Source organism: Microtus oregoni, unplaced genomic scaffold, assembly GCF_018167655.1.
Source record: "Microtus oregoni isolate MIOR12 unplaced genomic scaffold, Mior012 000199F_ref0000230, whole genome shotgun sequence".
NCBI lineage: Eukaryota > Metazoa > Chordata > Mammalia > Rodentia > Cricetidae > Microtus > Microtus oregoni.
In genome coordinates, this window is record NW_024544858.1 from 210,840 (window position 1) to 282,928 (window position 72,089).

At 40.4% G+C, this 72,089-nt stretch overlaps 2 protein-coding genes and 2 pseudogenes across 2 annotated transcripts; 1 reads left to right on the forward strand and 3 right to left on the reverse strand.

The window, feature by feature from the left end:
* Positions 1–8,157: 8,157 nt before the first annotated feature.
* On the reverse strand, positions 8,158–9,063 carry LOC121445488 (60S ribosomal protein L6-like). Its single transcript, XM_041647627.1, has one exon. The coding sequence runs from the start codon at positions 9,061–9,063 to the stop codon at positions 8,182–8,184; it is 882 nt and encodes a 293-aa protein (XP_041503561.1). The 3' UTR covers positions 8,158–8,181.
* A 6,869-nt stretch (positions 9,064–15,932) lies between these two features.
* Positions 15,933–16,433, reverse strand: LOC121445501 (annotated as a pseudogene).
* Positions 16,434–23,266: 6,833 nt separating this feature from the next.
* On the forward strand, positions 23,267–25,167 carry LOC121445499 (annotated as a pseudogene).
* Positions 25,168–47,604: 22,437 nt separating this feature from the next.
* On the reverse strand, positions 47,605–48,213 carry LOC121445496 (activated RNA polymerase II transcriptional coactivator p15). The gene has a single exon (XM_041647635.1). The coding sequence runs from the start codon at positions 48,161–48,163 to the stop codon at positions 47,780–47,782; it is 384 nt and encodes a 127-aa protein (XP_041503569.1). The 5' UTR covers positions 48,164–48,213; the 3' UTR covers positions 47,605–47,779.
* Positions 48,214–72,089: the final 23,876 nt, after the last annotated feature.

The following is a 72,089-nucleotide window of genomic DNA, read 5'->3' on the forward strand; positions in this document are numbered from 1 at the left end:
GGAAATGAATGCTGTAACAGTAACAGCGAAAGGAGTCCAGCAGGGAAAGCATTGTGAAAAGGTTTCAAAGGAAAAAGTCTGGTATTAGGGAGCAATATTTCCCATGAACTCCTGCTAACTTATGTTCATTTGAAGTAACCTGAGGATGTCGCCTTACTTACTGACCTAATATTGATGGTGGGCTTGCTAGTAACAGAGAAACCAATCCTGCCTGAGTCCAGATGTGACAGATGACAAGGGCAGCCCAAGACATGAGGGGCTTCATCCTGGAAGACTAAGAGGAGGAGCATGAGGGAGTAAGCATGGAATGAACACAGACCAAAGGTAAGTATGGGGGACAGGGTGTTCTGTTTTCCAGCCTGTGTCCATCTGTCTTTTGGGGGGGGGGGAATGATATATTTCTCAAACAAACCAGTGTGTGTGATGATAATGGATGAGTACAAAGAAGATCCTATGGGCACACAATTGAGACAGAAGAGGGTGACAGCTAGGGTATCCAATGCTGTGTAACAAACATTCCCCAATGGTAGCAAACAACAAAATCCCTATACCTCTTTTTTCATTTAAGAAAAATACATATTTTTATTTTATGTATATGGGGTTTTCCCTTCTGTGTACCACATGTGTACATTGCTCTTGGAGGTCAGAGAGGGTGTTAAATCCCCTGGAACTGGAGTTACAGATGTTTATGAGCAGCCATGTGGGTTCTGGAGATTGAATCCAGGTCCTCTGAAGGAGCAGACAGTGCTCTTGACACAGAGCGAGCCCCCACCATTAACTCTTAGGAGTTCTAAGGAAATGCAGGAAGAGCACAGTGGGAACAGTCTGGTTCTGCTATGCCTGGGACTTAACAGGGATCTAAAGGCAAAGGTCCTAGTGCTGTCTAAAAGCCCATTTACTCCCCTGGGGCTGGGCTGAGCTGTTGGGAGCTAGAGTGGACCAGGTACCAAGTAAGATCTTTCTGGGCAGCGAGAACACCAGGAATGGGAAAGAAGTGGCCTATTTGTACACCCATGGAAAATCGGTATTTTAGAATGAGGTTGCACAGGACCTGCATGTCATAGGTGAATTTCACCTTGAGTCTGAGGGGTCTGTGAATCCAGGAAGAGACTTGATCAGGTAGGTGTTTCTTTCTCTCTCTCTCTCTTTTTTTTTTTTTTTGATTTTTCGAGACAGGGTTTCTCCTTAGCTTTTGGTTGCTGTCCTGGAACTAGCTCTTGTAGACGAGGCTGGCCTCGAACTCACAGAGATCCGCCTGCCTCTGCCTCCTGAGTGCTGGGATTAAAGGCGTGTGCCACCACTGCCTGGCTAAGATTGCCATTTTTACTATGTTAATTCTACTGACCTAATAGCAAGAGAGATTGTTCTATCTTCTGGTGTCTTCAATTTCTTTCTTCAAAGATGTAAAGTTCTTGCTGTACAAGCCTTCCACTTGTTTGGTTAGAGTTACTCTAAGATATTTTATGCTATTTGTGGCTATTGTGAAGGGTAATGTTTCTCTGTTTTCTTTCTAACCCCATTTATCATCTCTGTACAGGAGGGCTACTGATGTTTTTGAGTTTATCTTGTATCCTACTACATTACTGAAAATGTTTATTAGTTGTAGAAGTTCCTTGATAGAATTTTTTGGGTTACTTATGTAAACTATCATGTCATCAGCAAACAGTGAGAGTTTGACTTCTTTTTCAATTTGTATCCGCTTGATCTTCGTGTATTGTCTTATTGCTCTAGTTAGAACCTCAAGAACTATGTTAAATAGATATGGAGAGAGTGGACAACTTTGTGTTATTCATGATTTCAGTGGTATCACTGTGAGTTTCTCTCCATTTAGTTTGATGTCAGTTGTTGGCTTGCTGTATATTGCCTTTATTATGTTTAGGTATGTTCCTTGTATCCCTGCTTTCTCCAAGACCTTTATCATGAAGGGATGCTGTATTTTGTTGAAGGCTTTTTAAACATCTAATGAGGTGATCATGTGGTTTTTATTTTTCAGTTTGTTTATATGATGGATCACATTGACAGATTTTCATATGTTGAACCACCCCTCCATCTCTGTGATGAAGCTGACTTGATCATAGTGGATGATGGTTCTGATGTGTTCCTGGATTCAGTTTGCAAGTATTTTATTTAGTACTTTTGCATCAGTGTTCATGAGTGAGATTGGTCTGTATTAGTAATGCTTTTATGTGATTTGGGTATCAGAGTAATTGTAGCCTCATAAAAAGAATTTGGCAATGTTACTTCTGTTTCAATTGTGTGAAACAATTGAGTAGTATTGGTTTTAGTTCTTTGAAAATCTTGTACAATTCTAAGCTGAAACCATCTGGTCCTGGGCAATTTTTTTTGGTTGGGAGACTTTTTATGACTGTTTCTATTTCTTTAACAGTAATAGGTATATTTACTTTGGTTATCTCATCCTGATTTAATTTTGGTAAGTGATATTTATCCAGAAAGTTGTCCATTTCTTTTAAGTTTTCCACTTTTGTGGAGTACAGATTTTCAAAATATGACCTGATGAGTCTTTGGATTTCTTCCCTGTTTATTGTTATGTCCCCCTTTTCATTTATGATTTTGTTAATTTGGATAATCTCTCTCTACTTTTTGGTTAGTTTGGATAAATTTTTGTCTACTTTGTTGATTTTTTTCAAAGAACTAACTCTTATTCTCACTGATTCCTTGTATTTTTGTTTGTTTCTGTTTTGCTGTTTCAGCTCTCAATTTGATTATTTCCTGCTGTCTTTTTCTTCTAGGTGACTTTGCTTCTTTTTGTTTCAGAGTTTATAAATGTTCTGTTAATTTACTAATGTGTGATTTTTCCACTTTCTTTATGAAGGCATTTAGTACTATGAACTTTCCTCTTAACACTGCTTTCATTGTGTCCCATCAATTTGGGTACATTGTATAGTTATTTTCATTGAATTTTAGAAAGTCTTTAATTTCTCCCTTTATTTCTTCCTTGACCCGTTAATGCTTCATGTGGGATATTGGAGAACATGGTAAGACCAGTGGATTCTATGATCATGGGCTCACTGTCATGAACTACACTTTCTACCTCCCATTACCAGCCTATTATGCCTTAAGTCTGGTTATAGGTCTAGAGGCAGCTATTGGTGGGCCCTGAGGGAAATCAGTATTGTGTTGCCTGACATTTCCTTCAAAGAAAGTCAGAGCTGGTTTAGAAGACAATGAAGAAGAAATTTTCTCAATCACAGATGACAATGATAACATTTCAAGAGGGAATGAGGGTGGAGTGATTACCAACCCCAGGTGAGATTAACCCTTGAGTACCTGAGAGTTCACAGTTCTGAGCCCTAATATAGTCCTCCCACACAACCCCATCTCAAGTCACAGGATCCCATTCTTTACCAATTAATGTCCTTGCATTAACTGCAGACACTCTCTGAGGCTGGGACTTGTATTTGCTGTAGTTCAGCCAAACTTATAATGTGGGCTTCTCTTTGATTTTCTGTAACTTGAGGTATATGGCTGCTGGAAAGATTATCTTCCAGGGCACACTTGGAAACTTTTATACTGTTTCCTTTTATACTGGAGTCTGTCAATCTTATCACTAAATTTCTTTTTAAAATTATTTTATTACTTAAAAAATACCAATCCAAATTCCCAATCCCTTCCCTTCTGCCACTCCCCTCCCACTCTTTCTACAGACCCTCCCACACCACCCCCTCCAATCCTAAGAGAGGGCTGTGCACCCTGATCTGTGGAAAGTCTAAGGCCCTCTCTACTACATCTAGGTTGAACAAGGTTTACATCCAAAGAGAATAGGGTCCCAAGAAGCCAGTACATGCCGAGGAGACAAATCCCAGTGTCACTATCAGTGGCCGCTCTGTCTGTCCCAATTGTCAACTTCCGTCAGAGTTGACTCCCAGTCCAACTGGAGTTGGTGAGCTACCATTAGCTCAAGCACACTGTCTCAGTGGATGAACCCGTCATTGTCTTGGATTCCTTGCTCATACTCTGACTCCTTCCACTCTTCAACTGGATTTTGGGATGTCAGTCCAGTGCACTGATATGGGTCATTGCTTCTGTTTCCATCTATTGTTGGACAACGGTTCTATGGTGATATTTAAGATAATCATTAGTCTGATTACAGGGTAAGGCCAGTTCAGATGCCCTCTCCTCTATTGCTTAGGGTCTTAGCTGGGGTCATCACTGTGGGTTCTTTGGCATTATTCTAGAGCCAAGTTTCTTGCTAACACCATAATGGCTTCCTTAATCAAGATATCTCTTTCCTTGCTCTCTTATCTGTCCTTCCTCCATCTCAACTATCTTAGTCCCTCAAGTTCTCCTCAACCCCCCATTTCCTCCCCTTTTTTCTATCCCCTGCCCCCAATGCTCCCAAATTTTTGTCTGTTTCCAATTTCCAGAAGGGTCTATATATGTTTTTCTTTGTGTTCACCTTATTTCTTAGTTTCTCTAGGATCATGAACTATAGGCTCAGTGCCCCTTTTATTTATGCATAATATCCACTTATGACTAAGTACATACCATATACACTTTTTGGGGGTTTGGGTTACCTCACTCAGGATAGTGTTTTCTAATTCCATCCACTTGCATGCAAAATTGAAGATGTCATTATTTTTACCACTGAGTAGTACTCTAATGTGTAGATGTGCCACAATTTCTTTATCCATTCTTCTGTTGAGGGACATCTAGGTTGTTTCCAAGTTTTATCTATTACAAATAATGCTGCTGTGAACATACTTTAACAAATGCTTTTGTAGTATGATTGAGCATCTTTTGGGTATATTCCCAAGAGTGGTATTGCTGGATCCTGAGGTAGGTTGACTCCTAATTTTCTGAGAAACCACCACTCTGATTTCCAAAGTGGTAGCATGAGTTTGCATTCCCACGAACAATGGATGAGTGTTCCCCTTGCGGCTCCACATCCTCTTTAGCATAAGCTACCATTAGTGTTTTTTATCTTAGCCATTCTGACAGGAGTGAGATGGTATCTCAGAGTTGTTTTGATTTGCATTTTCCTGACAGCTAAGGAAGTTGAACATGCCCTTAAGTATCTTTTGGCCATTTGAAATTCTTCTGTTGAGAATTCTCTGTTTACTTCAGGACACCACTTTTTAATTGGGTTATTTAGAATTTTAATGTCTACTTTCTTGAGTATTTTATAAATTTTGGAGATCAGTCTTTTGTCTGATGTGGGGTTGGTAAAATTTTTTCCCATTCAGCAGACTTCCTTTTTGTCTTGTTGACTGTTTCCTTTGCTTTACAGAAGCTCCTCAGTTTCAGGAGGTCCCATTTATTTACTGATGCTCTTATTGTCTGTGCTACTGAGGTTATATTTAGGAAGTGGTCTCCTGTGTCCATGCATTGAACGACTCTATCAGGTTCAGTGTGTTTGGAGTTATATTGAGGCCTCTAATCCATTTGGACTTGAGTTTTGTACATGGTGATAGATATGGATCTATTTTCATTCTTCTACAGGTTGACAACCAGTTATGCCAGCACCATTTGTTAATGATGCTTTTTTCCATTGTATAATTTTTGATTCTTTGTCAAAAATCAGGTGTTCATAGGTGTGTGAATTAATATCCACTTCTTCAATTCTATTCCATTGGTCAGCATCTCCGTTTTTATGCCAAATCCTAGCTGTTTTGATTACTGTAGCTCTGTAATAGAGCTTGATGTCAGGGATGGTAATGCCTATGGCAGTTCATTTATTGTACAGATTTTTGGCTATCCTGGTTTATTTGTTTTTCCATATGAAGTTGATTATTGTTCTCTCAAGGTCTGTGAAGAATTGTGTTGGGATTTTGATAGGAATTGCATTGAATATATAGGTTGCTTTTGGTAAAATTCCCATTTTTACTATGTTAATCTTTCCTATCCAAGAGCATGAGAGATCTTTCCATTTTCTGGTATCTTATTCTTCAATATCTTTCCTCAAAGACTTAAAGTTTTTTTTTCAATAGGTCTGTCACATCCTTTGTTAGTGTTAACCCAAGATATTTTATGTGATTTGTGGCTATTGTGAAAGGTGATGTTTCTCTGATTTTCCTCTCTGCTTCTCTATCCTTTGTATATAGAAGGACTACTGATTTTTTTGAGTTGATCTTGTATCCTGCCACTTCACTGAAGTTATTTATCAGCTGTAGGAGTTCTCTGGTAGAGTTTTTGGGGTAACTTATATACACTGTCATATCATCTGCAAATAACAAAAGTTTGACCTCTTTATTTCCAATTTGAATCCTTGATCTCTTTATGTTATCTTATTGCTATTGCTAAAGCTTGAAGAACTATGTTAAAGAGATGTGGACAGAGTGGACAGCCTTGCCTTGTTCCTGATTTTAGTGGGATGGCTTTGAATTTCTTTCCATTTAATTTAATGTTGGCTGTCGGCTTGCTGTATATTGCTTTTATTATATTTAGATATGATTTTTGTATCCCTAATCTCTCCAAGACCTTTATCATGAAGGGGTGTTGAATTTTGTCAAATGCTTTTTCAGCATCTAATGAAGTGATCATATCATTTTTTTCTTTCAGTTTATTTATATGATGGATTACATTGATAGATTTTCATATGTTGAACCAGCCCTGCATCTCTGAGATGAAGTCTATTTGATCATGATGGATGATTTTTTTTATGTGTTCGTGGATTTGGTTTGCCAGTATTTTATTGAGAATTTTTGCATCAATGTTCATGAGTGAGATTGGTTTGTAATTCTCTTTCTTGGTTGAGTCTTTGTGCAGTTTTGTTATCAGGGTAACTGTAGCTTCATAAAACGAGTTTGGCAATGACACTTCTGATTCTATTATGTGGAACACTTTGAGGAGTATAGATATTAGCTCTGCACTAAAACCATCTGGCCCTGGGCTTTTTTGGTTGAGAGGTTTTTGATGACAGCTTCTATTTCCTCGTGACTTATAGGTCTATTTAAATTTCTCACCTGGTCTTGATTTAATTTGGGTATATGGTATCTATCTAAAAAATTGTCCATTTCTTTTACATTTTCTAATTTTGTGGAGTACAGGTTTTTCAGTAGAACCTAATGATTCTCTGAATTTTTCAGTGTCTATTGTTATGTCCCCCTTTTCATTTCTGATTTTATTAATTTGGGTGTTCTCTCTTTGCCGTTTGATTAGTTTGGATATGAATTTGTCAATCTTGTTGATTTTCTCAAAGAACCAGCTCTTTGTTTCATTGATTTTTGTATGGTTTTCTGTGTTTTTATGATGTTGATTTCAGCCCTCAGTTTGATTATTTTCAATCCTTTACTCCCCCTGGGTAAGTCTGCTTCTTTTTTTTTCTAGATTTAGTCATGCTGTTAGGTCACTGATGTGAGCTTTCTCCATTTCCTTTATGTGGGCACTTAGTGCTATGAACTTTCCTCTTAGCACTGCTTTTATAGTGTCCCATAAGTTTGCATATGGAGTTCCTTCATTTTCATTGAATTCAAGGAAGGTTTTAATTTCTTTCTTTATTTCTTCCTCAACCCAGGAGCAGTTCAGTAGTTGACTGTTTAGTTTCCATAAGTTTGTAGGCTTTCTGGGAGTAGTGTTGTTGAATTCTAACTTTATTCCATGGTGATGTGATAAGAAACAGTGGATTACTCCATTTTTTTTGTATCTGTGGATGTTTGCTTTGTTATCGAGAATGTGATCAATTTTAGAGAAGGTTCCATGAGGTGCTGAGAAGAAAGATGTCAGTTAAGTCCATTTTATTCATTACATCTGTTAGTTCTCTTATTTCTCTGTTAAGTTTCTGTTTGTTTGACCTGTCCATTGTCAGAAAAGGAGTGTTGAAATCTCCTGCAATTAATGTGGGGGTTTGATATGTGATTTAAGTTTTAGTAATGTTTCTTTTACATATGTGGGTGCTCTTGTATTTGGGGCATAGATATTCAGGATTGAGACTTCATCTTGATGAATTATTCCTGTTAGGAATCTAAAGTGTCATTCTCCATCTCTTCTGGTTAATTGTAGTTTAAAATCTATTTTTTTTAGATATTAGGATAGCCACACCTACGTGTTTCTTAGATCCATTTGATTGGAAAACCTTTTCCCAAGCCTGTACTCTGAGGTACTGTCTGTCTTTAAGGTTGAGGTGTGTTTCTTGTAAACAGCAGAATGTTGGATCCTGTTTTCTTTTTCTTTCTTTCTTTTTTTTTTTGACACATGAAGTTGTTTAATTAGGTTGTCAGCAATTTAGAAAACCAGTTTGTGAGGATACATCCCGTTGGTCAGACAGAACTGAGAGCGCAGGTAGCCCTGCAGCTGAGGAACAGCTTTGATCTTTGGCAGAATCTGCGAGTCCACCACTTTCTGATCAGCCTTGCGCTGCTCTGTAATCTCATATTTCTCCTTCTCTGTGTCAAAGATCTCACCCTCCTGATGCCTGGGCTTACGCAGCTGCTTTTTCTTGAAGTAAGCATCAATCAGGTGTTTGGGGATTTTAACTGTTCTGATATCAACTTTTGTAGAGGTGGCGATGACAAACTTCTGATGTGTTCTTCTCAAAGGAACTCTGTTGCGGGCAAGAGGTCCTGTCACAAGCAGTAAACCACTGCCCAGTTGCTTCAGGAAAACCACTCTCTTGCCCCTGTGGCGCCCGGTAAGGATGATGCGGACAGTCCCAGGAGTGATGCTGGCGCGCAGGCGTCTCACATGCTGACTGAAGGGCTTTTTGCCATGGTTCAGCAGCTTCCGAGGCACATCTTCAGTAGGATAATACCTGGGCATTTTTTGAAGCTTAACCACCCGGGTACCACCGTTCTTGTCACCACCAACTGGTTTTGTGACAGTGGCAAGGACCTTTTCCTTTTTCTTCTTCTTTTCAACCTTGGTTTTTGCAGCTGTGTATTTCCTTTTGTACATGGCCTTTCTGGAATACATAGCAGATCGGGAGTACCTGCCAATTCCTCTAACAAGGACTGGATTTCGGCTGCAATGGGGCTTCACCGTCTTGAGCTTTTTAGCCTTAGGGTTACCCTTTTTGGCTGCACCAGTGGCAGGGGCATCACCACCAGCCTTCTTGGCTGCAGGTTTCTTCTCTTTTGTATCAGGTTTCTTGCCTTTTTCACCTGCCATCTTGCAAGAACTGGATCCTGTATTCTTATCCATGCTCTTAGCCTGTGTTTTTTCATAGGTGAGTTGAGACCATTGATATTAAGCGCTATTAATGACCAGTGGTTGTTAACTCCGGTTATCTTTCGGTGGTGGTGTTTGTGTGTTTCCCTTCTTTGGGTTATGCTGGTGGGGGGGTTATCAGATATCTGTGTTATTGTAGGTGTAGTTAGCTTCCTTGGGTTGAGGTTTTCCTTCTAGTGCTTTCTGTAAGGCTGGGTTTTGTGGACACGTATTGTTTAAATCTGTTTTTGTCATTGAATATTTTGTTTTCTTCAAAACAATGAATGAAAACTTTGCTGGTATAGTAGTCTGGGCTTGCATCCATGGTCTCTTAGAGTCTGCTGCACATCTATCCAGGACCTTCTGGCTTTCATGGTTTCCATCGAGAAGTCAGGTGTAATTCTGATAGGTTTACCTTTATATGTTACTTGAACTTTTTCCTTTGTAGCTCTTAATATTCTTTGTTCTGTGTTTTGTGTTTTGATTATTATATGGTGAGGGGATTTTTTTTTTTGATCCAGTCTATTTGGCGTTCTGTAAGCTTTTGTATTCATAGGGATATCCTTCTGTAGGTTGGGAAAGTTCTCTTCTATAATTTTGTTGAATATATTTTCTGTGCCTTTGAGCTGGAGTTCTTCTTCTTCTTCTTCTTCTTCTTCTTCTTCTTCTATACCTATTATTTTTAGGTTTGGTCTTTTCATAGTGTCCCAGATTTCCTGACTGTTTTGTGTTAAGAATTTGTTGGATTTAGTGTTTTCTTTGTCCAATGAATCTATTTCCTCAATAGTATCTTCAGTGCCTGAGATTCTTTCTTCTATCTCTTGCTGGTTATACTTGTCTCTGTGGTTCCTGTTTGTTTATCCAGATTTTCCATTTCCCAAGTTTTATTGGTTTGTGTTTTCTCTATTACATCTATTTCAATCTTCAAGTTTTGAACTGTTTCCTTCACCTGGTTGATTGCTTTTTCTTGATTTTCTTTGAGGGATTTATCCATTTCTTCCAGCTTTCTGTCTGTCTTCTTCTTTATTTCTTTAAGGGAGTTTTTCACTTCTTCTTTAAAGGTCTCTATCATTTTCATAAAGTTATGTTTAAAGTCATTTTCTTCTACATCTTCTGGGTTAGGATGATCCAGCCTTCCTGTTTTGTTTCCACAGGGTTCTGGTGTTACTATGTTGTGTTTTAGGATGTTGGAGAAATTCTTACATTGGCGCCTACCCATCCCTTCTTTCAAATGAGGGCAGTAGTGTCTTGGCTTCTTGGTCCAATCTTTGCTGTGGCTCTCTCTTAGGTCCAGTCAGTATTGAAGCTGACTCTTAGGTCCACTCTGGATTGGTGCCAGTTGTGCCACAGGGTTCTACGGAGCTTGCAGGGTTGGGAGTGGGTTGGGGGCCAGGTGGATTGAGGGCTAGCAGGAAAGCTCCCTGCTAGCAGCTCTTATGTCCACCAAGTATTGGCTCAGGATGTATTGCTCACAGGGAATGATGAGTTGGGGTTGGGGTGGATTGAGGGCTAACAGGCAAGCACCCTTGCTGGGGACTAGGAATATCAAAGTACCTGGAGAGGGGCTCCTAGCTTTTCTCCCACCTGGAGTTCTTAGGGAGTGTGGGGTCCGGGGTCACAGGGCTGCTGCTTACTTACCTTTTGTGTCCCCAAGTATTGGCACAGGATGTGTGACCAGGTTCCATGGAGCTCGCAGGGCTCAAATATAATTTCTAAACCCCAATAGTAATAGTATTTGGAGCAACTCCCCTGTTCTCTAGTATGTCCTGCTCCCTTGTGTTTGACTGGCCAGCTTGAAGGTTTTGATGAGAACCCCTTTCCTGGCATTGCAGGTCAGCTCTGGCTTCACTGGGTCCACTAGCAAAAGCAGCATCACAATTGCCTCCTTGAGATATAAAGTACCATGTGACAAGGTAGAAGTACTTTGGCTTTGGTGAGATCTGTGAATCCAAAGCTACTTCCTCCTGTCCAAAGAATGGAAGCTGAGTTCTAATTTATGCTGGAATTAGGAAATGTGATCTGCCTTAAATATTAGATCCTTACATATTATTTTGTCTCCTCCCTTACACATTAATGTAATTGAGCCCATCAATGCCCTCCCCAGAATGCCTCTACTCAGAAAAGTGGATTCATTTGAAAACACAATAACTCATGGGAAAAATAATTGCCCCATTAATGAGACACTGGACTTACACTTCTTAGGGAGTCCTCTCTATATGTGGCAGTTTCTACATCATAGTCAAGCCTGCTTGCTTCCTGATTTCCAACTCAAACAAGAAAAATAAGGCATAGCTTTTCCTTTTGCCATTCCAATTCTCTTATTCTTTTTTTCTTTTTGGTTGTTCATGACAGGGTTTCTCTGTGTAACAATACTCATTGCCCTAAAACTCACTTTGCACACCAAGCTGGTCTCAAATGCACTGAGATCAGCCTGCCTCTGCCTCCACAGTGCTGGGATTAAAGACGTGCCACCACAGTGGGCTCTCACTCTTTTTTCATCTTCAAATGTTGGAGCAATTCTTTGCATGCTTGGATGACCTGCTAAACTGCCTGACTGTTTCTCTGAAGCACACACATATACACTCACACAAGCACTGCAAAATCACTAATACCGGTCTTAGCATCAGCATTTCCTCATGAGGGAGTAGGAGTGTCCTGAGCCTTCCTCTGAAGATGCTGATGGAAACTGGAGTTGGTCCTTAGTCTGTGGTGAAGGTTTAGAGAGACACAGAGGACAAGGGTGAAGAACAGCACAAAGCCTGTGCAGATGACATCATGACCCTCTGACATGCTGTGATTTCTACATGAGGAGCTTGCTGTAAGGATCCACAGCTCAGATGCTTCCTTTGCAGGACTGAGCCAGCCAACTTCAGGACTCCGGGGACATCCTCAGGGAGCCTGGCATGTATGTTTAGTATAAATCATGTTATGTGATTATGGCCCCTGTATGCACAGATATGTTCATACAGGGCCATAGTTTAATAAGGCTCTGTTTCATCTGGAAACAATCTGTTCAGAGTATGTAGGTTGTGCTTTAAACGCATGGGTCATACAACTCTTGCTCTCTCCTCTCAGTGCTCTCAAGGTTGTGGGAACACAGGACTAAGGATGAGTGGTGTTCCCTTCCTGAATCTGGCTCACATAAAATAAGCACAGGACTTTGTATATTCCACATGCAAAATTGCTTTTTCCAAGTTGAGGCTAGGGGAGTTACTGGATAAACATGACTACACGAGGATACCTTGTCATTGTTAGGTGATGACAGCAGAATTCTTCATGACAGCCAGTAATGCATGTGCCTCACCTGCCCAAGGCTTGGCAGGACACCCCCATTGGGACAGGATAGGCCTTCTAGAAAGGGGGCCACAGTCACTCAGTTGCCACTGAGATGATTCCTGTTGCTTTATATTTGCTGAAGATTTCCTGGTTAATATAGGGCAAGAGACCCTCAATGAGCAAATGCATTGATTATTTCTGGTTACTTTTGGAACTGGTTGACTGTGTACAGATCTGTGTTTATGATTATTAGTTAGCTGTTTCATAGTGCAAGAATCCTAAACTCTAGTCAGATGAAAAGAAGATTCTGACTTAAGTAGATTTTATGTGTGACAAGTATGAACATGGATTCTGTGCTCAACTGGCCATTGGGACATAGTGTTTTGTACCTACAGTTACATCCTGACCAGTTCCTGAAACCTTTCCAATTATAATTTGGGTTTTGTGTGTATGTACATGCACATGTGTGTGTGTGTGCGAGCACGTGTGTTGCCTAGTTGCCTATGTCTTCATTTCTGGGTGTACTTCATGAGACCAGAATTCTACTTCATGATTCTCTTCTCATTGGCCTTCCAGTGTGATTTTTGGGAACCAATCTCTCCCCGATTCTGGAGCTCATCAGCTCTTTTAGACTCCTTCCTGAGAATCTCAAGAGTAGGGATTACCACTGTGTGCTAGCGCTGCTGACATTATATGCTGGTACTGGGACACAAATCTATGTCCCACTATTGTCTGACAAGTACTCTGCCAACTGAGGAATCCCCCTAACACAATCCCTAGTTCCGGTTTCTTAGTCACAGTGTTCGCCATGAATGTCATTCTTTGTGTATCTCATGAACTGGATGTTCTTCAGAATGTGGAAGTCCACATCTCATTCACCAGACTAGAGGTTAAGTGGTGTCTGTCCATCTGTGTTGATGTGACTTTGTCTGTTCCCTGAAAAAGATGATGACCCAAGATGAAGAACAAAGAAGTTCTCTGCCTGTTGGCCAGAACTCTCACCATAATGCTGGAAGTAACTCTTGTAGACCAGACTGGCCTCGAACTTATGGATATCCACCTTCCTCTGCCTCCTGAGTGCTGGGATTAAAGGCATGGGTCACCACCTCCCAGCCTAGGGATTATTTTAAAGCTGATGCTGGATGGTACAGTTCAGAGAAACCTCCATTTCCAACCCCTCTCTATGAAATTTGTAAAATGGTTTCAGGAAATACCTTAGTCAGAGAGTGTTGCTCCAGTATGCTACAGTATCTGATATAGATTTGTAGCACGGGACAGATGGAAGAGGGAAGCCAATATCTGTAATGTCAGCAGTTGGTAGTAGAGGCAGAATGAGCAGATGTTTGAGGTCACTCTGAGACACATAGGGCCTTCATTGAACTTCAGAATGGCCACTAGCCCTGCCTCAAAGAATCAAAATTCAAAATACTTTTAGACACACCAATCACTCCACAAAAGTCCAATTGATTCTTTATAATTCTTTCTCCATTTTATCTCTCTCCTGTCTTTCTCCCCCCGTGTGTGTGTGTGTGTATCTGTGATTCTTCGTATATGTATATGGGTACACGTGTCTGTGTACACATACATTCCTTTAGTGTATATGCATGTGGAAGCCACAGCGAAACCTCATATTCACCTTGTTTATGTGACACAGGTCACTCATTCACATCAGGTCTCAGTGATTCTGCTAGGCTGGTGGCATTGACAGTGAGTAATCAGCAGATGGCTGCCTCGCCAGTGGTGGGATTCCAAGCATATGTCACCATTCCTGTTTGTCAATGGAGAGGGGGAAGACAGGAAGTCAGAACTCATGCTTGCCTACCAAGCAGTGAATGGACATCACTTTTTCAAGCTTCCTTTGCTTTTTTAGGAGAGGGTTTCTCTGTATAACAGCTCTTGCTATCATGGAACTCCCTTTGTGAACAAGGCCAATCTTAATCTCACAAAGATACTCCTGTCTCTGCCTCCTGAGTGTGCTTCCTTTGCTTTGGTTTTCATGTTTCCCCTAGTTGCTCTGATGTCTTTTTGTGTCTCTGAATTTCCTGAGGCAGATCTGTGCTGATGGCTGGACAGATGAAGCAGGGACATCTGAACTGAAGGCACCTTCTTAAGCCTCTTTTTTCTTGATCTATAAATGTTTTCAAATATGGTTGTAGCTTTACATCTCTTAATGTTTCCTTTTCATTTGGCCATCCCAGACACAGTCTGGTTTCTTCCCACCAATGAGAGCCCTGGGATCATGCAACCCTGAGCGCAGAGGACCTTACTAGCTACTTTCTAGACTACTTATGCCAATGCAGTCAAGAAGCATCAGGTGTCCCTGTAGCCAAGCTGCAGACATGACATGTCTGTGTGCTTCAGACACAGCTACCAATAAGACATAGGTGCCCTGAATCACAGGCTGCTACAAGAGTCAATGCCAAAGCTTTTGTGTGGAATAGTTCTGAAAAATACCTGCCATGGTGAAATCAAACAGGATTAAAAAATCCTGACTGAGAAGTTATTCTGAAATATTTCAATTTACTTGGGACTGGATATCATAGGTTTATATCAACGTTAAGAGATGGATCAGGATAAAAATCAAATGAACCTTTAATAACATACATAATAATAAAATAACAATCAGAGAAATTTCTGTGTCAGGCTTGGAAAACTTTGTTTCAACTCTGGAGAGTGGAACATAATGTCAACATCCAGCGAAAAGTAGCCATAGGATCCATAGTACTGAGACAATGTGGAAAAGGGTTTCACACAAAGCTATGAGCTAACATTCTGTTGTGGTCCCAAAGAAGCAGCTTACAACAGGTTATCCTGCTGCTCTTCACAGATTCAAGTGACACGAGATTTTCAGCAGACTTATCTGAAGAAACAAAAAGGAAGTTGAAAACACAGGAGCTTTTAGCTAGAATGCTGTGAACAAAATCACAGTTATTGCAAGTTGAGAAATAGTTCCTGAACATAAGAACAATCATTTATGAAAGATGAAACCTTCACCCATGTTTTTTCTCTTCCCTTTTCTTTCTTTTTTTTTTTTTGTTAATTAGCCTTTTTATTGTTTTTTTTAATTTTTTTTTAAATTGAAGGTCCCTTACTGGTCCTGTTTTCATGAGTGGCTGAGAACAAGGGGAAGGGGAGGGCAACCAGCTGGCAAGGGAGGATCATTTCCACATTTCATTTACACACAGAATTAAACAGACAAGCACAGAGTCACTATTGTGGTTAGAAGCTGGCAGCATGGGATGGGGGGGATGAGGAATAAGGGTGTCATTAAAAATATAGCTCAGGCTCCACCAAAACTGGGTAGCTGGGTGACTTGGTCTGCTTCAACCCAAGAGGAATCAGAAGCTCAAAAGCAGTTTGGAAAGGCCAAAACCATCAGGGTGGAGGGAGAAGGATGGTCCAGGGGATGGGGGGACATTTGGCAACTGGGGGGAAGGGATTACCCTCACCCTGCTGGGATCCCCCAGCCCCGTCTGACAGGAAAGGGGCAGCCTGAAACACCCATGAGCAGGTCTGGAGCTGCTAGATGCTCCAGGCAGGGGGCTGGAGGTGGCTCACAAAGGCTTGCCCTCCAGGGAGATGACAGCACTGGCACCTAGTTTCTCTGCCAGGGTGTAGTGGTCCTTGACCTCCTCGTAACAGTTTGCTTGGAATTCATGCATGATTCCTGTCAGCTTCTTCTTGATGGCATCCTTGTAGCTGGCGTAGATCATTTTGCTCTTAAGGGATGCACTCTCAGTGGCCCAGAAGAGGAACACCAGGTCCTCCTTCTTGCTCTCCTTGGTCTCATAGGTGGCATCATAGAGAGCTTAGCGGCAGTCCTTGTCTGTCAGCATCTTGACAAAAGTGGTGTAGGGATCGTCCACAGTCTGCCCCACATCTCCTACCAGGATCTCCTTGCCCTCCTCCAGGATGAGGTTCTTCTTGTCCTCACTCAGGCAGAAGAGCACCGCCTTCTTGCGTTTCTTCACTTCTTCTGGTGTTGAAGACTTGTGCACTTTCATGTCATTGAACACCTTGATGACACCATTAGAGACAGCCACACCAGAGGCCATGTTTCCGGAAGTGAAAGGGAGACAGGGAGAGCTAGAGAAGAACTGAGCCATTGCAGCTGCTACCGGGATCTGACTCTCTTCCCTTTTCTTCATGACTCCCAGCTGTTGTGTGTGTCTGGGCTCATATGTGTCTTCTGGAGCACTGCCAGTGTTCACTCCTGTGTGAGTAGGAGGGGTTCTCAAGTGTCACACTTACTTTGCTTCCTGAGACATTCTCCTTGAACTGGTAAATTGTCAAGAACTCTAGACGATCTGTACAAGGATGAAAAGGGGACTTCTCCCTTCCATTTCTATAGAGGTAGGATGATATCCTCACACTGGCATGCAAGGCTTTTATGTGGCAGCTGGTTCTGAGTTCATGCTTTCATGTTTGAAGACCAACCACTTGGTGGAGTAAATCATTCCTGTCACTAGGAGGGCAATTTGATGGTTACATTCTCATCTTATGATATCTCTCAGGAGCTATCGTCAACAGAACAAATGAACAATTGACCCTGTGTGGTGGTTGATCCCCTGTTGTAGCTCTCTATGGGAAGCAAGAAAAGTTCATGGTTGAATGTGTTCATGAGTGCCTGCAAAGGTTATTATCCATTTCCTGCCATGGTGAGCAGCCTGGGGAGTCAGGAAGTTTGGCCAAAAACAAAAAAATCATTGTTTCTTGACTTGTGTGAAGATGAGCAGTGTGGATTTGCTGTCTGAAAGGGGCAGAGAAGTAACCACATGCTTTTCTGAGGTAAGACAGTAGGGCAGATGAGGCTGGTGCCTTCAAGTCTTTGAAAGGAAGTGGCCTGGCTTTATTGGAGGGTGTCCCTCAAGGATTCTATGACCTTGTCTATTAGAAACAGGTTTCTTTCACATTGTCCCTGGCTAGACAACCTTTGCTTGAGGAGAGCTAACCAGACATGTGTGTCACAGTCTAACCTTCCATGGTGCTCAGCCTGAATTCTCTGGCCACCTGCCCACTTGCCTCCCATTCAGCTTCACCATGACAGGAAACAGATCATGATGTTAGAGTCACACAGTTTGCTATTCCCCCTGCTTTCCAAGGCCTCATGAGAAAGCTTTGAAAATCACCCTTTGCTTGTTTAGATGGCTTTCTCAACAAGAGGAGCTGATTGACGGGGCACTTCCTAAATTACATCGTGTCCTGCGCTGGTCCAGGACTTATGGTCACATTGACTGCTGTGTCTATTATAGTCAGGGGTTGGAAGACACTAAAGTTGAATGTCCCACGTCTTTCAGCAAGTTGGCACAGAGGCTGTGGCATGGCTTGGTTGACAGGTTGCCACTGTGGTCAGACTTCCATTGTCACATAAGGCAGACCACTGATGGTTTTGTGTGTTCTGTCTCCCAATGAGAATTGAGAGGTGTGCCTGTTACTTGTTCTTTTTCTGAGACTATCTAGCTTATTCTGATCTTGTGAGGTGATATCAAATATCCAACTGGGTGCAGAGAGCCAAACAGTGCTCTTCTAGGTGAGGGGCTCCACAAAAGAAACTTCTTTGTAGATAAAATTGGAGTACAAGGGTCTCTTCTGTCTTCCAGACATCTTTATGGAAGTTCAGGTTTGCAATTTTCAAGAGAAACAGTGGTGCCATCTGCTCTCTGAAAATGCAAGGAGAGCAGAAGGGTAGGGACATCAACAGTCAGAGCTCAGGAGATACTACCCAAGAGTTTCCTCTACTTATCCTAGTTAATATGTGGCTTAGTTTGAATGAGAATGGACCCCATGCATGAACATATTTGCATATGAAACAGAAGGTGCCAGTAGGGGGCTGTAGTGAGGAGCTGTGGGCTGTATCCCTCCACCGGGATAGCTTTACACCCGAAATAATTACATGGAAACTGTATTCTTTTAAACACTGCCTGGCCCATTAGTTCCAGCCTCTTATTGGCTAACTCTCACATCTCAATTAACTCATTTTTAATAATCTGTGTAGCCTCACGAGGTGTGGCTTACCAGGAAAGATCTTAACCTGTGTCTGTGTCAGGTGGGAGAATCATGGCGACTGCCTGATTCCGCTTTCTTTCTCCCAAAATTCTGTTCAGTCTACTCCACCTACCTAATTTTCTGTCCTATTAAAGGACCAAGGCAGTCTCTTTATTTAACCAATGAAATTAACACAAAACAGAAGACTCTCCCCCATCAGGGGGCCACAGAGCTTTAAGGTTTCTAAAGCCAAACCCATTCCAAGTAATCTCCCTCCCCCCTCCTCTTGCTTGAGAATCAGTGTCAGCTATCACCTCCAGCTTCAATGCCATGACTTGTTGCTAGATTCCTATCAGGATGGTCATGTGCTGTCCCCCATCTGTAACTGGGACCCCTAAATAACATGCTTTCACCCATGATGGCCTTGGCCACAGTGATTTGTCAAGGCAATAGAGTAGAAACAGCAGGAATGGACAAATTCAGTAAATGAATGCTAGAAGAGATATCTGTCTGCATCAAGTTTCTATCTCAAAGGCCCTAGGGTATCTGGCAAATGATTCATGACACAGGTAGACAACTGTTAAGCCCTCCACTGCACCATCAACACCAGTAGAGTTTGGCATTGTAGGCTGCCATAGAGACTTGTGTGTGCAAGCTGTCCTCAGTGGTGGCCAAGGAAGTATATTGCAATTTGCTAAGCAGACACAACACCCACATTCAGAAAGACCAATGCCAGCATTCTCAGCAGACATAAGAAAGCCCAATTCATTGATGGATTCCATCAACACCAGGCTTCAGAAACTCATCTTCCACACAGAGACACTCAGAAAATCAAACTAATTCATCTAAATCAGTGCTTCTCAACCTGTGGGTCTCAGACTCTTTGGGGGTCACATGAGCCTTTCACAGGCTCACCTAAGATCATCAGAAAACACAGACATGTTCATTATGACTCATAACAGACACAAACATACTTATGAAGCAGGAGCAAAGGGGATCTTCACAACATAAGGAACTGTATTAAAAGGTTGCAGCATTAGGAATATTGAGAACCACTGATCCAAATAACCACTTCAGACAAGAACCATGGATTCCCTGTCAGCTGGGAAGCCCTCACTGACATAGAGAGCTGTTCACAACCTGCATGGAGACTATGAGGATTCTGCAGACACCTCACTCAGCAAGAATGTACACAATAACACTGGCTGACACCTCATAGCTCCACAACAGTGAATGTTTCCCCAATCTAGACCTCGGATGTCATCACTGAACACAAAGCAGTCCAAAGATGCTAACCTTATCTAGCAGTGATGCTCCACAGCCCTCTGAAGTCCTAGTTACCTTTTCACAGTAGCCAGAAAAGTTCTGTAATTTTAGCCAATCAAAGAGAAGGATTCATTCACTGGGATAAAAATACTACCAGTTTCTAAATTTCTGGAACATGGCAAGGGCAGCATGGGCCCTGGTGGCAGGAGGCTGTGAAGAAAAGGACACAGATGCTTCCAGATCAGCCTGAGGTTGGTTAGAGCAGAAGGAGAAGGAGGCTTCTGGGAAGGGGTTGGCTTGAACCCCCCCAGGAAGGAGTGCTCCTCTGCTCCTGGAACCCCTGTCCTGTACCTCATATATCTCTTCTTCAGAGAGTTTCTCCCGATCAGCCCACCCAAGATCCCTGTCTCTGCCCTACATGCTCATCTCTTTCTTCTCATCTCCAGCTGCCTGGCTGGAACTGGAATTTCTTATGGGCAGACTCTCCTCCCCTTCCCCAGGGTCATGCCCTGTCCTCCTCAATCTCTTATTGATTTTCTTCTCTCTTGCCTTGTCCCACATACCCCTCTCCTCTCTACACTGTGCCCCTTTAACTCCTGGGCCTGCACAGTACATGAACTTCTTTATAGCTGGTCATTGATAAGGATCTTTAAAACTAGGGAATGACTTGGTGAAGACTCCATGTTGTGTGGAACATGAAGTTGTATAATGTGGATTGCAGAAGTTGGATGCCTGGCTCTTTAAGATGGGGTGGCCATGTGTCTGACTTCTCTGTCCAGCCATAGTGCTGGGCCAAGAATGAGCTTACCTTGAAGGAGCTAACAGCTTCCATTGCAGGGAGAAGAGGGCTAGAGCACTTGTGCCCATGTTGCTGGAGGTGTCTCACAGGGAACATTATATTTAAAGTTCTGGCCTGGCTTCCTCTTGTGGCTGGTGGGTCACACCAGGGCATAATGAGACCCATGGTTTAAGAACATGCCCCTAGGCCTATTGTTCAGACCTTGAAAGGAGACACAAGCAAAGGACTCTGTTAGTGACTCTGACATCATCAGGACTCACCACTGGGCTAGTCTGCTCTCCCATAGCATTCTATATGATTTCTCTTGACTATCCTGATCACCTTTCCCCAAGCCCAAACCCCTCTTCTTTCCTCCATGGCCTTTTGTTGCATCCTTTGTTTGTCTGTTTCAGGCTCAACTTTCTCAGAATCCACTTAAAGGGGTAGTGTCACGCCCCACCTCGTCCAGCAAGGATGGCGCACGACACACCAAAGCTCTTTTCACTGCAGTTTATTCCAGGACCTTATTCATTTTCTCTCTCTCCCCTCTTTCCTTCCTCTCTCCTCGGGCAAACCTCTCCCAGCCCTTAAGTAGGCATGGGCTGCCAACCCCGAACTGCCAGGTGGGCACTGCCCATAGGTCCACGCATTTGCAGGCAGCTGATAATCATTGCGTGGTCATAGCATAGGTCAGGCCTTAGCCGTCTCAGGAATTGATTATACATCTTCATCAGGTGTGACTCCACGCAGTTCGCTACAGGGTAGAGTGGAAAAGCTCCTTCTAGGGTCACAGACTAGGGTTGGTGTCCTATAAATGGTGCAGCATATCGGTGGCAAAAACAAAGATCAAGTACACAAGGACAAGTCTCTGGGTGTGCCTACCCAGCCTCACTGGGACTCCATTTCCCATGTTTCCCCATCTCTCACCTGGGGTTGAGTCTCCTTCCTTTGGGGTTAGGATGCAGCAGGAGAAACAGCAGCACAGATGATGGATTTGCCTCCTTACCTCTTTAAGATGTCTTCTCTGCTTCTTCTTGGAAGATACGGCTGCCTCCTGGGGCTTTCCCTCACTAGTGGTGGATGGCTACTCTTCAAAGGTGGTTATCTTGATGTTTTGATAGTCAGTGTTCTGTCACTTAGGGACATGCACATTGTCTTCATGGTCCACACTCCAGGAGTAGTTATCCATGGTGTCTTTGCAGTTTGTGCTCTGGCATGGGAGAGCACCCATGGTGTCTACATGGTCCATGCTCAGGCTAGGGTGAGTGCCCAGTATCTTTACATTCTGCCCTCTGGCTCTGGCAAGCGCCAATGGTGTCTTCAAGGTCTGCGCTCTGGCTGGGGTGAGGGCCCACAGTGTCTTTATGGTCCGTGCTCTAGCTACTTGGGGAGCATCCATGGTGTTGATAGTGTCATATGAGAGCTTCTTGGACTCCAGAGAAAATTCATTCAGGTCTCTAGACGTGCTGATCGTCTTGGTAACCGCAACATCATCTTGTGGTCCTAGGATGGGGTGACACTTGTTTTCCAGGACAAACAGCACATTGAGGGGTGATGGATGAGCATGATGATGCTGCCCATCTCCTGGATTTCATCCTCCCCACTGTCATCCAGTAATTCTGAATCAGAATCCCCCATGCAGGAGAGGTGATTCTCTGATGTTTCACTCTTGGTCTTCTGGATCTCAGCATCCCCACCATCATTCTATATGTCTGAGTCAGAATCCTCCAGGCAGGAGAGGCAGTCCTCATCTGTCTCACTGTCATGATCACTATCAGATGAGCTTTTATTCTCTGTCTCCTCAGAATAAAACCATGGATCAGAAAAACATGGACAGCTTATATCTAGCCCTTGTTTAAATCTGGACAGCTGGATGGTGTACAGGAGCTCTTGTTACTTATTTATTCTTTCCCTCTGTATGGTGTTGATACTTTTCCATCACAGAGATTTTTACACTGAAATTCTTCCTGCATGTCCTCACTGTGACAGGTGGGGGATGGGACCACCACAAGATGCTAGAAGGAAAAAGACAAAAGCAGGTCTAGAAGAGAAGTTTATGACTCTCAATGTCTACATCATGCAAATAATAGCTACTTCAAACCTCCTAATGATACATCTTAGAGTCAGAGGTTGAAAAGAAAATAATGCCAACCCAAACCCCAAAGCAATTATGAGAAAGCATAAGAAAGGTCAGAGATGAAATAAGTGGTCCCTTAGAGTTTGAAACAAGGACCAAAAAAAAAAAAAAACAAAACAAAACAAAAAAACAAAAACAAAAAAAAAAAACAAAGATCAAAACAAAGATCTGGTGATTTGAAAGGATGAAGTCTGACAAACCCTTGATACGTGTCACCCAGAGAGAAGATTCAAATTCTTGAAATGTGAGACAAGACATGAAGTATGAAAGAAGGACAAGTAGGATCTAGGGAACCCTGAGTGTGTGTGTGTGTGTGATGTGCACTGACTCTAGAGAGTTGACAATCCTGTAAGCAAGAGAGTGCTTGGATCATAAAAGAGACACTAGCATTGCTAAGATGTTATTAAGCCTATATACCACTTGCTGCCTTCCAGCTATTTTACCCTGGATGTGAGGATCAATTCCAGATGTTACAAAACATGCAAGTGATCAATTTAGATATAAGATGAAAAGAGAAACACAACTTCAGTTAGCAAGGACATCTCAGGACCAACATAGTGCATGACAGGTCTTTCAATATAATGGAGACCACTGCTCCTCGAGAAGAATCAAAAAGACACAAGGAAAGATCATTACAAACAGAGTCTTGAGCTTGCCAGGCATCCTTGTTAGAGTGACATCGTCTTTAAACCCTGCATGGCAATCCCTGATACACTACCATGATGCCCAGGGAAGACAGGACCACCTGGAAGTTGAACTACTTCCTTAAGATCATCCAGCTTTTTTTTTTAATTAATTAATTAATTTATTTATTAAAGATTTCTGCCTCCTCCCCGCCACCGCCTCCCATGTCCCTCCCCCTCCCCCGATCAAGTCCCCCTTCCTCATCAGCTCGAAGAGCAATCAGGGTTCCCTGACGTGTGGGATTCCAAGGACCACCCACCTCCATCCAGGTCTAGTAAGGTGAGCATCCAAACTGCCTAGGCTCCCCCAAAGCCAGTACATGCAGTAGGATCAAAAACCCATTGCCGTTGTTCTTGAGTTCTCAGTAGTCCTCATTGTCCGCTATGTTCAGCAAGTCCGGTTTTATCCCATGCCTTTTCAGACCCAGGCCAGCAGGCCTTAGTGGGTTCCTGATAGAACATCCCCATTGTCTCAGTGTGTGGGTGCACCCCCTTGTGGTCCTGAGTTCCTTGTTCGTGCTCTCTTTCCTTCTGCTCCTGATTTGGACCTTGAGATTTTAGTCCGGTGCTCCAATGTGGGTCTCTGTCTTCTTTCACCACCTGAGGAAGGTTAATATTCAGGAGGATGCGTATATGTTTGTCTTTGAATTCACCTTCTTCTTTAGCTTCTCTAGGATCGCGAATTATAGGCTCAATGTCCTTTATTTATGGCTAGAAACCAAATATGAGTGAGTACATCCTATGTTTCTTTTTTTGGGTCTGGATTACCTCATTCAGGATAGTGTTTTCTATTTCCATCCATTTGTATGCAAAATTCAAGAAGTCCTTGTTTTTTACTGCTGAGTAGTACTCTAATATGTATATATTCCATACTTTCTTCATCCATTCTTCCATTGAAGGGCATCTAGGTCGTTTCCAGGTTCTGGCTATTACAAACAATGCTGCTATGAACATAGTTGAGCATATACTTTTGTTGTATGATAGGGCCTCTCTTGGGTATTTTCCCAAGAGTGGTATTGCTGGGTCCAGGGGTAGGTTAAGATCATCCAGCTTTCGAATGATTATCCAAAATGCTTTACTGTAGGAGCAGACAATGTGGGCTCCAAGCAGATGCAGCAGACCATATGTCCCCATGAAGGAAGACTGTGGTGCTGATGGGCAAGAACACCATGATGCAGAAGGCCATCCGGGGGCATCTGGAGAACCACCCAGCTCTAGAGAAACTGCTGCCTCATATCTGGGGGAATGTGGGTTTTGTAGGAGAATCTCACTGAGATTAGGGACATGCTGCTGGCCAACAAAGTGGCAGCTGTTGCCTGTGCTGGTGCCATCGCCCTATGTGAGGCCACTGTGCCAGCCCAGAACACTGGTCTGGGGCCCAAGAAGACCTCTTTTTTTCCAGGCTTTAGGCATCACTACTAAAATCTCCAGGGGCACCATTAAAATTCTGAGTGATGTGCATCTGATAAAAACTAGAGACAAAGTAGGAGCCAGTGAAGCCACCCTGCTGAACATGCTGAAATCTCCCCCTTCTCCTTTGTGCTGATCATCCAGCAGGTGTTTGACAATGTTTGACAATGTATTTACAACCCAGAAGTTCCTGACATCACAGAGCAGACTCTGCACTCTTGCTTTCTAGAGGGTGTCCGAAATGTTGCCAGTGTTTGTCTGCAGACCCAGCTATTGCTTCAGTGTCACACTCTAGCATCCATGGGTACAAGCGGGATCTGGCTCTGTCTGTGGAGACCAAGTACACCTTCCCACTTGCTGAAAAGGTCAAGGACTTCTTGGCTGATCCATCTGAATTTGTGGCTGCTGCCCCTGCAGCTGCTGCCACCACTGTTGCTCCTGCTGCTGCTGCTGCAGACCCAGCCAAGGCTGAAGCCAAGGAAGAGTTGAAGGAATCAGATGAGGATATGGGATTTGTTCTCTTTGACTAATCCTCTCAAAGCAACCAACTCAGAAAACTTAATCTGAAAAACATGGAAATAAAAAGATTACTTCTGTTAAAAAAGACAAAACAAAACATAGTCTTGAAAGCCAGCACAATCCTGTGGCTGAACCATACAAACAACAACAACCACCACAGCAAACACACACACACACACACACACACACACACACACACACACGCTTGAGTGTACTCCAATGTCCTTGATGAATATCCACTTATACATCTGTTATCAGATTTCTTGCTTCTTCACACTAAGTCAACCAAGACATGACAGTGAAATGTTTCCTGTTTACAGAGAGTTCAACAGGGAATCCTAGGACAATTCTATAGGAAAACTATTTAGCCAGCATGTTAGGAGATCAACTGAAGAAGTCCACAGTCAGCCACAAAACATCAACTTTTGTCATTCTCTAAAGAAGAAATAGACATGAGTTTCATACTGTAAGCCCCTGGTTCCAGAGAAATGGTGACTAGAGCTGTGGATCAGTAGCTGGAACCTTAACTGAAATGGGGGACTTTGGGGCAGACACAAAGGGAAGCTGTAATGTCACAGAGCAGATGAAAATAATCCCAGGTCACTGTATACATCTATAGAAGTATTATAGAAAATTCCTTATTTCACACAGATAAGGTTTAAAATAAGAAAAATTAAACCAAAGTAAAACATGGCAAAAAATTTTAAACAGAACAATTAAGCAAAATGAACACATAAGCAGAAATCCATGCCTCAACAAAAAGTATTGAGTGTGTGTATTAAGAAGAATTAAACTGAACACAGAATTCAACCAACAAAGAGGAAATCTCCCAATGTTAAAGTCCAAGAGATTAGGAGATTACAGTTTATCAGATCAAGTGTAGAAGTCCAGGTGCTCTCTATTCAACAAGTTTCTCTGTAGCATCAAGACAAACTGCAGTCTTTCAATAACTTCTCACAAAGGCTTTTTGTGATGTCACAGTAAGGAATGGGCAGTAACAGCAAATAACCCAAAAGATAATTCTCTACCGAGCACCAGAACAAATTCCCAACAAGAAACGACTTAAATGACAAAGGATAACCTTCCTCTCAGGCTCTCACAGGACAGGGAAGGATGGAAGACAAGGAGCAGAGGACTTGGGAAGATAGGTCTAAAGCATTTGGGTACAGGACTTTGGCAGGTCCCTGGTGCATCCAGTCACACAATTACTCCTGATACCCTGGGCTTTTATGACCTCCCCAAACTATACCTCCCTTCTAGAGCCCAGACATTCAGATACATGATAAGGTGTGAGACCATTCCTGTCAAACCTGAGCAGGACACTTTGACTTTAAGAACATAGTAAGCAGGTAACATAGTAACAAGGTAACAAGTGCCATAGTAACAAGGTGGACAGACTCAGCAACTCTGTGCTGACCTTTGTTAGAGACACAGGTATGGACTAGTTAGAGAATGAACCTATGGTCTGCCCCAATGCCCTTTGCACTAGGATGCTGTGTTCTTTAAGTATTCTGACTACACTTCACATATTCAATTCCTTTATCTAAAACTCGGATGCTAGCCTTCCCTGACACTCACTGGGATGCTGTAATGAAATGGACTTACCTCATGATACACATGACATGTCTTTGGCCTTTTGGCAGTGCTCTAGGGTGCAACGTAGCAAGTATGGAAGATAGTTACCAGGATAGATGAGCATTTAAGTGCTTCAAAGGGTTTATGAGATAATAGATAGCACAGGTAGATGTGATAAACATTCACATATTCATGAAATAACTGGCTTTTTACAGCTTGTACATACTAATAAACCTTTGAAAACCAAAAAAATTAATAAATAAATTAAAAAATGACAAGGAATCATGCTTAAGAATTGAAATATGGGACTAGTAAAAAGAAACTGAATGAATAGCACAATTTAAATCAAGAACCAATTCAGAGACATAAATCAAAAGCAACAAAACAGGAAGCAAACTCACTGTTTGGATGTCAAAACAAATGAGCAGCATCTGTTTTCGTAGATCAGTAATATCAAGGTTTACATGAATCAATGTCTGAGCTCAACAACTCTGCAGCCAACCCAGCAACAGCCTCTGCAATGTGAGAAACCCCAGCCAGGGCCTCATGTGGGCAGAGCCTGCAACTTCTCACAATGGCTCCAGTGAGGCCATAGGAGGGAATGAACCATTCACAGCTATTCACAACTAAAGCAACAAAGCTAATCTTCACCTTCTGTCTCCAAGGACTGCATTGGTTTTCTCACTGCCATGACCAATTCTGTGAGAAAGAGCAACATTTGTTCCATAGGTTGTGCTATGGCTCAGACAATCAGGGGACAGGGAAACCATGTTGGGACTTGGGAAGATGGGTCTGAAGCAGCTGCTCACATGGCTTTTTCATGTCCTGTTGCCTCTAATGACTTCATTTCCCCTGCTGGGTTCCACCACCATAGGGCTTTACAACCTCCTGAACAGCAACCCTGTTAGAGACTGGAAATCCAGAGATGTGAGATGATGTGAAACCTCCCCCACACAAACCTTGAGGACATCTGGACTTTAATAACAGCTGCAGTACCAAGAGTGGACTCAGTTGGCTTTGGACTACCCTGGGTTAGAGACAGGGCTATGGACTAGATAGTGAACACACAAGCTTTCTCATGGCCCTTTTCACTCAGACCCTCAAATTCTCTGATGACTCCAACTACTGCAGCCCTCTTCATCTCTACCCTCATGGCACTTAGTTCCTTTCCCTTACACTCATATTTGTGGGCATCGAAAGGATGACGACCTGTCTGTGACACTGCAAGGCCATGAGGAAATTGTCATCCCTCAAGACTTTCCAGAGCATGTTTTGTTTAATGAGTGGCAAGGTGGGCAGAAGACTCTTAACATGATAAGGGAATTTACAACCACAGGGAAATGCTGAGGGAAGTAACAAGGCAGGTGTATATGCTCCAAGAACATGACCAAACCAAATCCTTTATCTTTTACAGCTAAGTTAAGAAAACTTAACATAAAGAAATAAACCAATGTACAAAATGTTAAAGATGAATTGTAGAGAATAATAGAAAATGATTGATAATAAAATAAACTGCAGCACAGGCACTAACTAAATCTAAACCACATCAGTCAAAATTCAGGCACAAACCAGACCCCACTGGGAAGCACACTCACAATGTCCAGGTCGGTGGTGGTCACAGATATTTAGTTCCAAAAACAGACAATAAATATTAAAGTCTCTCAAGACCTAACTCTTGAGTCAAGTCCTCTGCAGCCAACCAACAGCTTCACTGCATTCTAAGGACAAGATCTAGGCCTAGCTGGTGACTAATATGGGTGGACCTCTCTCATTTATCACAATGGTTCCTTGTGAGGTCACAGAGCCATGGACCAATCACAGTTGACCAGAAGCCATCTCTTTGGAGTTCTTCTCCCATGGCTCCTCCCACATTGATGGCAAGACTCAGTGTAAGAGAGGTAGAGGTTAATTTTGGCTCAGGCTTTCAGAGGATCAGAACAGCATGATGGTGACTCAGCTGGTGGCACTAGCAGCAGGGCCTCAGGCAACTGCTCTCACTGATAGGTATCTCCTCACCCTCAAGCCTATTTAAAAATCCTTGCTATCATGGCCACTCCTGAAATTCTTTTCAGTTTCAAAACAAAAAAGGCCCAATTTGTCCTGAGTCAAGATTCCTAAAAGCTTACGGTACTCCTTAGACTGCTGAGGGTGACAGTGTAAAACTAGGTCTTGTCCAACAGAGGAATCTAAAATGGCTGAAAGACACTTAAGGAAATGTTCAACACCACTAGTCATCAGAGAAATGAAAACCAAAACAGCTCTGAGATTCCATCTTACACCTTTAAGAATGGCCAAGACCAAAAACACGGATGACAACTTATGCTGGAGAGGTTATGGGGAAAAGGAAACACTCCTGCACTGCTAGTGGGAATGCAAACTGGTACAGCCCCTTTGGATGTCAGTGTGGCAATTTCTCAGAAAATTAGGAAACAACCTTCCTCAAGACCCAGTAATACCACTTTTGGGTATATATCCAAAGGATGTTCAATCATGCCACAAGGACATGTGCTCAACTATGTTCATAGCAGCATTGTTTGTCATAGCCAGAACCTGGAAACAACATAAATGCCCCTCAACTGAAGAATGAATGAGGAAAATGTGGTACATTTACACAATGGAGTACTACATAGCAGAAAAAAATAAGGACAGCTTGAATTTTGCAGGAAAATGCATGGAGCTAGGAAACATTATTTTGAGCGAGGTAACCCAGACACAGAAAGACAATTACCACATGCACTCACTCATAAGTGGTTTATAAATATAAAGCAAAGAAAGACAGCTTACAAACCACAATCCCAGAGACCTTAGATAACAATGAGGACACTAAGAAAGACTTACATAGATCTAATATACATGGGAAGTAAAAAGTAGAAAAAGACAAGATCTCCTCATCCATATCCTTCTTCCTTTACTTCCTTCTGCTGCGTTGAACTCATGTCCCTCCCCTGCTCTCCATGCTTTGCACTCACAATGCCTCTATTGTCCCCCTGGAAACGGGCTCTCTGACTTTCCCTGTGAGTACAAGCTGTTGTACCCTGCAGATTCAATCTAAGGTTTAGAATCCCAGTCAGACCTCTGCTGCCTCCCAGTCTGTTGCTCTCCAGCCCTCAGCTGTTCTTACCTATTGAAGGGCTGAGCCCTTCTGAAAACCAGGGCCTGCAGGATCAAGTCTGTATTTCTGTGCTTTCCACAGCACTCCATTATCTGCTCATCTCTGTTCCTATGCTGTACTCTTCTGCTTACCATGGATTTAAGTCTGTTCCTAATCCAGTCCACACTTCGCTTTTGTTTTATGTGTGCCCAAGGTCTTGTGGAAGCCAGGGTGACCTTCAATTTTCCCTGTAACTTCAGTTGACATTGTACTCTTAGTTCCCCCTGAGCACTTCCCAATGTTGGTATTAGGGTGTCACCTACTGTGTCCCAATATTTGTTTCTTATAATCCTTTTGATTTTAGAAGTCAAACCATTTATCTTTACAAAAAAGCATTTGGGATTTGTATAGGATTGCATTGAACTTTGAGACTGTTTTGCATTGTAAGGAGTCATTGTATAACATTTACCATTATACAAATATCCTTACATATTTCAGTATTTTTCTACTTTTCAAAAATTTATTTTCATGCAGCATGTATATGTATGTGACTCTAGAGAACCCTGACTAATACATTTCCCATCTCCATGTCCCACAACTGTGAAAACTCAGAGGGATAGCTCAGGTGAGGCCCTCTCCTGGGCCATTTACCTTTGTTTCCACCAGAGGAAGATTATCAGCACATAGACTGGTGTTATGAACACAGCTGCGGCCACTGTGGTTCTTGGTTTCACATGTGAAGGATTTCTCTGGTCCTCTAGTCCAGCTGTGGTGACTGCGGAGGTGACAATGGAGGGGCTATGCATGGTGGCTGACTGCTGGGAAGAGATGAGGAGTGAGCATATCCTCTCTGGAGGAGGAGGAATAGGGAACGAAGTTCACACAGAGAAGGTGATGGAGGAAGGTCATTGGCCAATAAAGAAACTGCTTGGCCCTGTGGGTGGAGTAAACAGAACAAAATGCCGGGAGGAAGAGGAAGTGAGCTCAGACTCCACAGCTCTGCTCTCCTGAGCAGACGCCTCAGAGAGACGCCATGCCCTGCTCCCTGGCAGACGCACGCCATGAAGCTCCGACCCAGGATGGACATAGGCTAGAATCTCCCCTGTAAGCGCACCTTGGGGTGCTACACACAGATGATTAGAAATGGGCTAAATTAATATGTGAGAATTAGCCTAGAAGAGAATGGGCCAAGCAGTGATTAAATGAATACAGTTTCTGTGTAATTATTTCGGGCATAAGCTAGCCGGGCAGGCAGCTGGGGTGTTGGGGACGCAGCCCCGCCGCCGCCCTTATTACAACAGATTGGCGCCCAGACGCGTGGACAGCTAAACCCACTTAAAAAACCTGAGAAGGCTTAAAAATAAGGGAGCGAGAGTTTAACACAGATTTTTCTGTTTGTTGGTGGTGTGCTGTAGAGAGATTTCCTGATTCGGCAACAGTAGCAGAAAAAACGCTGTGTCATTTTAAAGCGCAACTTCCTGGGGCTGTGCCGCCATTGCGATCTCTGTCTGGCTCCTGCGGGAGACAGAGCTTTTGAATAGAGCATTTGGAATAAAGTGCTACGATTTGTTTGATGGCAACTAGACTCGCTGTGTTCTCGGGTCTGCTCTGCTTGTTTGAGGCAAGCATGCGCTTTCTTCTAAGAGAAGCTTCCTGACTCAGCTTTAGCTGCAAAGCCTGCAGCTCATTAAGAGGTCCTGCCACGAAACACTTAAATGGTGTTGACGAAAAGCTGAACACATGCTTTTTGGTTTTCAGCCATACCAGGAAAAAAGCTGCACCGTTTAAAAATGCTGGCTTTCTGGGCTGTCCTGCCAGGACAAACTCTGACTCTTTTACGCAGGCGGTTTGTGCGGTTTGCAAGCAAACGCTGCTGAAGCTCGCTTGCTGGCAGGGACCTTGAAATGCCATACAGTTGTGGCATTAAACATGCCTACAGCCGGTACCTCAGCCATGAGGCTGGAAAGCTAAGGAATGGACTGGATCTAGCTGGCAAAGCCACGCCTTTAATCCTACCCATATTGCTCAGTAATTTAAAGGCTTGTGTGGTCAGAAAAAGAGAGATATACAGTAAAGAGAGATTCAAAGACAAAGAAAATTTCTAAATGGTTTACAGTGTGTTAAAAACAAATGCAGACTAAAAGTTGAAGTTCTTAAAGTAAAAAACATAAAAAAAGGAAGAGAGTTGTTGTGTGTGGTAGTACACACCTTTAATCCCAACACTTGGAAGGCAGAGGGAAATTGACCTCTGTGACTTCAAGGTGTAGTAGTGTACACCTTTAATCCCAATGCCTGGGAGGCAGAGACAGGCGGATCTCCGAGAGTTCAAAGACAGCCTGGTCTACAGAGTTACTTCAGGTCAAAGATACAGAGAACCTGTCTCAAAAAGCAAAGAGTTAAAAGTAAAAATAAACAAAATAGAGGTTAAAATAAAACGAACAAAGATGGAAAATACACAGAGAATCTTGATACTGTATGCTATTATGCTCTCTTTGAATTGTTTGAATGCTGAGGAAGGAGCAACAGCTGCTAAAAGATATTTATTTATAAATGCTGCTGAACTAATCCGACATAGATATTTTGTAAATGCCTTGACTTTGAAATTTGGATCTAAGGACATGATGCTTTGGAAAGGAGTTTCTTATTTTGTTTTCACAGAGGATGAGACGCTGTTCATTTCTTCTATTCCGATTTGGTATGGTGGACCACGCCCTCCTGAAGGGTTGGTGTGAAAGCCTTCAAAAATTTGCTTCGCTCAACTGCCAACTGAGATGAAGCTAACACACAGGTTATACCATGAAAGACCTAATTAACGACGCCCCCATTCAGCAGGAAGCAGTTTGGAGAGAAAAAACTGTGCCCATGTTCCCAAATATGGTTTCTAAACGTTCTTTTACATTTAAAGGGGGATATGATATAGATATGAATAATTTACATTAGTATAGATTTTGCTTTATTGATAGAGATTTAAGGTCAATTTTGTTATATGTATAAGTGTTTCTGATTTTGATTAAGGTATTGCGATTGTGTAGTTCATTTAAATATGTACTGTATAATTAAGAAATATAGGTTGTTAATGGATAATCTTCGATAATAGTAAAGCTTGTAGTCATGTTAGTTAGATTTTCTAGATATATAGAGATATATTTTAGATAGACATTCTTCATGTCTTTCAAAGATTACAGAATAGGACATTTAATGTTTTAATAACTTAGGACTTTTCATGACAATGAGACACTCTGCTCCTGGCAGCACCAATGTACTTCAAGAGGAAGATGGGCATCGAAGAGGCTCGTTATGGAGTTTGATAGCCATTTGGGCAAGAAACTGCTCTTGCCTGGACTATTGCATAAACTGGACACAGAGAACCCGCAGAGAGAGGACTACTGAACTTGCCTAAAGGTGAGATGATCTTTCGGGGTTCCTGATTCATGAAAGAATCTGCGAGACATTCTGCAGGACACAACAGATAGTGACTGAATTGACTTCGAATTTTCCTGCTTTATGGAAATGTCTGCTGGATACCATGGGCCTGAAGGCTGAAGATGGATGCCCCAATGGTACAGAGGAACTTTGGGTGACTGTCCAGGCAGCAAGATGTCTCTGTCATTTCTAGAGTTTTAAAAGTTGCTTTTTTCTTGTTTGCTTAGGTAGTATTGTATCTTTCTGGAGTCTTTGATGGAGTTAAGAATAGTTAGTTATAGTTATAGTTTTCCTTAATTATGATAAAGATTATTGTAACTTTTACTTGATAACTGTTTTGTTATAGGTAATTTTGCTATGTTAAAGTTAAAGCTTTTTTTTTTTTTGTTTAAACCAAAAAAGGGGAAATGATGGAGGAAGGTCATTGGTCAATAAAGAAACTGCTTGGCCCTGTGGGTGGAGTAAACAGAACAAAATGCCGGGAGGAAGAGGAAGTGAGCTCAGACTCCACAGCTCTGCTCTCCTGAGCAGACGCCTCAGAGAGACGCCATGCCCTGCTCCCTGGCAGACGCACGCCATGAAGCTCCGACCCAGGATGGACATAGGCTAGAATCTCCCCTGTAAGCGCACCTTGGGGTGCTACACACAGATGATTAGAAATGGGCTAAATTAATATGTGAGAATTAGCCTAGAAGAGAATGGGCCAAGCAGTGATTAAATGAATACAGTTTCCGTGTAATTATTTCGGGCATAAGCTAGCCGGGCAGGCAGCTGGGGTGTTGGGGACGCAGCCCCACTGCCGCCCTTATTACAACAAGAAGGGAACAAATGCTGAAGGCTGAGACCCTAGGAGAGCAAGTTCAATGCATGCTTTCCACCTGTCCTGGCTGAGTGTCGTTAGATTTACATTGTTCACAGATAATTAAACCATTGAAACAGAGTTGTTTTAGTCATAAGTGTATGGAACAAGCATGTCTCAGTCCATATTGTGTTTGCTATTGGGTACTTGTATTCTGAGCTTGATCCCTAGTATCCATATGGAGAGCCTGGTGAACTGGGCATGGCCTTTAATATTAGCCTTAGAGGCAGATGCAGCCAGATCAAACAGAGCTGAGTGAATTGTGTCCCAGTAAAAGGAGGCTGAGACAGTTATGTCCCTGCGGCTCAGGGTGGTTAGCCAGCCCAGTTTACTTAGCAAACCTGTCTCAAAAAATAAAGGAATGGCTCCTCAATTTGTACTCTAGCCTCTGCATGCATATGAAGAAATGTCAGCATTTGCACACATACATATACACAGAGAGACACATATACACACACCTGAATTAACAGACCCTCGTGACCACACACACACAAAATACATAACAGAAAATATATAACTTTGATCATAAGTGTCCAGCCCAGTACAGGGAAACACACATTCATTTGGTCTTCAAACATCACCAAGGTCACTTTCCACATTTACCTATTTGGAGACACTAGACCAACAGGTTTCAACCTGGGGTTTGCTACCCCCACGGGGGGTAGATTATAAGATAACATGCAATCAGATATTTACAGTACAATTCATAACAGTAGCAAAATTACAGTTATGAAACAGCAATGAAAATAATTTTATGGTGGGAGGAATCACCACTACATGAGAAACTGTATTGAAGAGTCTCTGCATTAGGAAGGTTGAGAATCACTGCTCTAGATCCAAGAAACAGCTCCTTTCTCTCCTTTCCCTGAGCACTGGCAGCTGCAGTTAGACATTACATCAGGTCAATATGGCAGCTGTAGAGAACTGTGCTGTGGGCGTCCTCCCACAGGTTGGCTTTAATCCAGTCAAAAGTCACTGTTGGATGTGGTGGCACAGGCCTTTAATCTCAGCACTTGGGAGACAGAGCTAGGCAGATTTCTGTGAGTTCTAGAAGAACCAGCACTAAAAGGTGAGATCCTGTCTTATAAAAGCCAATATAGCACATGCCACAGAGCAAGGTTTTCATCACCAATGAAGCCTACAGAGATCACAGCTTCTGCTGGATCATTTATGTTTTCCTTTTTTAATTTTTATTGAGTCCTACATTTTTCTCTGCTCCCCACCCTGTCTCTCTGCTCCCCTTCAACCATCCCACATTGTCCCTATGCTCCCAATTTACTCAGGAGGTCTTGTCTTTTTCTACTTCCCATGTAAATTAGATCTATGCATGTCTCTCTTAGGGTCCTCATTATTGTCTGGCTTCTATGGCACTGTGATTTGTGTGCTGGCTTTCTTTGCTTTATGTCTAAAAACTACTTATGAGTGAGTACATATGATAATTGTCTTTCTGTATCTGAGTTACCTCACTCAAAATAATGTTTTCTAGCTCCAACCAAATGGAGCCTGCAAAATCAAGATGTCATTATCTTTTTCTTCTGTGTAGTACTCCATTGTGTAAATGTACCACATCTTCCTTATCCATTCTTCCGTCGAGGGGCATTTAGGTTGTTTCCAGGTTCTGGCTATGACAAACAATGCTACTCTGAACATAGTTGAGCACATGTCTTTGTGGCATGATTGAGCATCCTTTGGATATATACCCAAAAGTGGTATTACTGGGTCTTGAGGAATGGTGTTTCCTAGTTTTCTGAGAAATCACCACACTGACATCCAAAGGGGCTGTACCAGCTTGCATTTTCACAGGCAATGCAGGAGTGCTCTCTTTACCCCAAAACCTCTCCAGCATTAGTTGTCATCCGTGTTTTTGACCTTGGCCATTCTTACAGGTGTAAGATGGAATCTCAGAGTTGTTTTAATTTGCTTTTCTCTGATGACTAAGGGTGTTGAACATTTCCTTAAGTGTCTTTCAGCCATTTTAGATTCCTCTGTTGAGAGTTCTCTATTTAGGTATGTACCCATTTTTTATTGGATTATTTGATGAGCAATTTCTTGAGTGCTTTGTATATTTTGGAGATAAGACCTCTGTCTGATGTGGGGTTAGTGAAGATCTTTTCCTATTCTGTAAGCTGTTGTTTTGTCTTGTTGACCGTGTCCTTTGCTTTAAAGAAGCTTTTCAGTTTTAGGAGGTCCCATTTATTAATTGTTTCTCTCAGTGTCTGTGCTGCAGGGGTTCTATTTAGAAAGTGGTCTCTTGTGCCAGTGCGTTCAAGTTCACTTCCCATTTTCTTTTCTATAAGGTTCAGTGTGGCTGGCTTTATGTTGACATCTTTCATCCATTTGGACCAGAGTGTTGTGCACGGTGATAGATAAAGGTCTATTTTCATTCTTCTACATGTTGATATCCAGTTATGCCAGCATCCTTTGTTAAATATGCTTTCTATTTCCCCATTTGATATCTTTTGCTTCTTTGTCAAAAATCAGGTGTTCAAAGGTGTGTGGATTAATATCCGTGTCTTTGATTTGGTTCCATTGGTCCTCCTGTCTATTTTTGTATCAGTACCAGACTGTTTTCAGTACTGTAGCTCTGTAGTAGAGTTTGAAGTCAGGGATTATGATGCCTCCAGAAGCTCTTTTATCATACAAGATTGTTTTGGCTATCCTGGGTTTTTTGCTTTTCCTTGTGAAGATAAGTACTATTCTTTCAAGGTCTGTGAAGAATTTGCTGAGATTTTGATAGGCATTGCATTGAATCTGTAGATTGCTTTTGGTAAGATTGCCATTTTACTATGTTAATTCTACTAACCAAAGAGCAAGGGAGATTGTTGTATCTTCTGATGTCTTATTCAATTTCTTTCTTCAAAGATTTAAAGTTCTTGCCATACAAGTCTTCCACTTGTTTGGTTAGAGTTATTCTGAGCTATTTTATGCTATTTGTGACTATTGTGAAGGGTAATTTTTCTCTCCTTTTTTTCTAACCCCATTTATCATCTCTGTACAGGAAGGCTGTAGTAAGAGCTGCGGGCCTCTTTTCATAGCCTGACTCCTGGCTGACTGGCTAGCTTATGCCCCGAAACAACAATACACAAATCATATTCTTTTAAACACTGCCTGGCCCATTATCTCTAGCCCCCACTGGCCAATTCTCACACCTGGACTAGTCCATTTCTAATAATGTGTGTAGCACCCCAAGATGCGCTTACCGGGAAGATTCTAGCCTATGTCCATCCTGGGTTGGAGTTTCATCACATCTGCCCGGGAGAGGGCAGCATGGTGTCTGAGGTCACTTCCTCTTCCTCCCAGCATTCTGTTCTGTTTACTCTGCCTATCTAAATTTTAACCTATCAGGGCCATGGCAGTTTCTTTATTTAACCAATGACCTTTCTCCATCAAAGGGCTACTAATGTTTTTGAGTTTATCTTGTATCCTGCTACATTACTGAAAATGTTTATGATTTGTAGAAGTTCCATGGTAGAATTTTTCAGGTTGCTTATGTAAACTGTCATATCATCAGCCAATAATGAGAGTTTGACTTCTTTTCTGATTTGTATGGCCTTGATCTCCTTTTGGTGTCTTATTGCTCTAGCTAAGACCTCAAGAACTATATATCATAGATATGGAGAAGGTTATGGACAACCTTGTCTTGTTCTTAGTTTCAGTGGGATAGCTGTGAGTTTCACTTCATTTAGTTTGATTTTGCCTGTTGGCTTGCTGTATATTGCTTTTATTATGGTTAGGTATGCTCCTTGTATCTCTGTCCTCTCCAAGACATTTATCATGAAGGGATGTTGTTTTTTGTTGAAAGCTTTTTTGGCATCTAATGAGATGATAATATGGTTTTGATTTGTCAGCTTGTTTATATGGTGGATTATATCGACAGATCTCTGGGATGAAGCTGTCTTGATCGTGATGGATGATGGTTCTGATGTGTTCTTGGTTTCGATTTGCCAGTATTTTATTGAGTATTTTTGCATCAATGTTCATGAGTGAGATTTGTCTGTAATTCTCTTTCTTAGTAATTTCTTTCTGTGGTTTGGATATCAAGGTAATTGTAGCCTCATAAAAAGTATTTGGCAATGTTCGTTCTGTTTCTATTTTGTGGAATAATTTGAGGAGTATTGGTATTAGTTCTTCTTGGAAAATCTTGTAGAATTCTGAGCTAAAACCATCTGGTCCTGGGCTTTTTTTTTGGTTGAGAGATTTTTGATGACTATTTCTATTTCTTCAGCAGTTATATGTCAGTTTAATTTGCTTATCTGGTCTTGATTTAATTTTGTTAAGTAATATTTATCCAGAAAGTTGTCCATTTCCTTTAATTTTTCCAATTTATTGGAGTACAGGTTTTCAAAATATGACTTGATGATTCTCTGTATTTTCTCCATGTCTGTTGTTATGTCCCCCCTTTCATTTCTGATTTTGTTAATTTGGATATTCACTCTCTGCCTTTTGGTTATTTTGGATAAAAGTTTGTCTATTTTGTTGATTTTCTCAAAGAACCAACTCTTTGTCTCATTGAGTCTTCATATTGTTTTCTTTGTTTCTATTTGGTTGATTTCAGCTCTCAATTAGATTATTTCCTGCCATATAGTTCTCTTGGGTGAATTTGCTTCTTTTTGTTGAAAAGTTTTCAAATGTTCTGTTAATTCACTAGTGTGGGATATTTCCAGCTTCTTTATGTAGGCATTTAGTTTTAGTTAAAACAAGAGAAAGACTTAAAAGGGGTAATTATGAGAAAGGAAAAAAATCAAATTATCCCATTTGTAGATATGATTATGATTTGGTTTTGTTCTTTTGTCTTAATTTTGTTGTTTTGAGACAGGGTCTTACTGTGTAACTCTAACAGGCATTCATTTATACCAACATTCTATTCTCAGAGGAATCATGAAAAATATTCCATTCAAAATAACCTCCCAAAATTAAGTGTCTGAGAATCGATTTAGGCAAAGAAGTGAAAGACCTCTACAAGGAAAACTTTAAGGTAATAAAAAAGGAAAATCCAGAAGATACTAGACAATAGAAACATATGCCATGCTACTAGATTTACAGAATGTGGTGGAAATGGCTATACTACTAAAATTAACTTATAGAATTAATGTAATACCTAACAAATTTTCCATTTTATGTTTCACAGCTTCAGAAAAACACACACACAAGAATTCATATGAAACCAAAAAGAAAAAAAGACCACAAGTAACCAAAGCAATCCTAAGGAGCAAGAACCTTCCTGGCAGTATTACAGCATCGGACCTCAAATTACACTATCTATTTGTAGTAATGAAAATAGCCAGGTACACAACCATATGATACCTCTATTGTGCTCCTGCACATATACCCAAAGAACTCCATACCCTATCATAGAGATTTTTGTAGTCCCAAGTCTATCATTGTTTTATTCATTATAGCAAAAAACTTGAATAAACCTAGTTGTCCATTAGTAGATGACGTTTCTACTTCCGCTCCTTCCCTTGATTCCCTCAGTGATAGACTTTGACCTGGAAGTGAGAGTCAAATAAACCTCTTCCTCCTCTAAGCTGTTTTTGGCGTGGTTTATCACAGACATACTTTCTTGAAGATCATCTTACATCAGAAGCTCCACAAGTTTCCACATACTCCTGCATCGTTGACTGCTTGACTTTTATCATTGGGTCTGTCTGACAGGTATGAGAGGGCCCAGCAGGCATCGGCCAGCACGTTAGTGTCACTGACAAACAGCAGCCACGGAAGGACATTCAGACAGGGAGGAAACCTAGAAAAGAAAAGATGATTAGAAACTAAACAGAAACAAACTGAAATAAGATTAAGACTCTAAAGAAGCCTATCAGGCAGACACTCGGTAAGTTACAGAATGGTTTACACTTCAAGCGTTTGAAGGACATTTTGATCTCTGGCAATGTGGCCAGTACTTAATCAGTTTTCTGAGCTGAGATAGTCAGAACCCAGTGAAAATGATTTCAGGAAGAAAAATGCTATGTATTAATCCTTAAATTAGAATTCTTTGTTACAGTACACACTTACAGAAAGTAAAGGAAGTAAAGGAACTTTCAAAGATACTACAGCAAGAAATTCTGTTACAGAACTCTGTTATCAACAAAAACTGCTATGGTTCTAAGAGTGATATAGAGCTTCATACCGGCAGTTAGAAACTACCCTATATTAAAACAAAAACTACCAAAAGCATTGTCTCTACAGAAAAATACAATTTCTTTTTTTAAAAAGATTTTATTTATTTATTTGTTATATATACAGTGTTCTGTCTGCATGTATGCCTGCAGACCAGAAGATGGTGCCACATCTCATTATAGATGGTTATAAACTACCATGTGGTTGCCGGTAATTGAACTCAGGACCTCTGGAAGAGCAGGCAGTGGTCTTAAACATTAAGCCATCTCTTCAGCCCCCAAACACATTTTCTAACACTCTAAAAATTTTAAACAAAAATCATCTTTCTATAAACATTAATATTGGTTACTATATTACTTTAAGAGCATTTTGTTTCCTAATGATTTCCAATAAGCAAACAATTGTTTACCTTAGCAAATTTTGGAGGAAGACTCTTCCATTTACAGAGATTAGATAAAGGTCATACTGCATTCTGAGTCATGTTCAAGCAGTTTGCCTTTAAAATAACCTATCAGGGCTGGAGAGATGGCTCAGTGGTTAAGAGCATTGCCTGCTCTTCCAAAGGTCCTGAGTTCAATTCCCAGCAACCACATGGTGGCTCACAACCATCTGTAATGAGGTCTGGCGCCCTCTTCTGGCCTGTAGGCATACAGACAGAACATTGTATACATAATAAATAAATAAATATTTTAAAAAAATAAAATAAAATAACCTACCAGTATAATGAACCCACAGTAAATTATAAAAGATCCTAATACTCTATAAAGAATATAATACTCTTGATAAGAGGTGTCTTTCTTCTCCAAAATAAATATTCATTCTTTTCTTAAAATATTCATTCTTGAAGAGAAACATTAATTCTAATGCAATATTTCATAATTTCAATAAGAGACATCACCCTAACAAAGTAACAAGAAAATATATGGAATCAAAAGAACACAAGGAAAACACAACATGGCTTCCCAAGGTGTAATACTTCTTATGTATACATTACTCAGAAAGAGATAAGAAACTTACTGCAGAAGATGGGAGAAGATATTGCAGTCTAAGACATAGTCTCTGCACATGGTATTATCTCCAGCAATGCTGCCAAGGGCCCAGACTGCCTGTGAAAGAGCTTTTCATTAATAAAGTTGAATATTTTCATTCCCTCATAATTCTTTCAAAAGAGATACCAGCAGATCACAGTAACACTTTATAAAATCAACATTTTACATAAGGACTATTATTTTCTTAAAATCACTCATAAGGGAATAAAACCAGTTATAGTATCAGTGTTAGAAAATGCAATAACTACACAATAAACAAAGAAAATATTATTTCATTAAAGTAAAAGCTTTACTAGTAAAAGAGAACTTTTTTCCCACTGCTGGGAACTGAACTCAGTACCTCAAAAAGGGTAGACAATTGCTCCACAAATTTCCCTTCAACAGTATGAAGTATGAATCCTTATTAGTCTTAATCAATGAAATCCAGAGTCGTATATTCAGGGTGAAAGCTGAAAGAGCAGAGAAGCAGAGCAGCCAGTTATCAGAGACTTCTTACCTCTATGAAATCTCAGACTGAATAGAGCAGGTCCTGTCATCAGATTGAATGGGCAGCCGAGATCCTGTTTCCACCTGCATTATATTACTGTCTCCATCTTCCTAGTCCTGGAATTAAAGGTTTGGGCTACCACCACCTGGCTCTGTTTTTCTTTTATACTGATTCAATCTCAGGTAGCCCAGTGTAGCCTTGAACTCCTGTTCTTTCTGTTCCTCCTCCCAAGTGAAGGGATTAAATGTGTGTGCCACCACTGCCTGGCCTCTATGTTTAACTGTTGTAGGAAGGCCACTTGTTTGTTTCCCGGCTGCCCAGACTCCCATTATAATCACAGAGAAACATGCTGTGCATGTCCTACTTTATGACTTGGTGGGCCCAGTAACACACAACTCATGATCGGCAGTTCAGGTGGCCCACTGTCAATTCTTCCAGCACCTGGGATAAATATCATGTGCTCATATGATTGACCATATTTGTGCTTGAGTGCGTGTGTGTGTGTGTGTGTGTGTGTGTGTGTGTGTGTAGACTATGTAGCACGGGCTTTAAAACTCACAGTGATCTTCCTGCCTCTGGTGTCCAGATTGCTGGCAGTAAAAGAATACACTACCACAGATAGCTTGAAAATAATTTTTATGGTCTACATATCCTGTTCTTATCATGGCCAAGGAGGCCAGAAGATGGTGTCAGAGCCCCTGGTACTAGAGTTACAGATAGTAGTGAAATTCTATATGTACCAGGAATAGATTCTGGATGCTCTGACAGAATCTTCAGTGCTCTTAACAGGTAAGGTATTTTCTATACGAAGTTTTCTATTTTTGATTTTACTGTCTAAGGCAGCCTAGTCAGGCTCAGATACCTGATGCTGATTAAAAAGTAAGAATTCTCCTTTACTTGGGAAAATAAGTCTCAGGCAGGGATGAGCTCCCTGTTTATCCAATACAACATAATCGGCCAATTATTCATATATGCACAATCAACAAAAATGGATTCTTCAGTTTGTATTCATGTGTTTCAGCATTCTTATTCACCCAAACTTAACAAGGAAGAAACTGGAAGGGATTGGGAAAGGAGGGAATGAAGAGATAAAAGGAGAAAGTGATACAATATCTTTAATTATCATTTTATGGTATTGTATGGAGTCTGCTACTTTGTTCCTGGCCACCCGGCTAGCTTAGACCAAAAATAATTATACAAAACTGTATTAATTAAATCACTGCTTGACTCATTAGCTCTAGCTTTTTATTGGCTAGCTCTTACATGTTAATTTAACCCATTTTTATTAATCTGTGTATCGCCACGTGACTGTGGCTTACCAGCTAGATTCCAACCAGTATCTGTCTCTGGCAGCTCCATGGCTTCTCCTAACTCTGCCTTCCTCCTCCCATGCTATAGACCAAGCCAGTTTTCTTCATTCATTAACCAATAAAAGCAACACATAGACAGAAGGAACCTCCCTCACCATTATGGAGATAAGTTTTAAATAAAAGGAGGGACTAGAGAGATGACTCAGCTATTAAGAGCACTGGGTGTTGTTACAGATCCCAAGGTTTCATTCCCAGAACCTACATGGTAGCTAACCATTTGCTGTAACTCCAGTCCTAGGCATCTCCTGCCTTCTTCTGGCCTCTGTAGGTACTGTGCACATAGGTATGCTGGCAAAACACCCATACATCTATTTATTTTTTAAAGTTAGAAAAGGAAAGAATAGAATTCTCTACAGTGATGTCACAGTCCTGAGACAGCAGCCAGGGCTAGTTAAAATCAACTCCTGATCTTGCATGGAAACAGTTGTGGTCTTCTGCTGAGGGAGCCTGCTTAGAGGTGAAAGCAGCTTTATTCTGAGGTTAATAGAGTTCATCATAACCGTCCATCTAAGAGCAGAGTACACAATGCTGTTAAGTGGCCTTTTCTTGAAGTATTTTCTATTTATGTTCTCTATCTTTTGTATCTGTGAGAATTGTGGCATTGGTACAGTTATCTTTTAGATTAAACATCAAGATTGACAGGTCACATAGGCTCCAAAGCAATCTTCTTTCACTGTGTGGTTTACCTGATTTTCAGCTAAGACCTTGTTGTTGTAAATTTAAAAAGTGTCACAAAAAGAGAGCTCACAAGGAGGGATTTTTTATTAGGGTAAAGGGGATGTGAAAAAAATGGGGAGACCAGTCTTTAGGTAAAGGAGCAGCAGAAGAGAAGATAGAGGCAGAGAGATGGGGGTAAAAGACAGAGACATGCAAAGAAGTAGAAAGAGAAAGAGAAAAGGGGAGAAAGGTAGAAATGGAGGGAGAGGGAGAGGGAAAGAGAGGAAGTGGGCAAGGCCCACCTTTAATGTGCACAGGAGGTGATCTTAGTGACTGAAGCTGAGGACATATCTTGTCACAACCCCAAGGGCAGACCAGTACAGATGCCTGAATACTAACACTTGTGGTACAAGATAAACATATCAGAGGCATTTCTTTCCATCATTATTATAATTTATATGTTTCTACATGACTTTGAAGTGAGAATGTCCCTAAACATCTCCACTTTTATATTGTCATCATATTCAGAAATGGATTTGTTAACCGAACCTGCTTAGGAATAGACAGAACTCTACATAAATGTGTAGACTCCCTTAGTAAAATCCACATGCTTCCTTTGTTTTGGAAAAGCATTGTTTTGGAAATAACTCCCATGCTTTCCCTGTCTCCTGGAGGTAACAATTTTTCTTATTTCTTCTGTCTTGACTGTTGTGATGCTAATCTTGGAAGTCAAATTGACTACATCTGGAATTAACTAAAACCCAATGGGTATACCAATGAGGGATTTTTCTAAAGGTTTTAAAATTAAAGGCCTGTCTTTAATCTGGATCATTTGAAGAGATATCCATGTTCAGATGCTTGGTTGCTGTGCACACCTCTAACCCCAGCACTCAGGAGACTAAAGGAGTCAGATTTTTCTAGGTTTGAGACCAGCCTTATCTACAGAATGAATTCCAGGGCTACAGAGAAAAACCCTGTCTCAAAAACACCAAAAAAGAATAAAGAAAAAAACCCCAATCAAACAAAGACTAAGATCTGCCTTAAATCTAGATCACACTTTCTGGTAGTCACCTACATGTATAAGGAATATTTGTTGTGTTTGGTGGTCACACAATAATGGTGGGATAGACCTCCAAAATCTATTAAACAAGAAGTAAGCTTTATTCCAGAAAAAAAAACAACAACAACAACAACAACAAAAAAAAAAACCCACCACGGGGCACACAAAGCTTGTCACCTATACCTGTGATCACAGCCAGAGGCTGGCTTCTGAAACTGTGGCCCTGAGGGCTGGTTTGGAGCCTCTTCCTATAGTAAAATCTAGCACCAGGTGTGTGTCAAAGGTCTTTTACAACCTTGAGGTCAGGCTTAAAGTCACTTTACATTGTGAGTTTTACAACTTTTGTTTATAGAACATAAGAATGCTAACTTAGAGTTATCCCTTCTCCTTAGTCCTGAAAAACCACAAAGCTAGATATAGCACTCTGTCTCTCTCCTTAGCCTAGTCAGTGAGTCTGCAACCCATAGATATCCAGTTTTAGCATCGCCTGAGCTGAGGGGCCCAGCAATATTTCAGCAAAGTTTAACATAGTACATGGGCATGGGGGTCTTTCAAGTATGGGGGTCTTTTGATTTGTTTTTAATCTGTGATCTAGTTCTTACTTTTCTTTCCTGGTTATCTGAAGTCCCTGTGACATCCAGGTAAAAATTATTTTCAGTTCACCTGACCTCAGTGTCACATAACAAACATCTCCTTTTGTATCTTTAAATCTCCCTTTGGCTGATAATATTCTTGGCATCCTTCCACTGTGAGACAGGGACATAGTATATTACAGTGGCCCGCACAAGCTAGCTAGCCACATTGTGTCAAGGAGAAGAACGGGCAGTGCCTGTGGAGAACTGGAAGATAGCAGGGTCTGCTACTGGACCCAGGGCCTCGTGCTATGGAAACACATCTCTGCTGATCTAGAAACGGTCTTTGGGATGAAAGGCAGGGCCAGGAACCACTGAGCTATGTCTTTAATTTTCATTTTTTAAATTTTTATTTCATTAGTTAATTAATTAATTTATTGTTTTTCAAGACAGGATTTCTTTGTAGCTTTGGATCCTTTCCTGGAACTAGATTTTGCAGATTTCTTTCTTTCTTTCTTTCTTTCTTTCATTTTTAAATTTAGTTTTAGTTTTTCGAGGCAGGGTTTCTCTGCACCTTTGGAGCCTGTCCTGAAAAAGGCAGGCTGGTTTAGAACTCAAGGAGATTCGCATACCTCTGCTTCCCAAGGGCTGGGATTAAAGGCATGTGCTGCCACCATCACCACCCGGCTGAGCTGTGCCTTTAAGCACAGAATAACTCTATGGGAAGTGCTCTTGTCACTCAGGACTCACTAGCCAATCAGGCCCTCCAGGTGACCTGCCAGTCAGAAGTTGTGCAGGATCCTTCCGGGGGTGGCCACTTTCAAGCTTGACTTCGAAGAGAAGATGGCGTTAGTGGTTTTGTGTGTTCTACTGTGAGTGCAGGGAGCTGAGCAGGGAGCATGGACAAGCTGGAAAATCATGACATGGTGAGCTTGGGGTTATCCTCAGACCGGGAGAAGTGGCTAGTTGAGCCATGGGAAACAGTGTGGTGCATCCTCCTCTAAGCTGGGTGGGAGCCGGTGACCAGATGCAGAGTTCATCATGTTTCTGCCTGGTCCTGCTGGTCCTGCGTGCCCCAGCAGGGTCTGTGTGATCCTGTGTGATTCTGCATGATGTTTGAAATTCCTGAGCTGGCTGGAAGCCTCTGAGTAACTTACTATCCTTACTGCGTCTGCTCAGAGATTTGGGAGTGGGACTGTGCTTTGAAATACCCTTGTTGTTGACTTCACTGTGACATGTGGGCTCCCTTAGTGCTTGTATTGTCGCAATGGACACAGATTTGCCAAAGTCAGATAGCTCTGTTCCCTTTAGTATCTTCCAGAAGTTCTTCACTTGGAACATTTAATATTTAGGTTTAGGATCCATCTGGAGTTATTTCTGTGGAGCTTGTAAACAGTATTTCCTGTATAGAGTAGCACTCCACTGCTAAACTGTAGAACAGTAGAATTGATGGTAATAGAATTTCCAGTTCTTAGGAGACATTAAGTAAAGGGTTGACTACACTGGACATTGAGTGTGTAAATATGTACACATAGGACCATGTGCCTTGGAGGAGGAACAGGAATTGCTCTGGGAAAATGGAAGATTTTACTAAACTATAAATTAGGGTCTTGTCTCACCATAATGTGGAAGGAAACCTGGAGGGGTTTTGCTCTCTGAGACATTTGATCTCTGTTCACCCAGTAGGTTAACTGCTAATGTCTTGAAGCCCAGCTGGGTGGTTCTAGCTAATGAAGGACTCTACTTGACAGTCAGTATCACCATAGGCGGTAGCTTACAGGTTCTTTCCAGGATTCTCTTGTTATGCTGAATGGAGCTGTAAGGAGGACCACAAAGCCATGCAATGGTAAATGTAGGGGCCACTTTCCCCAGACCAGAAAGAGCTGGTTGGCTGAGCTATTAGCTGCTTGGAAAGCAATGGACCATGATCCAGACAGGTTCTGTTAGTTTGTTTGGTGATCTGGGTAGTAGCCCTTGGCCTCTGAGCTTTGTTGAGTGTGGATTCCCTGGGGGAGGGGGAGACTCTGCCATACAGGTGTGGGAGACTATGAGCTTATAATATTGTTGCCCCATGCTATGTAATTGATAATTTCTTTCTTTCTTTTTTTTTTTTTAAGATTGTAACGATCTGGCTTTATTTTACACTAGGTAGGGGGGCACAAAGCAATCCTCTTTAATAAAGTTGACATTTAGCTTCACTCAGAACATTTTAATAATGCACATTAAAAAAAAGTATTCACTTTACAAATTGTTCTGCAATCCAAATATACAACAGCTTGGAAAACAACATTTAGAAAGCAAAAGCCAATGTAAAAAGACAGATTGAAACAACTACAACAGTACAGTTTGATATGGCTCAGATTTTACAGCTTTCTTACTGCATCATCTATGTCAGAAATCTGTTCCTTCAGCTGGCTCCATTGTTCCATGTTTAAAGAAATACCTTTTCTCCCTGGTTTCATTTCACCTTCTGAGTCCATCCAATATTCTCTAATATCAATTAGAATTTTTCCTTTAAAGTCCCGAACACTGACATATCTCATCTTCCCAATCTGAAACATGTTATCATCTCTGCTGCTGCTACTCTGCTTGGAAGATGCCAATGCTCTAGAAGTCTCACCAGGCTTTTGCTTCTTCACAGGCTTTTCTGAAACCACTTGCTTTTTCCTCTTTAACTTTTTTTCAACCTCACTGTCAGAATCACTGCCTGAAGAGCTTGAAGAAACAAGTTCCTTTGATTTAGGCATTGCTCCGCTCCTGCCGTCCAACAGCCTCTAGCTCGCTCCCTCGCTCGCTCCGGACTCGATAATTTCTTTAAATACCCAATTCTGCCTCTGCTGCCCAGTGCTGGGTAGATAGTCCTGAAACTCCTTCAGGACAGGGCCTTGACTGGTTTGTGAGAAAGCAAAAATAGAACAGCTAGTGAGTGACCTCCAGTATCTCAGTCTTTTAGTGCTTGCTTATAAATGAAGAGGGATCTGTGCAAGAACTGAGTAGGTCAAGCTTGAAGCTGGTATATTCACAGTGCAGAAAGTGAAAGACAGGACAGTGGTTGAGAACTTTCCTACTTCAACGGTAGTTGAGATTAGCAATGCTTAGCTATTTACTAATTACCTAATTAGAAATTCAGTAATCAATTTTAGATGCTCCATAAATGTCCTGATGGCCATTTCTTGTTGTCCACAGGCCAGGGCAATCAAGAATCTAAATAAAGAACTGACCTTCTCATAAAACCAAATTGCTATAGTTATAGTAGTTCAACCAAAATAGATCTGAGTAAAATGTAGCCTGCCTAACAGGACTGTTATTTTACTGGTTTTAAATATACATCCTGACATAAAAGGTTTGAGAAATCTTTGATGTGCTGTAATATAAATCTTTAGTTTCTGAAGCACATGGCTATGAATCCTGTTTCAACTTTTCAAAATATTTTTTTGAGATTATAACTATATCATATCTGCATTCTCTTTCCTGTCCCCAAGCTTTACTATGACCCCTTATTATCTTCTAATTCATGGCCTATTTTTCATTAACAACAGTTGTAAATGTGACCCATGTTTGGCTGCAGGACTTCCCAGGTATGACGTGATAGGTTGGCTGCACTGCACATTGAGTGTGTAATAGAAGGTGTATTCAAAGGACCCTGTGCTTCGGATGAGGAATGGGATATGTGCTAAGAAAGTGGATGACTGTCTACTAAAATACAAACTTTCTGGTCTAGAACCCTGTCTACTGGGCTGGAAGGGCAGAATAGGAAGTACTGTGCTGTCTGGTGATCTCTGATCACCCATTAGGGGAGCTGAAAATATTCTGAGGCCCAGCAGAATTGGCCTTAGCCAGTGAGGGACTCTGGACATCTTAGCAAGCAGGTAGGTTGCAGGTTCTTTCCAGGATTCTTTTCTACTTTTGTTGTAATGAGTTGTAAGGAAGACCACAACCTATGCCATGGTGCGTGTAGGGTGTTCAGAGCTGTAATTTCTGCTGGGGTTTGGATGGACCATGAGCCAGGCTGTGGTTCTGTTGCTCTGTGTAATGACTTGCGTAGTGCCCCTTGTCTTCTGAGCCTCCCCGTGTATGGATTTCCTGGGGAGAGGGAGATTCTGCAGCCCTGGCATGGTCAGATATTGTGCTTGTAATATCACTGTCCAGTGTACATACAGAGCCATGCTCTTGGTGTACAGTGGAAAGAAAAATTTGAAAACTGATAATCTGGTTTCTAGAAGTTCTGAATATTGCAGTCTACTTTCAAGTTTGTCTGATAAATGTCTCAAATGGTTTAAAAGCTGGTAGAACTATGGTGATGTTGATTGTCTTTTAGCAATACATGATTAAAATGCTTCTAACTTTCTGCTACCACCAGCTGCAATGGTGTAATTCAGTGATGTTTAGTTTGTTTAGGGGACAAAGGGAGTTTCTGTGCTACAGAGGTTTCTTAGGTTTTTATGGTGTTGGGCAGGTAGATAGAGCAGAATCTATATCTTGCATTAAAATCCATTCGACAGGAAGCAGATGTTATTCTATATTGTTTTGGGATTGGGCTTCAGTGTGTCTGGGTTTACCTGAAAACACAAGGAGGTCTAAGGGGCTGCATAACCATAGCAGGAGATCATCTCTTTTTGCAGAGAGGGCTCTAGAGCATGAGGCCTCTCTGGAAGAAATAACAGTAGCTGGAAGGTCAGAAACAACAGTTTAAGGGTCACATTGAAGTAATTTTGTGAAAATTGTGAAGACTTTATTTAATTTCCATACACATAGAATCATAGGTAGCTGGGTAACATTGGTCAGGACCACACGTTTCCTGACTGTTTCCTTTGGTCTTTTGATTAATAGCTGACTATATTTTCCTGACTTTGCTCTTGGCCTTTTCTCTCCATCCTCTTTATTCTTTCCCAAATATCATACACATTCTAGGTTGATCAGCTTTGTGGTAATTTTTTTTCCTGAGACAGGGTTTCTCTGTAACTTTGGAGCCTGTCCTGGAACTCACTTTGTAGACCAGACTGGCTTCAAACTCACAGAGATCCTGCTATCTCTGCCTCCTGAGTGCTGGGATTAAAGGTATGTACAACCTCCACCCAGAAAGAAGTCATATTATGTCAATCTGTGTACTATTTTTTGATAATCCCATGATTACTCTGTGTGCTTACAATATGAATGTAGCTTTGTAATAGCTTTCCTGTTATAAATCGTTGGGAATTGCCATTGCACTGTATTCATTTATGGTGCAAATTTACCATACACGTCATCTTAGTTTTGACACATCATGTTTCCAAGGATCATTTATTTACTTCTTTCTTTATTTAGGTTTTGTTGCTCTTGTTGTTAATCTGTGAGAGACTTTTGGTTTATTGGATAAAAGGTATTATGGATGTTGGCAGGTGGCTCAGCACATATTCATTTTGGAGGTGACCTGAGTTCAGATACCTACACTCAAGTTGTGAGGCTCATAACTCTAGCATTTTAGATCCAGGGCATCTGAAACCCTTTTTTGTATGTTACTTGTATATATATGGAAGATATTCTCACTCATTGCCAAACATATGCAAAAAATAGCAATAAACTTGTTTTCAAAAGTGCTTGTGACTTATAAAGCAATTAGAGTAAAACAAGCTGCTCTAGGTGTCCACCGAGTCTTTAAAAATCTGTGATCTTGCATTTTGTTTTAAAATATTTTCATTTCCTCACTTTGATTGTAGACTTACAAGCAATCAGCAATCAGGGGGAGCAAAATGGTGTCTAAGTGATCCTAACAGACACCCTTTTCTTTACTATAAGATAATGAGATTTTTTTTAAGTAGTCAAAACTATTTTCTATGAAAAACATGAGAAGGTTTCAAGTAAATCTCTCCAATTTTGGTAGAACAGCCTTCTTCACCCAAGCCATTTTCTATTTTTTGTAAAGGATAAATAACAGAAGTGTATAGGATGAGTGCTAGTCACTGATTTCTTAGAGTTTGATTTTTATTAGAATCTTGTAGTTTTTATTTAAAGGAGAATAATATGTCTTTGTGTCTTTGTCAGTGCTATCAATCTATGTTGTTGATTTTATTCATTGTTATCTAAGTATATTGTTTATTTTCTGGAAAATAATGGTCTCACCAATTTCTTATTCAGATTTCTCATGTTATGAGTTCCTTGAGTTTTTGTTTGTTTGGAAAGTTTCTGTGGAGAGACAGTTTTAGTTTTATCTTCTTTATCTTAAATGGTTTTTTCTTCTTTCCATTTCCTGGCATATCTATCTTTGTTTGTGTTTTTTGCTGCTTAAGTTATTGATATAATTAGTACGTTGCCTTGGATCTTAAAATCTTTCTGCATATTAGCCTCAGCTATCAGAATGGTATTGCTTAGAGTGATCTCAGAAAATACCAATTGAGAGTATGACTAGATAAGAATATCTGATTAGGGTATCTGAGAGAGATTGTGTTGGTTTTGATTGATATAGGTAGGCTCTTACACTGAGTTGGCAATATCTCTGAGCACAAAGCTCTGAGCACAAGACAGTGACAAAACAAGAGGGAAAGTCAGTAAACAATGATTCCACATGTTTTGCCTTTAGTTATCAGCTTGGGTATCTATCCTAAGCTCTCATAAGGAGGAACTGTGAAATAGGGTTACCAACCAAATAAACATGTTCATTACCTGAGTTGCTTTTGATTGCATAATTTAATAACAGCAGCAGAAGAAAATTGAAACAAAAATAGGATTCAAAGGGGATTTTGTTGCTGCAAAGGACCTGGAAATGTTGACTCTTATAAGAATGCCGAAGAGATCAGAAAACTGGACAAAGAGAGCTTAATCAGCTGTTTTTGTAGGACATAGACAAAGGAAATGTTGAGAGTAATGGCAGACAGTGGAGGTCAAGGTCATAGGATTTTAGTGGGCAGTAGACTCTTCAGGGAACCATGGATTTGGCCTGACCTAACTGCCTTTAGAGACATGTGTCATAGGATTTTCAGGTTAAAGCCCATAGTTCCTGGGTCACAATATACCTCCCAGTTCCTGACAGACTGTTGCATTCCCTCAGGCAGTGAAGCATTCAGGCTGATTTGTGCTTCTTTGTACAATTCCTTAGTAGTCAAGGAACAGGACATTTGAACTTAGACATTAATTGTGTGTATGCTTTATAGCTTGCAAACTTCATTATATCCTGGTATAGACAGAGGTTGTTTAGTCATTTCCTCACTATCCACACCCATAATAATTATACAGAACTTATATTAATTATAAGACTGCATATCCAATAGCTTAGGCTTCTTATTAAATAACTTTTACATCTTAAATTAACCCAATTCATCTGTGTATTGCCACATAGCTGTGGCCTACCAGTAAGGTTCCATCCAGTATTTGTCTCCTTCAGTGGCTACATGGCATTCTCCCTGACTCTGCCTTCTGATGTGGGAGTGTCATATATCAATCTGTTGATTTCATTGGTTAAGCAATAAAGAAACTGCTAGGCCCATTTGATAGGCCCACCCTTAGGTGGGTGGAGTAAACAAAACGGAAGGCTGGGAGAAAGAAGCTGAGTCAGAGAGTCGCCATGATTCTCCCACTCCAGACAGAAGGAGGTTAAGATTATTCCTGGTAAGCCAGCTGGTGGGCTACAGCAGATTATTAGAAATGGGCTAGTCCAGGTGCGGGAGCTAGCCTAGAAGAGGCTAGATAGAAATGGGCCAAGCGGTGTTTAAAAGAATACAGTTTCTGTGTAATTATTTCGGGGCATAAGCTAAGCTAGCCATGTGGGCGGCCGGGTGCCAGGGACGCATCCCCGCTGCTCCTATTACAACAACCTTCTTTTCTCCTCTATCTCTGCTTGGAATTCTCACCTTTTTTTATTCTGTGCTACCATAGGCCCAAAGCGGTTTCTTTATTAACCAATGGGAATAGAACATATTCACAGCATACAGAGGGGAATTTTGTCTACATAAAAAGGAAGGTTTTAACTTTGATATAGCAAGGTTACATATAACAAAACCATATCAAGCAAGAATTATAGTTACAATATTTAGTCCATTTACATTTGGCAAATTAAGAAAAATACTCTATCATGTATTTTATCTTTTGAGTCTAAAGGTTTTTTTTATTTTTTTTAAATTTATTTATTTATTAAAGATTTCTGTCTCTTCCCCGCCACTGCCTCCCCTTTCCCTCCCCGTCTCCCATATCTAATCTATCTTTTATAATAATAAAATGGTCTTTCTTCAACTCTACCAAAGACTCTAGAAGGATATATATATATATATATTACTTAACTATTTATAAGCACTTCCAAAACTCTAGAATTGACAAAGACATCTTGCTGCCTGGACAGTCACCCAAAGTTCTTCTGTAACATCTTCAGTCTAGAGGCCCATAGTGTCTGATAGACTTTTCCATGAAGCAGAAAATTTCAAAGACAGTTCCACTTATATTGGCACTTTCTCAGTCACTTTTTTTCTGTGTCTTGCAGAATGTCTAGCAGACTCTTTCATGAAGCAGGATCTGTCTCACCTTTTTTAGGCTACTTTATTAGTCCTTTTTTGTAGGTCCTGCATGTTCAGTTTATACAACATACCGTCAAGCAATCCAGTCAAGAGCAGTTTCTTGCCCAAATGGCTAGCCTAGTCACATTGAAGGCAAATTCCATAATAAGTTCCTTCAATGCCCATCAACCCCTCTGAAATAATTGGTGCTACCAGAAGGATTCATGTCTCACTGTCATGAAGAGGCATAAATTTTAAAAACATTTAAAATGCCATATTCTATATGTCTTTGAAAGATTTGAAGAATACCTATCCATATGAAATATATCTCTGTACATCTAGAAAACTTAACTAACATGACTACAAGTTTATCTATTATAAATGACTATCTATTAATTTGTATTTTTAACTATACATTATCATAAATGAACTGAACAAATATAATACCTTAAACAAGAGCAGACATTCATTTAACAAAATAGACATTAAATTTATATCAATAGACTTCCACTGTTTCTCTTATCTTTCAGGTTTTTACCCCTGATATCTGACTCCCAATTTTTATTGATAAAGATTAATTAGTTAATATTTCATCTGGCCCCCTAAAAATATGCTTAATAAACATAAAGGGGTAATTAAGACACCTAGATATAGATTGCATAGTAGTTTTTTAACTTTAATTTTTTAATGCTAATGGAAAGGAAATGGCAGCTGTGGAGAAAGTTAAAAGTTGTAACCTATCATTTTTTATTTAGACAAAAGGGGAAATGTTGTACAACATTAATTCAAGGTGTGTTACATCTGTTTATGCTGTGAAATATTTGTTTAATGATGCAAGAGTGTGTTGCATTCTTTTATGTTGCATTTTTTAACTCTGAAGCCATGTTACTTTGCCTGCCTAAAACAACTGATTGGTCTAACAAAGATCTGAATGGCCAATAGCTAGGCAGGAGAGGGATAGGTTGGGATGCCAGCCAGAGAGAATAAATAAAAGGAGAAAGAGAGAAGGATTGAGGACCAAAAAGAGAAGGAGGAGAATGTCAGGGACCAGCCACCCAGCTTCACAGTTAGCCACAGAGTAAAAAGTAAAGAAAGGTATATAGAATAAAGGTAAAATCCCAAAGGCAAAGGCAGATAGAATAATTTAAAATAAGAAAAGTTGACTAGAACCAAGCTAAGGTTGGGCATTCATAGGTAAGAATAATCCTTCATGTGATTTATTTGGGAGTTGGGTGGTGGGCTCCCAAAAGAGCCAAACAGTAAAATACTAACTATAGGATGAATCATCTGTGGTTATATGCCCAAGACTGGTACAACAGAATCCTGAGGTATATCTATTCCAAATTTTTTTAGGAACTGCCATTGTGATTTCCATAGTAGCTATATAAGTTTGTAAAGGTTTTTTTCCCAGAGTGTTATAGCTAAAGTGCTGCGTAGCTTATACCAGTTTATATATATATATATATATATATATATATATATATATATATTAAATATTTATTTATTTATTATGTATACAATAGTCTGTCTGTGTGTATGTCTGCAGGCCAGAAGAGGGCACCAGACCTCACTACAGATGGTTGTGAGCCACCATGTGGTTGCTGGGAATTGAACTCAGGACCTTTGGAAGAGCAGGCAATGCTCTTAACCAGTGAGCCATCTCTCCAGCCCCTACCAGTTTATATTTTAAGAGTTTTTGGTGACTTGAAATTATTAGGCCTGTTCATATCCCAGTATCTGAGTTGGGAGTCCCAGAACCTCCTGCTACTCTAGATTCAGGGGATCTGACACCCTCTTTTCTTATATGTCACCTGTATATACATGGAAGACATTCTTTCTCACAAATAAACATATATAAAATGTGGGGATAAGCTTCTTTTCAAAAATCCTTGTGACTCATAAAACAATTAGAGCAAAACAAGTTGCTTTAGGTATATATTACAAATCATACACTATTTCTTTAAAAATTTGTTATCTTGCATTTGGTTTGAAAAAGTTTTTATTTCCCCACTATGATGCAGACTTACAGGCAATCTTCAGTCATAGGAAACAAAATGGTGCCTAAGTGATGTTAATCAATATAATTTTCTTTTTATAAGAGAATGGGATCCTTTTAGTAATCAAAACTCTTTATAAATTTAAAACATCAGAAAGCTTTATGCAAATTTCTCCAATTATGGTGGATCAGCTCTCCTCACCCAATCCATTGTCTATTATCAGCAAAGGAGAGAAGTTGTACACAGGATGACTGCTTGCCAGTGATTTCTTGTTATTTAATTTTGGTTAGTATCTTGTCATTCTTATTTAAGGAACTATGATATGTATTTGTAGGCCTGTCTTTGTGTCTTGTTTCACCTATGATACCATCTATATTATTGATTTTATTAATTATCATCTAAATTTATTGTTGTTTCTTTATAAAATGACAGATTTTCATTATTCTTTTTCAGAAAATTTCCTATATTATGAGGTCCCTGAGCATTTCTCGGTTTAGGAAGTTTCTGTGGAGAAACAGTTTTAGTTTTCTCGTCTTGATCTTAGAGGCTTACTTTTTCTCATTTCTTTTTTTTGGAAATGTGTCATATTTTTATTAGAGATCAACATAGCATATATGCCTCTGTGCACAAATTTAATAACACATAGAAAGTATAGAACATTATCATTGTCCATGCAATCACACAGGTTGTTGGGATCCCATGTTAGGGTGACATCTGTTGGAGTCAAGTCTTGACAAGTTTATATGTTCCACCAGGGTAGGATCATGTGGATTAGAAATGTTAGACAAAAACAAAAAAGAAAGAGAAACACAAAGACATAGAATAGAGTTGGGAAGGTAACCCAGTGAATACTGAATCCTCATTTATGTTCCATATGCTTTATATACCCCAATCCAAAAGCAGGGGAAGAAGACAAGACTTCTTTACCATAATACAAACAAGAAACAAACTAATTACCTCTACAATACCTGTACCATCAAGTCACTCTACCCTAAGTTAAGTTGGTTAGGCAGGACACTCTCCTCCCCCTCCTTCTCCTGTCCAAAGAGCAGTCAGGGTTCCCTGCACTGTGGGTAGTCCAAGGTCCTCCCCCTTCCATCCAGGTCTAGGAAGGTGAGCATCCAAACCGGCTAGGCTCCTACAAAGCCAGTACATGCAGTAGGGTCAAAACTCAGTGCCATTGTCCTTGGCTTCTCAGCAGTCCTCATTGTCCACCATATTCAGGGAGTCTGGTTTTATCCCATGCATTTTCAGTCTCAGTCCAGCTGGCTTTGGTGATCTCCCAATAGATCAACCCCACCGTCTCAGTGGGTGGGTGCCCTCCTCGCGGACTTGACTTCCTTGCTCATGTTCTCCCTCCTTCTGTTCCTCATTTGGACCTTGGGAGCTCAGTCCATTGCTCCAATGTGTGTCTCTGTCTCTATCTCCATCCATCGCCAGATGAAGGTTCTATGTTGATGTGCAAGATATTCCTTCCTATGGCTGTAGGATAGGGTCATTTCAGGCTATCTCTCTTCAGCTGCCCAAGGACCTAGTTGGGTACATCTCTCTGAAGCCCTGGGAACCCCTCTAGAGTCAAGGCTCTTGCCAACCTTAAATGGCTCCCTTAATTAAGATATATAATTCCCTGCTCCCATATCCATCCTTCCATTATCCCAACCATCCCATTCCCCCAAGTTCTCCCTATCCTCCCCTTCTCACTTTTCTCTCCCTATCTCCCCTTTCCCCCATCCCACCCCACCCCCCACTTCCCAAATTTTTGCCCAGCAATATTGACTGCTTCCAATATCCAGGAGGATAACTCTATGTTTTTCTTTGTGTTCACCTTCTTATTTAACTTCTCTAGAATTGCGAATTATAGGCTCAATGTCCTATATTTATGGCTAAAAACCAATTATGAGTGAGTACATACCATGTTCATCTTTTTGGGTCTGGGTTACCTCACTCAGGATAATGTTTTCTATTTCCATCCATTTGCATGCAAAATTCAAGAAGTCATTGTTGCCGGGCGGTGGTGGCTCACAACTTTAATCCCAGCACTCGGGAGGCAGAGGCAGGCGGATCTCTGTGAGTTGGAGACCAGCCTGGTCTACAAGACCTAGTTCCAGGACAGGCTCCAAAACCACAGAGAAACCCTGTCTCTAAAAACCAAAAAAAAAAAAAAGAAGTCATTGTTTTTTTTTTTACCACTGAGTAGTACTCTAATATGTATATATTCCACACTTTCTTCATCCATTCTTCTATTGAAGGGCATCTAGGTTGTTTCCAGGTTCTGGCTATTACAAATAATGCTGCTATGAACATAGTTGAACAAATACTTTTGTAGTATGATAGGGCATCTCTTGGGTATATTCCCAAGAGTAGTATTGCTGGGTCCAGGGGTAGGTTGATCCCGAATTTCCTGAGAAACCGCCACACTGCTTTCCAGAGTGGTTGCACAAGTTTGCATTCCCACCAGCAATGGATGAGTGTACCCCTTGCTCCACAACCTCTCCAGCAAAGGCTATCATTGGTGTTTTTTATTTTAGCCATTCTGACAGGTGTAAGATGGTATCTTAAAGTTGTCTTGATTTGCATTTCTCTGATCGCTAAGGAAGTTGAGCATGACCTTAAGTGTCTTTTGGCCGTTTGAAGTTCTTCTGTTGAGAATTCTCTGTTCAGCTCAGTGCCCCATTTTATAATTGGGTTGATTAGCCTTTTATGGTTTAGTTTCTTGAGTTCTTTATATATTTTGGAGATCAGACCTTTGTCTGTTGCGGGGTTGGTGAAGATCTCCTCCCAGTCAGTGGGTTGCCTTTTTGTCTTAGTGACAGTGTCCTTTGCTTTACAGAAGCTTCTCAGTTTCGGGAGATCCCATTTATTCAATGAGGCCCTTAATGTCTGTGCTGCTGGGGTTGTATGTAGGAAGTGGTCTCCTGTGCCCATATGTTGTAGAGTACTTCCCACTTTCTCTTCTGTCAGGTTCAGTGTGTTCAGACTGATATTGAAGTCTTTGATCCATTTGGACTTGAGTTTTGTGCATGGTGATAGATATGGATCTATTTTCATTCTTCTACAGGTTGACATCCAGTTATTCCAGCACAATTTGTTGAAGATGCTTTCTTTTTTCCATTGTATACTTTTAGCTCCTTTATTGAAAATCGGGTGTTCATAGGTCCTTGAGCATTTCTTGGTTTAGTAAGTTTCTGTGGAGAAACAGTTTTTGTTTTCTCTTCTTGATCTTAGAGGCTTACTTTTTCTCATTTCTTGACCTATCTGTGTTTTTCAGTTCTTCATGTTTGATATGGTTAATATATTGATTTTGTGTTAAAAAATCTTCTCATATATTATCATCTCTACCATAATTAGCTTCAGCTGTCAACATGATGTAGATTAGAGTCATCTTGAGAGAACATCAGTTGAGGCTTTGCCCAGATCAAAATTGCTACTAACTATGGGAAAATTGTGTTGATTGATGATTCATGTGGGAAGGCTCTTCTCTTCCACTCATGGTTTCAATACCCTAAGAAAGTGGGACTGAGAGGGATAAGAAGGCTAGCTGAACAAGAGAGAGTGACTAAGCAAGAGCAAAAACCAGTAAACATTTTTCCTTAGTGTCTCTTGCCTTCATTTTGTAACTTGAATTTCTATCCTAAGCTTCCACAGTTGTGGGTTGTGATCTGGAAATATCAGTCAAAGAAACCTGTTTATTACTTCACATGCTTTTATTTAGAGAATTTAATCACAGCAAGAAATGAATAAATTAGGTCAAAATGTGGTACACCAAAAGTGATTTTGTTGCTGGGTAGAATGTGGGAACGTTGTCTTTTGGAGGAATGTGGAGGATATTAGGACTTTAGATGGCAAAAGGCATAGAAAACTGTACAGAGCTTAATTAACTATTCCTGTAGGACTAGGAACATGGGGGTAATGAAAGTAATGCACGCAGTGGAGCTTGAGTTCATTGGATTTCAGTGGGAAATAGACTTCATGAAAAATTTATCTATGGGTCATTTGTATAATATTTTCTTCCCAAATCATTCCAATTTTCTCCATTCCCTGAGAAGTTGGGTAAGGCAAACTTAAAAAGTAATTGGGTGATTTCTTAGACAAAGCATTGATTCTGTTAGGCATTTATTACTGATGATTTATTTAGGTCTACAGTGGAAAAAATGAGTGATGTGGATAGAAACAAAAAGTCAGTTTTGTGGAGAAAAACACTAGGAAGATTCAAATGGCAGTCCTGTCGTGAGAAAGAGGACAAAATTTCAAGAAGTTTAGAACCATTAAAGAGAAGGCCCTTCTTATTATTTGAAGCCTAGGAAGGTAACTTAGGGAAAGATTTCATCTATCTAAGTCTTCAATTTCTCAAAGGAATAGGCAACCTGATTCCTAATCTAGAAAGCAACTTCATGCAGAAGCTGCTGGAACTCTGAACCAAGCATAGTAGCATCCATAACAACTTAGAAGCCAAATTGTGTGTGTTGTGGAGGGACCCATGTTGTATTGTTTCTGGAAAAAAGAAAGAAGCAAAATTTATAGGTCATAAATTTTTCCTCTTTAGTTTCAGTTGAACATGGTTTTGTCCATCTGTGTTTGGCAGAGTCAGAAACCCACTGAGGAGACTGTGAAACTTTATCACATGAAGTTGTGAAGATGAAGACAGAGTTGTATTTTTAGATGATAGGGTGTTGTGATACCCAAGCTATGAGATATCTGCCATGGAGAACTACATATAGGAGGTATATATATATATATATATATATATATATATATATATATATGGATATATATGGATATATATGAGGATATATATATATATATATAATTTTTCATGAATAGTGCTATCTAAGCTCTTTGAAAATGAATCCTTACCTCTCTGAGGCACAGCTAAAGGATTTGTTGTTTGCCCTACTGAGTTTTAGTGTTACCAGGAACCAATCTTCCCTCACTGTGTCCACATTTATCTCTCTCTCTTTTCAAAATTTATTCTTCTTGTAAACACAGGCTGCTTATTCATTTCCCAGGCACCCAGACCCGAATAATCACAGAGAAACTATATTAATTACAGCACTCTTTGGCCTACTAGCTCAGGCTTCTTATTAACTTGCTCTTTCATCTTAACCCATGTCTATTAATCTCTGTGTCACCACGAGGCTGTGGCCTACTGATAAGGTTCTGGGGCGTCTTTCTGCTTTGGCAGCTACATGGCCTCTCTTACATTCTGCCTACTCATATCTCTTCCAACCTGGCTATATTCTGCCTTGCCAAAGCAGCTTTATTCATTATCCAATAAAAGCAACACTTATACAGAAAGACATCACACATCACTTTTCTTATAATATATCCCAACTTCAGTTTTTCTATTCTCCAATTCTCTCAGTCCTCTCCACTACTCCCTTCTCCACCAGATCCACTCAGTCTTCATTTCCCTTCAGAATAGAGCAGACACATAAGAGATATCAATAAAGCCATACATAGCAAATTGAAATTAGACTAGGCACATATCAAAAACTGCATGGGTCAATCTAGTAGGAGAAAAAGGGTTCCAAGAGCAGGAAAAAGAGACAGAGACATTCCCCACTCCCACTGTTAGGAGTTGCACAAAAATAGCATGCTACAAATGATAACATATATATAGAGGAATTGGGGCAAACTCCTACAGGCTCCATGATTGCTATTTCAGCCTCTGTGAGCTCCTAAGAGCCCTACTTAGTTGATTCTGTGGCCTGCGTTCTCCTGTGTCGTTTTAGTTAGAAAAGATTATGACTATGATTTTTTTTGAATTTTCTGTGTTTTTGGGGTAAGATACTTCTCCATTTCCTGTTATTATTAGGGTTGGTATTTTTCTAGTGTTTCAGATTTCCTGGATGTTATGTTTCAGGAAATTTTTGGTTTAACATTTTCTTTGATCAATATGTCCATTTCTTTGATCATGCCTTTAAAGTCTGAAATTCTCTGTTCAATGTCTTGTATTCTTTTAGTGAATATGCCTCTGTATGTCTTATTTGATTACTTAGATTTTCATTTTCATAATTATTTCAGTTCATATTTTTTAATTGCTCCTATTTCTATTTTAAGGTCTCAAACAGCTTCATTTCTGTCAACTGTTTCTTCATTTGCTTTTTGGTTTTCTTTAAGGGATATATTAATTTTCTCCAATACTTCATTTATCCTTTCTCTCCTTTTTTAAAAAAGGGATTCATTTACTTCTTTAAGGACTTCTGTCATCTTCATAAAGTTGGTCTTAACTTAATTGTGCTTCAACTCTATTGGAATATTCAGAGCTTGCAGCAGTAGGATACCTGGAATCTGGTAGTGACTTATTGCTCTGGCTGTTGCTGATTGTGTTTTTATGTTGGTGTCCAAGTATCTGGGTTTTAGGAATTTGTGGATCTAGGTACTCATCTCTCAGTTTGTCTTTGTTGCATGGGTATTTTTTTGCTTGGTTTCTATTTGCTTTCTAATTTTCTGCTTTATGTGGCCTATGGTTGAGCAGGTGCTCTCATCCCAAGTTAGAGCTGGAAATCTTACAAATGGTGTCCACCCATGTTTGGGCATGAAAGGAAAGGAGACCGTAGAGAATTTGGAGATAGTGTTGATGGGGACTGAGAGACTGAGGAAGGTCAGTTGGAAGGTGGCCTACATAGACTTCTTGCAGATAGTTGAAATTCAAGGCTACAACACAGAGAAGAGGAGGGAAGTGGGATTGGGGATAGTGTTGTGGGATTATTCAAAGAATGGAGGAGGTGCACAGACAAGAAACCCATGTGAATTTCTGGTGACTTTCATATGTTCTGGTCCAGCAGAGAGTCTTTACCTCTGTTTTCCTACCTGTTTTTTCTTTTTTTTTTTGGCTGATGTGGCCTGCACTTGAGCAGAGGCTATGCATCTGATATAGGGGTGGGTACATGGTTTTGGGGGTAGCATCTGTAGGGTTGCTGAAAGATCATGTCTGTGGGAATGTAGGGAGTGTGGAAATTTCATGGGTTTTTGGTCTGCCTATCTGTTCTCACTGGTGTGACATACACATGAGTTTGCCTAAGATGGGAGGTGTAACACAGTCATATTCCTGTTTTTATGAATGGGAATATGCCCTGTGCCATTATATGTTGTAAATCTTTATTTTTTTTTATTTTACAACATGTGACAATCAAGAGCTTGTCTAAAATGTCAGAAGAGACTTTGGACATTTGTGATGTTTGGGCTGCTACAGATTATAAGGATCATTGAACTTACACTAAATACATTTTATTTTTATTTGTATTTATTCTTCTCTCATTCTATATATCCTGATTCAATTCTCACCCTCCTCTACTCATTCCAGTTCCTCCCCCACCAAATCCCATTGTCCCAGCTCCACTGCTTCCTTTTTCCTTCAAAAAAAAAAAAAGAGCGGACCTCCCAGGGAAATCAACAAAATAAATCATACCAAGGTGCAATAAGACTAGGCACAGACTCTTATTTCAAGGCTAGACAAGGCCAATGCAATAGAAGGAAAAGGGTCCTAAGAACAGACAAAAGAGTCAGAGATGCCATGACTCCTACAGTTAGGAGTTTCACAAACACCCCAAGCTAAACTATAGCATGTATGCAGAGGACCTGGCACAGAGCCATGAAGACTCTGTGATTGCTACATCAGTTTTCTTTGAGCCACTATATGCCCTATGTAGTTCATTGTGTGGGCCATGTTCTCCTGATTTCCTCAACCACTGAATGCTACAATCCTCACTCCCTCCTTCTACAAGATCAATACAGCTCAAGCTTATGTTTGGGTAAGGATCTCTGATGGGCTTCCATCAGCCCCTGGAAGAAGCCTGTTTAATAACAAGTAGGCCAGGTATCAACCTATGATTATAGCAAGAAATAGTTAAGAATCATTTTATTGATATCTTTTCTTGGTCAGCTGTTATTTGGTTCTACCCCTGTTCTCTGAGCCATTCAAGTTCTGGTTCCTGGCCATCTAGGCAGTGTCAGTTATGGGTTTCCTCTCACAGTATGGACTTCAAGTTAGACCAGTCATTTATTGGCCATTAAGAAATCTCAGAGTCACCAGTGCCCCAGAATATCTTGCAGGTGGTACAAGTGGGTTGAATATTTTGTGGCTGGCTTGGTGTCCCAGTCCCACTGGGAGCTTTATGTGGTTACAGAAGATGGCTAGTTCAACCTCCATATTCTTGATTACTAGGAACAGTCACTAGGGTCACCTTTATAGTTTCCAGAATGTTTTCACTACAGTTTCCACATCCCCTGTTAAAATCTCCTCTATTCCCATCATCTTTCCCTGTCTTCTCCCCATCTCTCCCTTCCTTGCTCACCTGATCCTTCCTCTTCCCATCCCCCCTGCCTCCAGTATACCTACAAGATCTGTTCTATTTCTGCCTACAAGGGAGATCCATGCATCTCCCCTAGAGCTGTTGTTACTTAGCCTCTCTGTGTCTGTGGATTGTACTGCGATTAACTGTGATTACTGTGATTATACTTTACTTAACTGCTAATATTCACCTATAAGTGAGTAAATATCATATTTTTCTATGTGATTCTGGGTTTCCTCACCTAGGATATTAAAGAATTCAAGAAACTAGACAACAACAAAGCAAATAATCCAACTATAATGGGGAACACCTCTAAACAGAATTCTCAGTAAAAGAATCTAAAGTGACCGAGAAACACTTGAAGACATGTTCAACATCTTTAGCCATCAGGAAAATGAATATCAAAACTACTTTGAGATTTTATTTTACACCTGTTCGATTTGTTAAGCTCCATAAATCAAGGGGCAGCTAATGCTGGCAAGGACATGTAGCAAGGGGATTCATTGTACAAGTGCAAACCTGTACAGCCAATGTGGAAATCAACATGCAGTCCTCAGGAAGTTGTGAGTAAATTCACCTCAAGACCCAGCTATACCACTCTTGGACATATATCCAAAAGATCCTACCACAAGGACATTTGCTCAACTGTGTTCATAGTGGTGTGGTTCATAAAAGCCATAGACTGCTGTATCTGGGAGAGATTGTGTTGATGATTGACGTGGGAAGGCTCCTCCAATGAGGGTGGCAATATCCCTAAGAAAGTGGGCTTGGGCTACAAAAGGGAGCTATCTTAGCATGAATGAAGAGTGACTGACTAGGCAAGAGCGAAAGTCAGGAAAAAATCTTTGTCCATGGATTTTTGCATTCAACTATTAACTTGATTTTCTATCCTAAGCTCTGAAAATGATGAAGTCAGATTACCCCACTCATTGTCTGAGCTGGTTTTGGTTAGAGGATTTAATCAGAGCAACATAAATGCAAGTTAGGACAAAAAAATGGAAAACCAAAAGTAATATTGTTGCTAGGCAGAACCTGGGAATGATGCCTCTTGAAAGTGTGTAGAAGATATCTAGACTTTAGGTGGTGAAAAAAATATAGAAAGTAGTACACAGAACTAAATTGGCTGTTCTTATAGGACCAGGAAGACAGAAATGTTAAGAAGAATGCCAGAAAGTAGAGACTGAGATCATAGGATTTCAGTTGGAAATTATAGACTCCATAACAGATTAAGTTAGAGGTCATTTGTGTGATATTTTGGCTCCAAAATCTTTCTATTACCTGGAAATTTAGTAAAGCACAATTTAAAAAAATGGGCTGATTCCTTAAATAAAATATTGGATCTGTTGGATGGTTATTACTGATGATTCATTCAGGTCTACAGTAAAAAGAAAACACGTGGGGCTGAAATAAATGAAAATGAAAAGGTAGTTTAGGATGGCAACCAATTACTGAAAGAAGCAGGGATTTTCAAGGAGTTTATTACTATTATAGATAGGCCCTTGCCATGGAATGGAAGTCTAGCAAGGTGCTCCAGGAGTAAGACTCCATCCACATAAATCTTCAATTTATGTAAGGAGTAAGCAAAGTGATTCCTAATCCCAGGAAGCAATTTCATACAAAATCTGCTACGCCTGTGGTCCAAGTGTGTTAGTGTCTGTCAATTAAGAAGTTAAGCTTTTCAGGACCACTCATCATGTGCTGGTCCTGGAAACAAGAAAGAATCAAAATTTAGGGTACTGGGTTTTTAGTTTGTGGTTACAATTCAGCATTGTTACTGGCATCCATGTTTGGCAGAGACAGAAACCCAGTGAAGAGATTGTGAGAGTTCATACCATGTAGCTATGAGGACAAAACCTGTTGTTTTTGTTTTTACTCTTTTGGAAGTCTGCCACCCAGCTCTCAAAAAGTGACATACACTGAGGCTTATTATTATTATTATTATTATTATAAATTTCTGGTCTTAGGTTGTCTTATTTCTAGCCAGCGTTTCTAAACTAATTGTCCCATCTACCTTTTGCCTCTGGGTTTTTATCTTTCTCTATTCTGTATAAATTTTATTTACTTCTTATTCTGTGGCTTGCTGTGCATCTGAGTCGCTGGCCCATGCTTTTCTCCCCTTTTCTTGGTCATCCTTCCTTTTTTTCCTCCAAGATTTCTCCTCCTGTTTATTCTTTCTGCTTGCCAGCCCTTCTTATACTTTTCTACCAAGCTACTGACTGTTCATTAGGCCAAATAGGTATTTTAGACCAGCCCAGTATCATAGCTTCACAGAATTACACACATGCAACATAAAAGAATGCAACACATATTTGTATCATTGAAACAATTGTTTCACAACATAAACAAATATAACACATCTTACAATAATATTCCACAACAGCCAGGGTTGTATTTTGATACAGCCTAGGTTGCATTTTGATACCACAAGATATTGAGATGCCTAAACTATAAAACATCTTCTGTGGAGAACTAGCTGAATATAGGGAGTGAAATTAACCACAGAGATATATAAAAGATGCAGGGCTGGGTGGTAGTGGTGCATGCCTTTAATCCCAGCACTCGGGAGGCAGAGCAGGTAGATCTCTGTGAGTTTGAGGTCAGCCTGGTCTACAAGAGCTAGTTCCAGGACAGGCTCTAAAGCTACAGGAAAACCCTGTCTCAAAAAAACAAAAAAAAAATGAAAAATAGATGCAGGGATAGGGCCGTCTAAGCCCTTTGAAACTGAAGCCTTGTGTATGTGAGACAGAGCTACAGGATTTGATATTTGTCCTGCTGTGCTTCAGTCTTGCGTTGGTTCAATCTTCTCTCACTATGTCTCCATTTCTCTATTTTGGAATGTAAATAGTATTCTATATTCTATACCATTGTATGTTGGAAAGATGTAACTTGTTTTCTGATTTTTACAAGATGTTATTTGCTGTGGGACACTGGTCTTGTACCTTGCAAAGATTTGTCACTTGTATTAGTTTAATAAAATGCTGATTACCAGTAACCAGGCAGGAAGGATATGTGGGGTGACGAGAACAGGTGAATTCTGGGAAGAGGAAAGGCTAAGTCTGCAGTCATCACCCAGACATAGAGGAAACAAGATGAGAATGCCTCACTGATAAAAGGTACCAAACCATGTGGCTAACCATGTAAGATGTGAGAATTAGTTAATAAAAAGCCTGAGCTAATAGGCCAACCAGTTTATAATTAATGTAGACCTCTGTGTGTTTCTTTGGGATTGAATGACTGAGACCAGGTAGGACAGAAACCTCTGTCCACAAGTCACTGTCAAGTGATTGTTTTGAGCATCAGAAGAGACTTTTAACATTTGAAAAGTGTAGGGGCCATTGCAGACTATGAGTATCATTGAAATGACTAAATTAATTTTCTTCTTGGATGACTATAAGCCTCTAGTGACCCAGGTTAGAATTTAATTGATTGAATGAAAACCTCCCAGATAAGAAGATGTATTTTAACATGTGCCTCTTCTTGGTAACTTTCATTTGATTGCTTGTGAAATTATTAGTAGGAGGAGCCTCTCTGGATGGAATCTTTCATTGGGGCTGTGATATGATGTAGTAAAGAGGGCTACTTGTTTGTTCCCAGCTGCTCAGCCCTGAAATAATCACACAGAAACTGTATTAATTAAATCACTGCTTGGCCTTTTAGCTTTAGCTTCTTGTTTAAGGCTAACTCTTACATTTTAATTTAACCCATTTCTATTAATCTGTATAACACTATGTGGCTGTGGTTTACCAGCTAAAGTTCCCAGAATCTGTCTCTGGCAAGGCTACATAACTTCTTTCTGACTCCGCATTCTTCCTCCCAGCATTCAGTTTAGTTACCCCCCCCCACCTAAGTTCTGCCCTATAGCTCTGCTATAGGTCCAAAACAGTTCCCTTATTAAACAATGATAATCACAGCATAGAGAGAGGAATTCCATATCACCTCCCAATTCTTCAACTCCATCAGAGACTCCAGAAGGATATAATATTACCTAGGTAAACAGGAAGTATATTGTAAGCAACTTCCAAAACTCTAGAAATGACAAAGACATCTTGTTGCCTGTACAGTCACCCAAAGTTCTTCTGTGTTGTTGGGGGCATCCAATCTTCAGCTCACAGGTCCATACTATCAAGCAGACTTTTCCATAAAGTAGGAAATTTGAAGACCTGTTCTGCCTTGCAATGGAAAAGTCCATCAGTTGCCTTCTTCTGTGTCCTGCAGAATGTCTGGCAGATGCTTTCATGAATCAGGAACCCTGTGAGTCCTGCATGTCTAGTTCATCAAGCAGTCCATCCTAGAGCAGTTTCTTGCCCCAATGGCTAACAAACTCCATAAGGAGCCTCTTCGATGCTGATTATCCTCTTGAAGTAGATTGGTGCTGCCAGGAGCAGATGTGTCTCATTGTCATGGAAAGTCTTAAGCTCTTAAAACATTTTAAAGGTCATATTCTGAAAGTCTCTGTAAGATTTGAAGAATCCCTATCTATCTGAAATACATTTCTATACATCGAGAAAATCTAACTAATATGCTACTAACTATTACTATTATAGATGACTCTCTATTTACCTATATTTTAATTATACATTACATTTTTAAATGAGCTAGACAAACACAATGCCTTAATCAAGAGCAGAAATGCATATAATAAAATTGACCTTAAATTAGTATCAATAAACCAAGATCCATACCAATGCAAATCTCTATAGCATATTCCCTTTTAAATATAAACAAACATTTATGAACAGTATTTGGGAATATGGGCATAGTTCTCTTCAAACTGCTTCCTGCTCTTTATTTGGTGAAGTAATTTTTTGGGTGTGTTCATAGTGACCTTTTGGGTGGTCTTGCTTCATCAAACCACATTAGTCTGGAGGGATTCCACAGGTTCTCATCCTTTGTGGAAAAAAAAAAGGAGAACCTCTTTTGCAAAGCAACAAATCCTTAGACCCAAATCCTGAAGACATGATACCTTTAAAATATATATGTTGGTTACTTAGCTCCTTTACAGCCAAAAAAATTAAAGAAAACACAATAATATACATAATCCAGAGACTCTGTATATAGTCCATGTTTATGTGGCTTATTATTTTATTCTATTACTTTTTAATATTTATTTTATTATATTTACTCCTTTAATTTATGATTGTTTATATTCTGTTTCTTTAAAGACTTTGTTTCATTTTTATAAACCATTTACTTCTTTTTATAACTTTCTATATTTTTCTTCTCTCTCCCAAGCCTATGTACATTTTTTAAACACACCATGTCTCATTTAGAGGTCTTTTATGTATGAATCTGTCCTATTGTGTGTCTGTAATTCTTTACTGTTTAGGAGCGCTTCTTAAAATGCTAAGCACTTTGGAACTTAAGCTGTGCCATTGGTAGAGCAAATACGGCCTGCCTGCTTGCTCCATCCAGTCCAACATGGCAGAGGCATGCTTGCTGCCTCTGAGAGCCATGTACATTGCCCCATTTTCAGGCATATAGGGGATCTAAGTTGCCAGTAGCAATCTGCTCACAGATCCCATAGCTGGTCCTCCAGAAAGTCAGAGTTCATGGTGGCAGCACAGTCCAGAAAGCCGGCATTTCAAAATGGTGCAGGTTTTTTCCTGCTATCTCTAAATCAGAAAAAACTCTCTTAAAGGAACCGCAGCATGTCACTAGTAAGAAAACCCCATTTGGGGAAATAAATGTGGCTAAACTTTATTTTTTTAGTGTCTAGAATCCTTTTCCAAGCCCTCTAAGATTTTAAGTGGATTTTAGTTGGCCACACAAGCACCAGTTTGTTGTGGGAAGCCACTTGTTAGTTCCCAACTGCTCAGCCCTGAAATAATCACACAGAAACTGTATTAATAAATCACTGCTTTGCCCATTAGCTCTAGCTTCTTACTGGCTAACAGTTACATATTAATTTAACCAATTTCTATTAATCTGTTTATTGCTATGTGACTGTGGCTTACGTAAAGATCTCAGCATCTGTCTCTGGAGGGGCTCCATGTCTTCTCTCTGACTCCACCTTCTTTCTCCTAGCATTCAGTTTCGTTTTCCCCACCTAGCTAAGTTCTTTCCCATAGCTCTGCTTAAGCCCAAAGCAGTTCCTGTATTAACCAATGATAATCACAGCATACAGAAGGGAATCCCACAATATGAGTTTCTGTAGCCTCAACTCATTTCCTGTTCTTTGTGCCTACCATGTTGTGGTTGAAACTAATCAGTCAGCTTTCTTCTTTTGCTGTCATAACTTCCCCACCATCATAAATTCTAACATTAAATCACACAAGATTCAGTAGAATTAGCTGCTATTTGGTGCCTAGGTGGTTTAATAGCCCACTGTTTTCATTTTTGTTAGTTTATTTTTGGAGACAAGGTTTGTCTTTGTAGCCCTAGCTGTCCTGAAAGTAGCTCTATATACCAGGCTGGCTTCAAACTCAGAGATCTTTTGACTCTGACTCCCAAGTGCTGGGATTAAAAGTGGGCCAGCATTCCTGGCTTTTGTTTTAATATTGTTGTATGATGGTTCCTATCAAGCATATGCTATTGTACTGAGTTTCACCCATATCTTGAATTTTAAAATTTGTCAGAAGGTTTCATTATGTTTCCCAGAATGGCATGTATTCATGACATTAATACTGCCTGTGCCTTCTGAGTCATTGGATTGCAGGTGCATAAACTTCTTCCTGCCTGTTTTGTTTGTTTTGAATTTTTATTTTAAAAAGAATATTTTTGTAGTAGGAGGAGGGTGGCCCTTTGTTCCCTTCTTGGTGACGAAGATGGGATTGCTTGTCGTCCTGGCTAGCTTACACCCAAAATAATCACACAGAAGCTGTATTAATTTAAACACTACCTGGTTCATTATCTGTAGCCTCTTATTGGCTAACTCTCATATATTGATTTAACCCATTTCTAGTAATCTGGATATCACCACAAGGTTGTGGCTTACCGGGAAAGATGCAGCATGTCTGATATTGGCACCTCCATGGTGGTTCTCTGACTCTGCCTTCTTCCTTCCATAATTCAATCCTGTCTACTCTGCCTACCTTTACGTATTTTACCTGTATGCATGGATATGCACCATGTGAGTACCTGGTCTTTACATTGATCAAAAGATGGTATTAGAAACCCTATGCTGGGAACAATGCATAGTTATGATCCCCCATGTAAGTCCTTGAGCCCACCTGTATGCAAGACCAGGAGGACTATTTACTGTTGATCTATCTTTCCTGCTCTGTGTTGATTATTTATAATCAGCATATTAATTGCTATTGTTTTCATTTGTCAATTTGTAACTTTAAACACACAGTGCTTTTAGTAAAATCTTATTTACATTGCAGTTAAAATTGGGACACTTCAGGTTTCTGGTAGATGAATAAAGAGTTCAAGTGAATGCATAACTCTTTGTAGAAACTTCAGCAAAAACCTATGAGTTATTTCTTTTATATTTGTTTGATATTTTTCATGTGAAACAGATATTTAATATGTATTTTTTGCTGTCCTAGAAGTGATTGCATAGACTAGGCTGGTATTCAACTCAGAGGAAGATAGATATACATGCCTCTGCCTTCTGAGTACAAGGATTAGAGGTATGATTCAATACATCTGGCTTTTTCATCTTATTTTTCTTTTTGTAGGTAGGAATTAATCTTTCATACAGTTTCTCTTATCTGTACTCTGTACTCTTGATCTGTTTACATATCTTTCATTGTTGGTTAGTAGGCATTTCTCTTGTATGGCGATATTCCATTCAAAGGGTTCAGAAATGACAGAGGTGAGCCTCCTATTCATTTTGCTTCTAAAGTGACTTGGTGATTAAATTATGATGTCTGTGTCATGGAATAAGTATGGGGAGCACCAGAATTATATGACTATATTGTCAAAGAAGTATACATTTACAGTGTTGTCAGAATCATGCTTTTGGTTGTACACATGTAT

Excerpts from the sequence above, each read along its gene's own strand:
- LOC121445488 (XM_041647627.1), bottom strand. The coding sequence starts at position 9,063 with ATGGCAGGTGAAAAAGGCAAGAAACCTGATACAAAAGAGAAGAAACCT.
- LOC121445496 (XM_041647635.1), bottom strand. The coding sequence starts at position 48,163 with ATGCCTAAATCAAAGGAACTTGTTTCTTCAAGCTCTTCAGGCAGTGAT.